Consider the following 72,089-nt stretch of genomic DNA (forward strand, 5'->3'; position numbering starts at 1 on the left):
GTTTTTACAAAAAACAGATGAAATTAAATAAAAATGACGTGCTATAACACTAACCATCTTCAATTTCATTATCTTCATCATCTTCATTTATTGAAGGCAAAATGCTCAAAGGCCTGCTTTGAGGAATCTTGGGTTTTATTTTGGCTAAATATAAATGTAAAGTTTTTAAATTCATAATTATTGTTAACCTGGTTACTGTTGTATTAAAAAATAATTACTTTTGGTATGGGCGTCAGCCCCCAATTTGTTAATGAATGTTATGGTGTTTTCTTTTGAAAACTTTATTATTTCTTTAATATCGTCACTATAAAGAAAATATTAGTGTATTAAAATAGAACATGCAAAACTCTGTATTTCTGTATAAAGATTATAGGTCAACCTGCCACGAATATATTCATGCTGTTTTGTCAGGTGAATGTCTAACCTATTATGAAATTCATTGCAGCTTGAACACAACAACGACCAAGGCTTATTTTTAACAATCTAAATAAATATAAGAGTGCATAACTATTTTAATAATAGTTTAATATTATTTATTTAGCAAAAACAAAAAAGGTTTATACTTTTGTTATGTGATTATAGTATCGCACATAATATGAGGCTAGCTGCTTGGCCTCCTCATCCTTTACTTTATGTTTTGACACTAAATGTTTGCGCAACCTTGTTGTTTGCGTTTTACAATTTTCTTTGGTACATTTGATGGTGTACTCATTTCGCGTCCCAACCTTGACATACTTCACCTAATAAGCACCATTTTAAATTACAAACATCCTTCAACAATAATAACTTATTCAATAAAAATCAATAAATACATACTTTGTTTATATCACCAAATGCGAATGTCAACTCCTCTTCAATTTTCTCAATCCTCTTCTGAAATTCTCTTTTGCAAATTAACTCACTTTCTTTAGAGCAATGTTGTTTTAATAGGAGTTTTACTCCTATTAAAACAACATTGTTGTTTTAATAGGAGTGAAACTCCTATTAAAACAACATTGTTGTTTTAATAGGAGTGCAACTCCTATTAAAACAACAATGTTGTTGGGGTGATAATTAGGGTTATAGGACTAGGTTAGGGTTATAGGACTAGGTGAGACAACATCTGTCAAGGTAGGGCTGTTTCAAAGATTTTCGTCTATGCTATCCACTGACTCCGATAACTCGTTGTCAGGGTCAGACAGACTCACTCTCCAAATCCAAACCTTCTGGTTTTGGATTAGCAATGCTACTCATAGTGTTTATAATATGCTTGATTTTTCTTTAAATTTCAATTTTTTATTTCTTAACAATGCCTCAGTCAAAGTCTTAACTTGTTCCATAAGGAGGCACTCTTTACAAATACTTTTGTTTAGAACTCTTTTAAAGGAATTGCAGTTTTCACATAACAAATCTATTTTTATTATATAAATCTAAGTGTAATTCAAAATGAATTATTTTTTAATAACAACGTATCATACACTTAAACACGTTACTTTACGAAAATAAATTAATCTTTAGAATATAAAAATATTTTAATAATGTAACACATTAAAAAATACTTTCCATTAATTTAAAAAATAAAATTAGTTTAAAATCTAAAAACAACAAATTATTAAAGAATAAAAAAAACATAATACCTAGTGAGCACAGGACCAAAAAAATACATCTTTTTTGAACGTTCAAAATACGTCTTAAACGTTCAAAAGACGTCTAAAACGTTTATAAGACGTTTACAAACGTCATTTTTACGGCTTATTTAGCCCAAAATGGATAAAAAAACAAAAGACTTACTTAAATTCATGTGTAACCTAAATAAATAAAAAAATTAATTTACATGCTTTAAAATCTCTCGAAAAAACCATCAGGATTAAGGCCAACTGACAGTTACTTTGATTCCAACTGTATCAAACGTCAATTCCACCTGCATCCAACGTAATAAATTATGTAACCGCAATTATTTTAAAAATGTCGGGTTTTGTTTTCAATTTACGTAAGCAAAATCAGGTCAAAGATTAATAAAAATCGGGTCTTGTGCTAATTTTAACAGTTGTGGATCAGGGTTTTATAAAAACTGTATTAGGCGTATACTTTACTTGTATCCAGCGTACACCTTTGATGGTTTGGGTTAGGGTTAAAAATAATGGTTGCAAACAGTATTTAAAAAACTGTATCAATCGGATCTTTCACTTGTATCCAGCGTACACGGTTTGATGGTTTGGGTTAGGGTTAAAAAAATGATGGTTGCAAATTCGGATTTATAACAACTGTATCAAACGGATACTTTACTTGTATCCAGCGTACACGGTTTGATGGTTTGGGTTAGGGTTATAAAAACGATGGTTGCAAATTCGGATTTATAACAACTGTATCAGGCGGATACTTCACTTGTATCCGGCGTACACGTTTGATGGTTGCAGGGTTAGGGTTAGGGTGCTACCGGAGGGGGCTTTCAAACAAAAAAATATATAAGTTTAATACCGAAACTGTAGTACACGTAACCCTACACGCACGATACAGATTTTAAAAATTGATAGTTGTAATTTTGGGTTAGAGCATGAAAATGGGCCAAATGGTACATTTAGCTGTTTTATGCAAAAACTACAGCAAGTAGGAACGTAGCCGTTATATATGTTATAGCTACAGACGAACATAACCAATCTAAAACAATTTTGAAAAACCCTGCTTTTTTCTAACAGGCGCTAAATTATTGGGGTATTGCACGCAGGATCTAGTTTTTTAGCTGAAAACAAACGGGGTTAGGATTTAAAGTCAAAATATAATTCAGAAAGGGCTGCTATTAAATATATAAACTATTATTAATAAACGCGACTTAAAAGAAAAAAAATTAGGGTTACAGGTACTAAACTTATTAAGATACACTCGTTTTTATAAAGTTTGCCCCAATTTTGCACGCAGAATGCAGGGATTATGTTTTTCTTTAATTATGCGCAGGATATGAATGAAGTAAAGCCGTTTTTGCAAAATAGTTCAGGTTTTGACCTTTATTTAATGACAGGAATTTTTTAAATTTACCGTCAAAACTACCCATTTTACCCCTATCCCGGTCAAAACGGGGTAATGTGTCCCGTATATGGAAAGAGTCATTGTAAAAAATTTCTTTTTGTGTCATTCGATAGTGTTACCCATAGAAAAAAACATATTGGACAGCTGCACATTCATCTCATAGAAAACAGCTGTAGTGCCACCTGCAAGGTCAAAACTACACGATGTCCGCCAGTTACACTAACCCAAATCGATGTTTAAAGACAAATTAACGACAAAATATATGTCAAAAATTAAAACCTAATATACCATTCGAAAGAGCATAAAATTCTCTATCTAAAAAATGGGTACTTTTTTGAATAATATAACGGCGTCGTTAAATAATAATGGTAACATTTTGCACGTCGATTACAGGAGAATGCCATTTTAGGGTTAGGCCCTCCAGGTGCCCCTGACTTCTAAAATCAAAAAAGAGGGTCCACTTCAACTTAAAAAAACTGTCGCGAACTAACAAAAAAAAAATTATGAAAAAAAAATAATAGGGCCCTATACTCCCACAATATGGTGTTTTTTGTATATTGATTAAAAATGAGCCTCTTATGCCCACAGAATAACAGCAGGTGTACCCGACCTTTTCTAAGATTCAGAAATTGACCTTAGCCCAAATTGATAAACCAAAGTTAGGCAGGGTTAGGTCAGTAGAGGGTGTAACTAAGAAAAAAAATGAGTTTGCACCATTGGGCCCTTATATTTCGGACCCTGGGGCTCCTAACCCAAACCTAAACGCAGGATACAGAATTTTCGAAAAACTGTATCCAGCGTGCAATTATTTCCTAGAAATCCATACTTAAGATATCTTTCTGAAACGTCCGCAGGATACAGTAACAGTTGCGTGAACAACTCTGATTAGGGTCAGGGTTAGGGATAATTATATTTATAATCGTCGTCAATAAAATCGAGTTGATTTTCGTGCACTTTCAAATATCTTCCACAAGGTTTCCAATTGATCGCCAATCGTCTTGTTATTTCTGTTAGTAATATAGTGTCCGCAATTAAGTTATGATTCGTTTTTTTTCTCTACAAGACAAGAACAATTATAATGTATTCTATTAAAATCTTCACAATGCTCACAATCTTTTTCATAACAGCCTAGATGACATACAAAACTCAAATATTCAAGTAAACATTCTGTACAACAACTTAAAAATGCTTCAGGGATTAACTCGCGTCCGTTTAGAGTGATTAAAATTATACGAGAAGTAAAAAATCCTTTTTTATTGTGATAATATTGAACTTCGTTTTCTGTACTTTCTATTAAATAAAAATTTTTTAAGCCAACTTCTTTCAACTTGTTTTCGAGTTGTAGGGTTGTTAATTTTTGATCAAAAAAACAAAACTCCATTTTTTTTATTTACAAAAAAAATTTTACAAATTTATATTCTTTTTCATATCGTATAATAAAGGTATCAAAACTTTTCGATTAAACATCGCCATTGTATGATAACGCTCTGATTCTTTTATAATATTTTTTTAAATTTGAAGTAAATTTTGAATGTGTTCATCGTTACAAAATTTTTCATTATCAGGTAAAAGTTTATCAACGCCGAAGTTTATCAAGCAAAGGTATCAACGCCGTTAACATAATTTGAAAATAAGAGTTTAGAATTGGGTACTCCTTTAGCTCTATCTTTGTAATAGTTTTCTTTTTCTTCGTCTCCGTTGACGCTGTGAACACTATAACATTTAGGTCCCATAGCAAAAGCTTGAGCTATGTAATAAGTAGGAGGTATTTCGTTTTGAAAATGATCCTTTTCTTCGGCGTAAAGAGTGGGATAAAAATGGTAAGTTTTTTTATAATTGGAATAATCGATCCAACGATTGCCAAATTTTTTAAAAATAAACCCATTCTTCTTCTTTTTCGCGAAACGTTGAAGGAAGCATTTTGTTTTATTTTTTTTGCGTAATGAAAAAACAACCAGAATCAGTATCTGTTACTACCAAATGCTTTTCAGCTCCATGATTTCCTAATACTTGTCCCAATTCCCAACTAAAACGTCCTACGTTGAGTTTTGCATAAGATAAAATTTGAGAAGCCACAATACGTAAAGATTTATTAATGAGTTTGCATTTTTCGCTGGTTGTTAAAATGAGAGCATTTTTATGATCTTTTGATTTGAAGAGTTCAAATACGTCTTTCATTTTATGATGATTGTTTTCATCGTGAAATAAAATACTTTTGGTTTTGATATTGCTCATCAAACTAAAAAGAATTTCTTTAAAATAATCGTCGTAATTAAAATCGACAGTGTCGTAATAATTTAAACATACTTTTTTTTCAAAAGCGTCTAATTTATATCTTTCAGGTTCAACACCAATAAACATGGCTCCATTATATAATAAATTTTGAAAATGAAAAGGAAGTAATAACTTAACATTTTCATCCGTTTGACCTTCTTGAATTAAAACATGTCGAATATTTTGAAAATTTTCAATAATATTTTGAAATGCTTTTTCTTCGTGGTTGATAAACGTTGTATCTAGTTTTTGTGCAATTTGTTGACTTAATGTTCCGTAATGTCCGTTAATTTGCAATTTGCAAGAAGCATCGACTACCTTGTCACCCTTTTTAATGGCTTCTTTTCTTTTTTCGATATTTCTTTTTACTATTTTTTCAGCTTAAGGATAACGCCATAAAGAGAGTACTTTGTAAATTTTTTCAACAACACATCCACAGCATGTAGTCAACCATATTAAAGTGTCTAAAAATTCGCAAGTTTCATGCGAACTTAGTTTCATGACCAATTTAATAGTTTTGTCTTTTACTATACCATAAGCTCCATTGTTTTTGAGATAACGTTTAGATACAATTTCAGTTGGAGAATAATCTTGTAAGGATTTAATTTCTTTTTCTACCATGGGCGAAAAACCTCCTACTTGATCTTGATACTCTGGTTTCATAGTAATTTGACAATGAAATAAAGCACTAGTTGAGAAACCGTTTAAGTTAACGCGATGATATTTTCGAATCACATCGTCTAAAGTGATACATTCCAAATCAAAAGAATATTTCATGTGATAAGGTAAAGGTTTTAATTGAGCTCCTCCATATTGACCATTTTCGTCCATAAAAATTAAACAACCTCTTAATACACTGTTTAATTTGAGTTCTTTTATTTTAGGTTTAAAGTAATCTGTATCAATAGCGAATTTTGTGTACCGTTGGTAGACATGCGACCTCGAATACTCTTTTCAATCATTTTTTGATGTTCGTCATTATAGTATATATATGTAATAAGGATTTTAAAGTTTTTAAATTTAAAAAGTTCCACTATTTTAGAACACCTTCATAAGCTTTTTTGATTTTTTTAATTTCTTCTTGTAGGTTTTTAGACTTCATTAAATCGTTTTGAGCAAATAATTCAATAGGAGGTAATGTTTCATATTCAATGTTTTATAATTCGTCTGTTATTTGTGAGTAAGGAAATAATGTTTTTTTAATAAAAAAGTTTTTAAACTCTCGATTGTTGGTTAAATGAATAATTTTAAGATGAAAAGGTCGTAAATAATGCAACATGGTGTTGACAATTTGATTTTGAGCATTTTGAGATACTTTTTTCGGTCACATAGAATAGGAATCATTAAAGAGCTTTTTTTTTTTTTTTTTTGGGACACCCTATTCTACAATCATAATACGGTTATCAAAAGAAGCGTTGTGAGCAAAAATAGGACAAGATAAATGTTGACTATATCTGCCTAAATTTTTGTTGCAATAATCATAAGCTAATCCATAAATTTGTCCTGAAAAATGATCGTGATCAATAACTAGATAATCTTCAAAAGCGTTGAGAAAAAAATTGCATTTATTCAAAACTTTTTCTCTATTTTTTTTATCTTGAATAAAATCGGATAAACTAAATTTTTTTTCAAATTGATTATTAAAAGAAACCAACATTCAATGATACCATAATTCGTAAATGGGTTGCTTGAATTTTCTTATACGAAACAAAAAATTGAGGTTATCTGTATTTGGACCGCCTATTTCGTTGATACATTTGCAAAAGATTTTGATTAAAAAGTAGGGATCATCTAACATATTCTTGATATATCCATATATTCTTGATCAAAGTAGTTTTCGAGTTGATGATCGGTCATGATAAGGGAAGCCAATTGTTTAATATAATCTACAAGTTCTCCACTGGTTATTCTCACATAATCACTCAACAAACCGTTAGTGGCAGGTAGGTATTTAAATTTTTCCCACCATCTACAACAAATGTAAAACAAACTTGATACTTGAAATAAATCTTGTTTTATTTTTTCAGCATCGTTGTTGATTAAATAATTTTGAACGCGACAAGGTAATATGAATTCTAAACGTCCAACTCTTTGAATCATGATGTTAACAATTTGAATTCGTTTGTCGTTGTAAATACGAAATTCATTATGATTTAATCTTTCTATTTCTTGAGGAGTCATGCGAGAAAATTTATTTATATAAATATCAGATTGTCGTATTTTATCTGAAGGGTATCTACAAATAGAACATAAAGGATTTTCTTCTTGCCATAATAAATTTCTTTCTTCAGATGATATATTTACATTTTGAAAACGCGGTAAACATATTTCGTAAGCAAGTCGAACCAAAGTATCTGCTAAAGCTATTAAATCGTAAACTCGTAATTCCATTTTTAATTTTTCGCTATTTTCACGAGTCGAATTTAATTTTTCCCACAATATACGTCTGTCTATTTTGTGAAGTAAAGAAACTCCGGGTTGAAAATAGGCAGGTGGACAGGTGATGATATACTATGTTACAATTCTTGTTATACCTAAGAGACCGCCCGTCCGAGTAGAAAAAAAGCTCAAATAAAAAGGAAGAACCGGTGATAAGCAATGCACCGATAAAGCGAACGATTAAACCGATGAACCGAAAGGTTAAGAAAAAAAGTTTCCGGGTTCAAAAAAGAACGACGTCACGCGCATGCGCATGCGCGCAGAAATAAAGGATCAGGTGTCAAAAAATTTTTTCATATAAAAAAACTGTTACAAAAGTTAACTAAAAAAATAAAAAAATGTATTTACAAAAAAAAAATTAATCGTGATAAAAATTTTTATTCAATTCAAATGGGGGGGCATCACATATCCAAACTTCGTTCTGAAAGAGAGGGACATTACATAACCAAACTTCTTCTTCTTCTTTTAATATATTTTTCAGTTCTTGTTTTAAACAGTTCTTAAAGTCCAAGCCTTTAAGAGGTCTTTTTAATTTCAAGTTCGCTGGTTTTAATTCAAACGAAGGAGCCACAAGTTCGCACTCTATTTTCGCACTAATTTTCAATATCATTGTTATTCATTTTTTTTATTTATATCTAAAGAAAAAAAGAAATGTTAGTATAAAGTGGTATAAAAAAAGAAAAGAAAAGAAAAAAAATAAGGAGAAAAAAAAGACAAAAAATGTAATAAAAAAATACAAAAAAAAGTTATTTTTTTTTGAAGTCGACAACTTTGACAATTTCCGCATTGTTTTACGCAAAAGTAGCGTTGGTTTATCAAAAGCGAGTGAGCCAACGAATGTTTCTGAAGTTTAAAATAGTAGGAATACATGGCTGTAAAAAAAAAAGGATTAATAAATAAAAAATTCAATGTTAAAAAAAAAAGAAAAAAAACAGAAAAAAATATACCTTTCATTTGTTTTCTAACTTTTTTGTTGGGTTTTCTGTTGCTGTATCCACTTGTTTTCATTTTTTTATTAGTTTGGCTATAAATATATAATATTATTTTTATAATGTTCAAAATTATTTTCACAAACATAATAATATTGATCAACTGACCATTGAGCATATTTCATAACACAATTATAAAAAAATTGAACATCATTATCATTAATATAAGGATTAAAATAGTGTGTTCTAAATAAACGGTGTAAATAAAATATAATTCTTCTATGTATCCAAAAAAATAAATTATGATCGTTTAAAAAAGTTAATTTATAACTAATATAAAAAAATTCTTCAGGATTGAATTGAGGAAATAAATATCCTAGCTGATCTTTTAATAATTGCAATTCGATTTTAATTCTTCTAATAGCTAAATTTCTTTTAGTTAATTGTTTTAAGGATTTTATATCTTGATCCATGTTATTTTTTGATTCAATACAAAACCATTTGACAAAGTAGATGAACTTGTATTCGTAAAAGTTTTTGCTTCTTTCTAGTTGCATTTTTTATTAGTTATCTAAAACAATTGATTTACAATGTTAAAATGAATAAAACAACGTTCAGTAGTATAAAAATATTGTTCATTTTTTTAATTAGTTGTCTAAAAAAAGTTTACAAAATAGTTAATACAATAAAAAATTAATGTTTGGGAAACAAGTCATGGTTTTACTATACAAGTAAAAAAAACTATGAATTGATTCCCAAAATAAAAAAGTTTAGATGAATTCTGGTTCTTGGGCACATTCAGGTGCTTCAGCTGATTCTGGTACAGGATTATAAAAATGAAATAGTTCTTCTTGTTTGGCTTCGATGACTGCACTTGGATATACTGCATTCGTTGGTGAATAAACAGGTGGTAGATTTTTAATGATGCTTTCTTCATAAGTAGGTAGACGTGGTACTTTATTTTTATATTTGTTAAAAATATCATTTCGATGAATTACTTTACACATGTTGAGTAAAAATTCCAATTTACTTTCTAAGCTTTCATGAATATTTCCATTATAATCTTCTATGGCATAATCTTTGATATACTCTACAAGATCGTATGCGTTTTTTAATTTTTGTTTGATACCATGTGGAAGTATTAACACAAATCTAATACTTCTAACGTTTTCAAAAGTGAGCTCATCAGTTATTTGTCTGAAAACTTCCATTGCATTCATTTTTTTATTAGTTAATCTAAAAAAATAATGGTTAATAATTATAGATTAAGTACAAAAAAAAACATATAAAAAAATAACAATGATAGAACAAAAGTACAAATACATTTTTTACATAAAATATATTATTGAATAGTAATCGTGATAAATAAATTATTGTTAATAATAAATTGTTTTAGTTCTTTGTGTGAAATAAAATTGTTATAACCAACAGCTACATTATATTCAGTGGTAGGTTTATCAAAAGAACTATCGTCTAAAAGTTGAAGATAATTATTGTTGGTAGTAGTACGAGTAAAAAATTTATCTTTATCTCTCAAGGTTAAATTGACATTTTTGGTAAAAGGCCATTTTAAAGCATCGTCCAGGTTACCTCGTAATAATTGAAAGTAAATGGCTAGTTTGTTTACGTCGGTACTTCGAGTATAAACTTTTATACGATAACGATAACCTTCTGATGTGTACACGGGTTCTGTATAAAATGGTTCATCTGATAATAGCCTGAGATTCATTTGATCAAGTTTGATGATTTGCGTGTCTTTAAAAATGTGTTGTATTACCTTTACTTCTTTAGGTTGTTGAATTGATTTTTTTAAAGCTAAGAATTCTGTGCTATTTTCTTCTACGATTTGATAAAGTTTTGTTATTTCTTGTTTGAGATGTTCTGTATCTTGCTGATTTGCTAAAACTATCATGTTGTCATAAAAGAGACTTTTTAATTCTGCCATTTCTTTGTTCATTTCTGCTAGGGTTTGATGAAGTTTGACATTTTCTTCTTTTAGATTTTTAATTTCTTGGTCTTTTTCTTTAGAGACAACTATTTGTTTAGTTGTAATTTCTTGAAGACTCTTCATTCCATTCATGATTTGATTAATAGAAAGATTCAAATAATTTAAATTTTTCTTTTCTTCTTGAATTATTTGGTTCAAATAACGATTTTGTTGTTCTTTATAATATCGAAAGCAGATGACAGAGTGTTCATAATAATCTTGATCATCGACTTTGTCTTTACAAAAAAAACATATTTTTTGTATATCTAGAAATTCATAATCACATTCATGGTTTAACAAATCTTGTACCTTTTTCTTACATGTAAAACATTCGTGAGAGTATTGCTCTGTAGAACAATCTGTTTGATGATTTAAAAGTTCTTCTGCATTAAATTCTTTGTCACAAAAACAGCAAGGATATAAGTTGTCTGCCATTTTTTTATTAGTTGCTGAAAAAAAAAACATTTATTTATATAAAAAACTATAAAAAAAATATACATGTCTTTTTTTACCATAAAAGAATTAACAAATATATAAAATCACTCAATAAAACATATAAAAGAATTAAAATATAAACAATGTTTGTTTCAATAACTTCTTGTTCTTGTTTTTGTTTGAATATATCGTTAAAAGTGATGTTTTCAACCTCTTCAAATACGTCTCCAAAACCAGGAAACATGTCTTCATAATTTTCATTATTATTAGTTGTCATTATTATGTTTGCTAAAAAAAGAAAAAAGATATATTTACAAATTAAAAAATTACAAATAAAGTTCGGGTAAATTGTCCATTTTATTAATAACGTCTAAAATATATTGTTCCCAATCCATTTCATTGAAGATCTCATGAATTTCTTTTTCTATTTCTTCCACTTCTTTTTCCACTTCTTCTTCTAACATTTGTGATTTTAGTTCTTCAATATAATCTGATTCTTCTTCTTCCATTTCTTGAACTAATTGTTCTAAATATTTTTCATAATCTTCCTCTGTTAACTCTTCCATTTCCATAAGTTCTTCCAAATCTTGTTCTTCTTCTTTTGTTAATAACAACTCGTGGTAGCATATAGTGTCTTCATTAATATTTTCTCCATAACTAATAGAAAAAAAATGTATAAAAAATAAAAAAATATAAAAAAGTAAAATAGGCTTACCATCCACATTTTTTGATATATTGTTTCATTTTTTTAATATATTAGTTTGCTAAAAAATAAAAAAAAGTTACAAAACAATTATTGCAATATAAAATGTGTAATTATTTCCATAGTTATATCTATATTTTTTTCAAGTTCTAATTTACTTTCTTTTGTTGAAATGTCAAGAGACCACATCCATAAAGCATCATATAAAGCACGAGCTGCTTCGACTTCGGTTCCTTTTTTTTGATATATTAAGTTTAAAAGTCTCATCATTCTTTCGTTTATATTATGGTAATCACATTGTATACATTCGATTTCACGTTTTTTGTAGTCAAGATATTCTGCCAAAGTTTGCCATTGTGTTTGCAAATGTGCTGCTATTTTTAGTTTTAATTGCATAAAATTCATTATTTTTTTGCTAAAAAATATAAAAATTTAATATAAATAATTTAATATAAATAATTTACATTGTTGTATATTATATAAAGTTTTTCATCTTCCCATAATGATAATACAAAATACAAATGTTTGATTGCCAACTTTTTGTTTGGTTGTGTTAATATATATAGGGTTAAAACATTTTTTATTTTATCAAATGTTTTTATGTAATTTTTATTGATTTTTTTTATTTCACTTCTTCTAAACTTTAATAAAAACGCCAAATGTTTCCATTCGTGATGGAGTTGTTTTGAAGTGTAATTTATTATTTCTTTAATCATTTTTTTTATTCTAGTATATATAAAATAGTAATGTAATTGCATATAAAAATATTAATGTATATAAAAAAAATATAAAAAAAATAACTATAAAATTTTTATATTCTAAAAAAATATTTACAAAATTAAAAAAAAACATAAACTATAAATTTTCTGGATCTGGACTCTCTAAAATAAAAGACACAGAGAATATTAAAAAAATATACTTTTTTTTATAAAATAAAAAAAGATCAAGTTTAACTTACGAGGAGAGTAGTCCCAGTGCGAGGGACCCACCTCTCTATTTGGAGGTGGATATGGACTTTCTAAAAAAAAGGGAAATAATAAAAAAATGAATTTTTTCATTAATAAAAAAAACTAGTAAAGTTAAACTTACGACGAGTGCGGGAAGGTGTATCGTTCATGACATTTCTTAACACTTTACGAATATTACTTAGCGTTAGTAACTCTTGATCTATAAGAAAAAATAGTATTATAAAAAAATAATTTTTTTTTATTATAGATGTAAACTATAAAACAGTTACCTCTTTTTGCATTGTACGCAAACAGTTGACAAATAGGGCGTTTTTTTCCATTTTGGATAACATAAAACTGGTCTATAGTGCTATCATTAAATACTTCGTATTTTACTTTATTTATTGAAATATAATTCATTTTAACTAAAAAAGAGGTTTATTTAGAAACAAATACCATATTATTTTTTTTTGTAATAAATAAAAAATAGTTATAAATAAAAAAATATCATTTTTTATAAAAATGCCTAAAATAAGGTATACTCCTAGATCATTAAACACTGTCAATATGGCGCGTACAAAAGCAACAGTTCCTAGAACAAAAAAAGCAGTTCAAACACAAACAAGTACAAAACAAAGTTCAACAAATCGTAAACTTGGAAGAGTTGGTAAAAGAATAAAACGCTGGGTTCATACTGCCGAATCCTATGTCGATATTAAACATCAATTAAAAGAAGCAAACATAAGACGAAAAAATAGACTAAAATAATAATGTATTTTATATATAAAAAAAATTTATAAATTTAAATAAAAAAGTCTATTTATATTATAATTTAATTTTCGAAGTTGTTTTCTTCTTAATTTGTATTCGTTTTTTTTTTTCTAAAATAAAAAAATAAAATTCTTAAAAAAATGTAATTTTTTATTTATAAATAATAATTTAAAAAAATAACTTACTTTTTTTTTCAAAATATTGTTTTCTTGGGGTTGAGTTGGTGTTGGGTTGTTGGTTGAGTTGAGTTGAGTGGGTTGGTTGAGTTGAGGTAGTATATCTTCTGAAAATTCTAACTCAGGTTCGTTTGACTCGTTTTCGTTTGGCTCGTTTTCTGTGTTTGTTTCTTTTATAATATTACTTTTAATCACAAAATCAATCCCATCTTCATTAAAAATATTTAAATCAGGAAAATCCAATACAGGATCATCTTCAATCACTATTACTTCTGGATCATGATCATCGTCACTACTTATTTCCACCTCGTTTTCTTTAAAATCGATCTCTTTGCCTACAACTTCGTTGTCCATATAATACTGTGTTTTTTTTACAGAGCGCTTGGTAAAGCGTGTTTTTGTCATTTTTGATTTTGTTAACAAAAAACACGCTTTTTATGTATAAAATGTAATCTCTTCAGATTAATGTGAAATAATAGCTAAAGTGATGCAACTTTCTGTAATGAAAAGAAAATGCTGTGTCATGTTGGTTAAATTTAGAAACTTTTAATACCGCTTTTATGAACAAGATTAAAGAGAATAAAATACTAAATAACTAAATAGATGCAACTTTATGTAATGAAAAGAAAATGCTGTGTCAAGTTGGTTAAATTTAGAAACTTTTAATACCGCTTTTATGAACAAGATTAAAGAGATTAAAATACGGAGTAAACAACTTTTTAAAAACACTGCAAAGAAAAAACTCTGCGTAAAGTTTTAAAATAACATTTTAAATGAATTCAAAACTCCATGAACCATCACGTCGACGTTGCATAGTGCATTCGCTCTCCGCACTATGTTTCAATCGCCATGTCATTAGACCGTTGTGGGTTCGACTCTAGGTGAAGGTAGCAGAAAGTTTAGAAAGTTTAGAAAGTTATATGTTAAAGCGTTGGGTAGAAATACCTGATGAGTGATGTCTAGAAAGTTATATGTTAAAGCGTTGGGTAGAAATACCTGATGAGTGATGTCTGAGCGTGTGAGAACGAGTGAGCGCACGAGTGTGTGAGTAAGCAGGCTAAGGACTAAGGCAGGATTAAGTAAGTTAAGTAAGGACTAAGTAAGTAAGTAAGAATAAAATACGGCCGTATAAAAAATAAAGACTGTAAGAAATAACATAAGTAAGTAGGCCTACTAAGACAAAGTAAAGACAGAATAAGTAAGGTTGTGTCAGGGTGACACTATGTTTTTTCTCTTGTAAAAAAAAGATATAAAAAAATACAAGTCAAATAAAAAATACAAGTCAAAAAAAAAGTTAAAGTCAAAAAAAAGTCAAAAAAAAAAGTTAGAGTCAAAAATGGCTGCATATGATATTGATTTTTCCCGTATGATTGTAAGACGGAATTTATTTTCAACAAAGCAATTTAAGACCCAAATATACATCTAAATTACCCAAATATACAGTAGATGGAAAATGGCCTTTTCATAGGGATGCTTTTTTTGAATTTTTTGATAGGACCTCCTTTGATGAAAACGAGTTAACCGATCCCAATAATACAGAACGAAGAGCTCTAAGACGAAGAAGAGTTAAGAAAAATTTAAAAAAAATAAAGCGTCAATATTGTAGAAAAGCACTGATGTGTTATCGAAAAACGAAAAGTAAGTATATAAATAATAAACAAAATCGCGAAATGAATCGAGTAGGAAAACCGATATATCGTTTTGTTTTAACAAAAGTGGTTCGCGATAAACACGGAAATATTTATTAAAAAATGAGACATAGAAGACATGAAGGTCATAGAAATGCTAAAAGATATATTTTTGTTCATAAAAAATCGAGAGCTCATCCTAGACCTTATCATTCTTTAATCGGTAAAGGACGAAAACGTATACTTAGAAAACGCGGTAAAGGTATCCTTGGTAACCTATTAGGAAATATACCCGTACTTGGTGGTGTATTTAAAACTATATTTTAATCGGATTAAAAAACATGTATAAAAAAGCTCAACTCTGTAAAACGTTTACTTACAAAAATGAATTCAAAAGTATGCAAACATGCGAGAAGCAAAACTCATATAAAAAAGTATTGCGACAAATGTTTTGTACAAAAATTTCGTCGTTATGTTGAAGAAAATTTAAAAGAATATCTATGGTTAATAAAAGACATGGAAAAGCAAAATCAAAAGTTCAAAAATTTAAGAACGGATACGAGCACGTTTGGCGATTATATCCTTACTTATGAATACGAAAACGGTGTTGTGGAAATTATCAGTGGCGATAAAGAAAATGGACACTTAAAAATATCTACTTTTTGGGGGGGTTTTATACTAGATTTAGATATTGTTAATAAATTATATTGTTTATCGCATATAAATGATGGTGTTTTTTTTGTAGGTAATAAAATACCAAAAATATATTGATAAAAAAAATATTTAATAGTGTTTTTTCTGTTTTTTTTTTTAAAAAGTACTATAAATTTGGTTTTTTTTTTTGAAATGAAAAATTTCATTTGAAGAAAAAAAATTAATTTGAAATAAACAAAAAAAATGGAGTTTAAAACTTGTTTAAACGAATTTTATAAAACGAATAATAATTTAGAAACTTCTTCCTTTACAACGGATGATAGTTTAAAACAAGTCCAGGGTAATTTTAAATTATTTTTTCGTTTGGATGGAAGTAAAGAAATCAAAGTAACTCGGGTTAATAATAAAGCCCATATTGTTTTTATTCATGGTGAAAACAAACACGAATTTGAAATGGGTTATGAAGACTTTGTTGATGTTATTAAAGAGTCATTTAACGTTTGGCTACTAGAAGAAGTAGACATAAAAAATGAAGCATTTTAAAGATTATCTAGAGTTGTGTTACCGTTTCCGAAATTACAAGGTTTTTATATTTCACTATTTAAAACAAATAGTAAAGCAAAGGGTGATTTTTCATTGATACATCGTTTAAAATGGGGAACAATTATTAAAGTAACACGTTCCAATGATGAACTCATTATTGTGTTTATATATGAAGAAAGACACGAACATACTTTTGAAATTCCTTTAAAACATTTTTTATCGTAAGTTTGCCGTTGTCAACAAAAATGGCTTTTAAGCGAAAAAGACGAAATTTTAGATCAAAGACACGTAAAAGTAATAGAAAAAGGATACGCAGAAGAGGAAGAGGATTGGCTGATTTTATAACTCCTAAAAATGTAACCAACGCATTGCAAGTGGGTTCGCTGTTTTACGGTATAAAAAAAGCGTGGAAAGGCAAAAAAACAAAAACGGCTCCTGTTCCTGTTGTTACAAAACCTGCCAACCCTTATATGCCTCCGGATAATGTGTTTGAAGTATATTAAAAAAACAGTTGTAAAAAAATATTATATTAATTCATTTAATGAATATATATGTACAAATAAAAAATTGTTTTGTTTTTCTTCTTCTTTTTTCTTTTTGTATCGTTTGATAGTCAATGCTTTTTTTCCTTTAGGGGTCGTCCATAAAGTACGTACGCCAAAAATTTTGAAATTTGACCCCCCTCCCCCTGTTGCCATGCGTACTTTAATATCCCCACCCCCTTAAAAGTACGTCCGTTTCTCAAATACCCCCCCTCTTAAATATCCCCCCCCCCCATCCCTCCTTTTTCTTAGTTAAAAAGTTTAATTAAAAAAAAAAAAGACGGAGGGTACCTTAGATACTTTATACTACCCCAAAGCTCTTTGCTTACGCATTTTAAAAACATCTTTAACATGGCTTACTATATAACAGGCCTTCCCAACGCGCGGCTAGCGTAAAAAACTGGAGGCAAGATAGTTTTATATTTGAAAAACTAACAAGCAGTTTTACAAAATAAATACGGGGGTGGTTTTTTTTTGTAACAATAATAATTATAAAACATTAATAAATAATTATTATAAAATTAATAAAATAATTTTTATTTAAAATTTTTTTTAATAAAATTAATTTAAGTTGAATATATATATATACATAAGTTTAATATTTTCATAAAATTTACAATAACCAAACACCCGTAATTATTTTGACTAACTTCCAAATTAAAAAAAAAAAGTTAGTTGAGAGGTGAAGGATTAAGCAAAGGATTTAATTTAGTATTTAAAAAATGGTTCGTCGATGTTGTGTAACAAATTGCAATGGCAATTATAATCCTCAGAATAGAGTTAAAACATTTAGACTTCCAAGAAACATTGAAGAACGAAAACGTTGGATTGTTATAATACCAAGAGATAATGTTCCTGATACTAATAACACCGTAGTATGTGAAAGACATTGGCCAAAAAATTATTCAACTGTTACTGATTATGGAAAGCTGAGACCTCGTGATGCTCCGTCAGTATTTGATTGTATAAAGCCAAGTTTAGTTCCTACTGTACCCATGCCACTTAGAAAAACATCAAAAAGTCTTAATAATGTTCGCTGGCAAGAAGAGGACGAGTTAGCAATATTTAATTCACAAGAAAAAATAGAAAGTATTAATGTTTTATATGAAAAGTTAAAAACTAATGAATTTAATTTTGCTATTATTAATTATTTATGCAATGATATATTATATATTCAGTCTTCAGACTTTTTAAAGGAAAGTGCTATTGCTAGATTTCTTCTTTGCATATATAAAGATCTCACTTTTGAAGCATTTCATTGTGGAGTTAAAATTAGTGTTATGACTTTATCATCTAACCGAGTTTATATTATGAACAAATTTTCTCATATCCAAGAAGCATTAAGATTTTTAAATTGTTGTGAAATAACACCCAAAAAAGAAGTTGTATATCAACAAATTTTGTCAATGAATAAAACATGTATTGGGGGAAAAAAGTATCCAATTGAAACAATTGTGAGAGCATTTGAGTATTTTTCTCTTTCACGATCAGCCTACAATCGCATCAGAGAAGATTTTGAACTTCCAAGTTTACGTACTTTAGGAAGAATTACATCTAAATGTAAATCTTTAGATGATACCACTTATATCAGACATATTTTCTCTAATCTTAGAGATGATAGACAAAAAACATGCATTTTACTTCTTGATGAAGTTTATGTTAAACCAATGTTGCAGTATCATGGTGGCATAGTATTTGGTAAATCAGTTAACAAACCTCATCTCTTAGCAAACACAGTACTGAGCTTTTTGGTTGTAACATTGTTTAATGGACCAAAATTTCTTTACAAAATGTTACCAGTCAGAGATCTTGATGCTGAGTTTCTTTTTGAACAGACAACCCTGATTCTTGATGCAATTAAAAATAATGGGGGCAATGTTGTTGCTATTGTCTGTGATGGTAACAGAGTCAATCAGAAGTTTTATAACTTTTTTGAAAAAAAAGAAGCATGGTGTACTAAAGATAATATTTTTCTTTTATTTGATTATGTTCATTTATTAAAAAGTATACGTAATAACTGGATCACAGAAAAAACTCAAGAACTTGAATTTTATATTGATGGAGAAAAAAAAATAGCACGGTGGGTTGATATTATTAATTTGTATAAGCTTGAAACGAAAAACATTGTCAAAATGTCTAAATTAACAGAAGTTTCTGTTTATCCAAATCCAATTGAAAGACAAAAAGTTATCACTTGTCTGCAAGTGTTTTGCGATGAAACATTGTCAGCATTAAAAAGTCATCCAGACCTGAGTGAAAATGAAGGGACGATTATTTTCATCTTTAAAGTCGTTGAATTTTGGAAAATTTGTAATGTTCACAGTCCATATGCAGACATTTGTTTGAAAGATTCTAATCGAGCTGCTATTGCTTCTGCTAATGATGACAATTTAAGCAAACTTTCTGCAATGGGTGATTTTGCAATACAAATGAAAAAAATGGAAAAAGGAAAAAGAGTCAAATTACTAACAAGAGACACTGCTAATTGTTTAGCTCAGACCTGTTATGGTTTGGTTCAGTTGTCAAAATATCTTTTAGATACAACTCATCAGTATGTATTATTAGGCAACTTTACAACAGATCCATTAGAAAAGCTCTTTGGAAAATTAAGACAAGGCTCAGGAGGAACTTATTTTATTTCCGTTCAACAAGTTCTTGAAAAAGTAACTATATATCGTACTAAGTTGCTATTAAAGTTTGAGAAAAGTTCAGATTTGTTAGCCAATCTTGGTTCAGATCACTCTTGTCCAAAATGTAAATTTTTACCAACCGAGGGTATTTGCAACGTTATTGACAATTTACCTGCTCTGTGTGATTCATTGACTGTTGATATTAAAATGTCATTAGTTTATATTGCTGGGTACATTATTCGTGAAGATGAAAATCCAGATGACACCTTTTATTTTTATGAAGCCTATGGAAATTTTGTTAAGGACATAAATCGAGGAGGTTTAACAATTCCTGGTGACAAAGTCTGTCAATGGGCAACTTACTGTTACATTCTTTTTTATGAAGTATATAATGACACTTGTCGGTCATCACTGTGTAACCTCCTTATGATGCTATCAGAATTTTATTCATTAGGTATGCAAAGACATCATGGATTAACAATGACAAATATTTTATTTAATAATTATTGTCGACTCTATTCACCTCGTTCCCACAAGGAGCCAAAGCAGAAGTTGATAAAACTCAACGCAAAGTAAAATTTTTGCAACGTTTTTAACAAAAACTGTAAAAGAGTGTTTAGTAAAATATCTAAAAAGCTTGTATTTACTTTTTATTCTCTAAATATTTTATCTCTTTTTTCTCAAAAATTTATTTTTAATACTTAAAAAACCCATTAATAAATTTTGTGGTAAATGCTAATATGAAATTATAGCAAAATATAAATCTATATATACTAAATTGTTTAAACATAATTAGTTTTAGATACATTTAAGTTAATTTAAAATTTTTATAAATGTTATTCGTTAGTTATATTACAATGTTAGTTATAAACAAAATTAAAAAAAAAAAAGACTAATAAATTCATCTTTTTACTTTTTATAAGTTAATTTTAGTAGATATATCATACAAATATTATATTCATGCGAAAATCACCTAACTGAAAATGTAAACTACTGCAAAGTAATATTTTCAATCTTGCCTCCAGTTTTTTACGCAAGCCGCGCGTTGGCAAGGCCTGTTATATAGTAAGCCATGATCTTTAAGTATAAATGCAAATAATAATTTAAATAAATTTAAAATTTTCTAATGTAAGTGTGTATTTAGGCGAAAGGTTTATGCGGCGGCAGTAGTCGACGGAGATCCAGGTTCGATTCTCGGTGAAATCTTGGAAAACTTTTTTTGTTTTTTTAACGAATCAAATGTAAATAAACTATACTTAAGGTGGACGTTTTTTTCAGGCACCCCTCTTTAGTAAGTAAAAAACGAGTCTAAGGTGAGATCAGTAATATTGAAAACAAAGGGTAAAACCCAGTGGGAGGGAGCAACAGCAAATTTTGTGCCCTTTTGCTATTTTAAGAAGCTTTTTATTTTAGCAAAACCTAGCGGTCTTTGAGACGCCATTGACACGTTTTTTTTGGGGTGACTCCGTTTCATCAACCACGGCCCTCAGGGCCAGTATATAAGGGCGAGCATGTGTGCATAGGCCCCCTCAGGATTTTTTGATGTTTTGATTTTTGATAATAGAACACTTTCACACAACGTGCAAACTTAAGTTTGTTAATATGCCAATTGAAATGGCCTTGCAAAAAATTTGGATGGCGGAGGCCATCCAAATTTTTTCCAAATCCAAAAGTTATAACCATGCAAAATTTACACCCCTCTCATTTTGGAGGTCGGGAGGGTAAGCGTTTTAAGGCTTTTTGTTCACAGGCCTCCGCCATCCCGATATTTTGCAAGGCCTCCTCATTTGGCATAGGTATAAACAAACTTAAGTTATGAGTTTGCACGATGTGTGAAAGTGTCCTATCTGGAACATCAAAAAATTCTGAGGGCGCCCATACATGTGTGTGCATAGAGGAAAACTATACCCTCTACTTCATACATCTTTTTATGTTGCCAAAATAGAATCTTTAGTCAGAATGTAACTTTTCTATTGATTATCTAGTTAATTGTGATAAATTAGAAAATCGAAGTACGTACTTTTAAATTGAACCCTACCCCCCCCCCCCCTCCTATACGCTTTCGTACGCTTTTTGAAGACCCCCCCCCTCCCCCAATGAGCGTACGTACTTTATGGACGACCCCTTACAAGACAAGCAACACGTCTTGTGAAGATGTATTTTGCCCGCTCTTTTAGTGATGGTGTTAAATATCCATACTTCTTTATTTAATAAGTGAATCGTGCAATTTTTTAATAAAGTGTCATTTTTTTTCTCTTAACACGAGGAAATAGAGTTCACCATAATCGTTACACGTAGCGCATTTTTTCTTCGACAATTTCTTCTAGTAATGTGTGTGCTGTTCTCTTCATGATTCTGTTTATATTAAATTCAGAGCAATCTGCCTTTTTATTTCTTTTTTAGTCATGACATCATCAATAGGTTCATCTAAAAATTGATTGGCAGTCTTTAATCGTGTATAATTGTTTGCATAAATTCTATCCATTTCATTTTGAATCATATAATAAACATTTTCCTCGTTCATCACAGATGGAATGGCTTGAATATCCAATAGGGATAACTTATCCCACGTAGCTTCATAATTTGTTCTTAAGAATCCTGCATCTTTTAAAAATCTTTTAAGAGCATTTTGAGCCAATATTTGTTTTTCATAAATATCATAATGCAAAGGAATTTGTTTTGTTTTCATAGACAATAGATCACGTTCCAGATTTTCCTGTTTTTTCATATAAAAATGCAACTGCATGTCTTTTTCAAACAGTTGTTTAGCAGTGTTATCAAGGTGTGGAAAGAGTTCGTGTTTAATAAATTGAAAAAATGAATAAAGATTTATCTGAACTAGTGAAGAGGCATGAAGCGTTGTTACTTCATAAAAATAATGGTTTAACAGTCTGCACAACGAAGGTAAATATATTTGATCTGTATATGATACATTTTCGCTGCGAAAGACTAGAGCTACAAAATAAGCGGCAAATGCACCACATAAACTACTGTCATTCCATTGAAAAGGAAATTTATTGTATGAAAAAAAATACATTTTGATTGCCAGTGATTTCGCTATATTTTAAAATAAATTTGGTAAACCAATAAAATTCACAATTTTCTGCTGTCCATTCTGTAGGAAAATGATTGGATTGACGTATATAAGAATTAATTTCAATTTCGTTGTAGTTAATGTTAATAGTGTTGATTTGTATATTGCTATTGACTTCTTCTACTGCTTCAAACAAATATTTATTAAATCTTAAATGTTTTGGAATTTGTTGCAATACACTTTCTTCTCCTAAACTATCAAAACAAAAAAAATGACCCTTGTCTATTTTCATCAACACTCTCCAATGTTGACCTACTTCTTTTGTAGTTTCATTGTTGTAAATGATAAAGGAGCCATTTTTTTCATTTGTTGAATAATATGAATATGTGTTTTTGTTTGACTTAGTTCATCAAAAGCATATATTCCTATAAAATAATTTTTAAATTCTGAATTTTTAAAAAAACGAGACAAAGATTCATCGGTAGCCATTTTTTTATTCTTCTTTTTCTAAATTAAAAAAACTCGCAATAAATAATGTTACAATAGCGTGTAATATATTAACAAATAAAGTTTTTTATCGCTGGTTCCTTCCTTTATAATTCCTTCAATGTTTCTTTTAACAGATTTCTTTTTTAAACCACCATCTAGTTTTTCTATCAAAGAAAAGACGGTAGGTATTACTTTTGAAGTAAACGTATCCACAAAACCGTCAGTTTGATCACCTTCTGTTAGAACCATAGGTGGTTTGATATTTCTTTCTAGCAGCAAAAGAGTGAGCTTGGATTTATAGAGTTCTATTACATAATTATCACCATATGTTTCTTTCAAATTGTCAAAGTAGTTGAGATAAATAGGACAAAGTTGAGGATTTTCGAGTAAATTATTAAATTCACTGTTTTTAAAACATTTTGCAATACTGTAAGAATTTAATGTTATCCTCTTAGAATTGAGTACATTTTGTAAAAATTCAAATGAACTTTTATCTGTAAAATGTTCTTCTTCTATGTGATTAGATGACGGTGAAGATTTTCCAGACTTGTGTTCATAATGTTTATATCTTTTAGATACTTCATCGAGCGCGCACACCGCGCAATTATTGTGAATTTTTTTAATAATGCTATCAACGCGAATCATTTTTTAATTAAAAAAATGTAAAAAAATATTTTAAAAATTTGATTTTTTATACTTTTTTATTCATTTTATTAAAAGAATACGCTTCTTTTTTTAATAAAAAAGCATTTTTTTTCTAGTTGTGGTTGTTAGATTTTGAATTTATTACCAATAAAGAGATTCACAAGTGGGGCAGAAACTGCATTAGAGAGTTATGTTTGAGATCACTTGTCGATAAAAAGTTTTTTCACACGCAAGTTATACCATGTGAAAAGTTTGAAAATTTGGATGAAAAGGATAAAAAAGTATTTTCATACTGCTTAAAAAATATTCATGGACTAGAGTATTATCCGTCTTTCAAGTATACTGGTGAAATTATATTTTGCTGCTCCGTAGTGGATTACTTAAAGACTATATTTTCAAAATTCGAATATAATGTCGTATTTTATAAAGGTGGAAACATGGAAAAAGATGTGTTGTCTACAATAAATGATCAAAAAATAGCTACATTTGATTTAAACAAATTATTGTTTCCCAAATTGTGTAAATTGCCTTGCTATTTTAACTTTGAAAGTTTGTGTTTAGAACATTATCAACGTAACTATACGAAAAAACATACCCACGAACATTGTCCTAAATATGAAACATTTATGTTTGCGCACTATTTAGAAGATTTTGCAAACGGATTTATAGAAAATATCGACGTGCAATATTATACAGAATTAAATGTTGAAGAATACTCGAGTTTTATTAATTTTATAAAAGACAATATCAAATGTGTTTATATATTAAAAAAAGAGACTTGTGAATGATTTGACAATATATTTCGTATTAATAAACTTGTATATCAACTTTTTGATATGGAAAAAAAAATAAAAAAATTGTCTTGTTTATAATCCATCTTCCGCAGTCACATAATATTTAGTGTAATGATCTTTTTTAACAATACTTTTTAACAATACTATTTTGTCGTTTTCATAATTATAAACATCGTCCTCTTTTCTGTATAAAATCTTTGAAATGTTAAAATTTCTTTTAAAGAAAAAAAACCATTGAGCTGTGGGAAACATTTCTATTAAACTTTTTTCGTGAAAATTGCAACGTTCAAAGGCTTTGTAAATGTACACTTTATCTCCTTCTTGATGTACTTTTTTTTGTATAAAATATTCATAAATAGGAACTGGTGTGTATAGGGTGTAATAGCCATTATGAAAAACTTTATCGTCAAACGAAAAGCAAGGCGGTTGGTCCATGCAAGCTGGATAAACGTAATTTAATAGTTTACAATTTTTCTTCAAGTTATCATACTCCCATTTGTTAGATAGATAAGGAAACAAAAAATAATACTTTAAAGTCAGTTTAAGTTTGCTTTTCCATGAAGTGCATTTTTTTTCCATGTTTTTTGATTTGAAGTAAAGTTTATATACTTTAACAAAGTCTTCTAGTTGTTTTTTTAATTCTTCGTGTTGTTTTTCTACTGTTGTTTTGGTTACATTTAAAAAATCATCGTTTATCATGCGACATACTTCTAGCATGCTCGTTCTCCACGATGGTGATTGTTCTGCAAAATTCATATAACGACGTGAAGGTTTTTCAAACAAATGAAGCTTATTTTCATAGTCTTTAGCTATAAAGATATAATACAAATCCTTGTATTTTTCTTCTTCCAAGTTCAATTCCAAGTTAAAATTTTTTAAATACGTAAAGATAATGTCTTGCTATTCTTCATACGTGTTATTTAAATGGTGAAATTCAAACAACATAGGATGTAATTCATTATCTGGATAAAAAAGTTGAACAGCTTTGATGAGACTTTCGTCGAGTTGTTTGCTAGTCATTTTCTCTTTCAAAAATGAACTAGCATTTATTTTTTTCACCCTTTATATAGGAAATAGAGATCAGAAAAAAACAAGTTTTTTTAATATTAAAACAGGTTTTTTAATTCAAAAATTACAAAAATTTTCTTAAAAATTACAAAAAAAAAATTATTCTTCGTCTTCTTCTGGTACTTCTGGTTCAACTTTAGTTTTTTTTGTTTCAATTTCAGCAAGCTCGACACAAGCTCTCTTCAAATTTTGATTCAAATTTCGAGAAATACCATTTTTAATTAACGAATTGTGAAAAGACGGTTCTATAGCCATCAGTCTTGCGTATTCTGTAGCATGAATTTCGTCTTCTTCTTTTGCTAATCGTATATCAAAATTGTTAAACTCAATGGTTTTTATTATGCGAGTTTTAGGGTAAGCCACTGTCATATAGGCTTTGTTTTGAGCTTCTTGCATACTCACCATTAAAGTTTGCAATACTTTTTTGGTCATTTTGTTATGATTAAATATAAAAACCACATTATTAGTTACTTCGCCTTTGGGCAATTTAAATGTGTTGTCGTCTTTTGTTAATTTTAGCTCTGATCTAAACAAATAATTTGTTTTGTTGAGATCACACATTTCTCTATATCTCCATGGTAATAAGATTTCACAGCCCTCATTTTTTGGTTTGTAAATCAATTCTTTTTTGTAATAATTAAATTGTGCCAACGGTTTGAGAGGGACAGTAGAATATTGTTTATGATTCACATTTTTTTCTTCTTTAAATTCAATTAACCACAAAGTAGCAGCTGCTAAATCTGCAAATTTAACATAGGTGTTATCGTTGCAGTAAACAATTTCAAACTCTGCCATTTTTTGTTGTTCGTTGTGTTGTGAATGAACTTTTAAATGAAAATGAACTCTTTTTATACTGTTTGAGTTGAAAAGAGAGATTAAAAAAAACAAGTACTAAACAAGTTTTTTAAAAAAATGTTAATCCTTAATCAAGAGTCTAAAGTTCAATGTGGTGTGATGTACTTTAAACTTTGTACTTTATACTTTTAATTCTGTTTTAATGATAGTGATAATGTTGTTATGACTACTATTTTATATAAAAAGAGTGAAAAAAAAACTTGTTCAAATCATCTTCTTGACAAGACAGCGAGATAGATAAAATGGAAAAGGAAGAAAATAAAGAGTTTAAATCACTCGAAATTACAGATATTCATGAATGGTCTTTTTGTGAAACAAAAGAAATTGCTTGTTTTGATCTGAGAAGCTCAAAGGATGTTAAACTTCAACCATATCAACGTGTTTTAATAAATACTGGAGTGTATATCAATGAAATGGATTCAAATTTAGCAGGACAGGTATATTCAAAATCAGGTATAGCTTACAAATATGGTGTAATAGTGTTTAATGCTCCAGGAATAATAGACGCTGATTATAAAGAGGAAATTAAAGTCTTATTGATGAATCATTCTGAAGAAAATTATGTGATTAAACGTGGAGATGCTATTGCTCAAATGGGATTTGTGAAAATATTTAAAGCTGACAAAAACGTAATAGAATTCGATGGGTGTTGTTGTCGTGGAGTGAAAATGTCAATGATTAAAGACGTAGAGAGAAAGGGTGGTTTTGGTTCTACTGGAAATTAAATTTTTTTTGTAAAATATTTTTGTTATATTTTGTAAATTTTTTTTTAGAAAACTAATAAAAAATGGATTGTTGGCCTACACGCTTTACTTGGGATAGTATTTTTCAACATGATGAAAAACAATATGGACGTTTATCAAGAATATTCGCTTATGTTAACATGTATCAAACAGACTCATTTAGTAATGTGCTCAAAGATGTTAATGATATGGAGAGTTTTTTTATGCAAGCAATTCAAGTTATGAGTTTAAATAAACTAGATTGTTATTTGGATATTTTTTCTAAAATTAAGCTTGATTGTGGTAGTAGAGAAAAATTATTTATGGATTCTATAAAAATGGAAAAGAATAGTAGTGTTTATAATTATATATTGAGTTTACAAACCATTGCAGAAATTTTTTCAGAATTGTTAACTTTTAGTTATAAACATATGGAATGTAATCACGATTTACAATATCATTTTAAACATTTATCTGTATAATTTTTTTTATAATTTTTTTAGACAACTATTTAAAAAATGGATAAACAATACGTTCTTTGGAAAGCTTGGTATGACATTAGAAAATTAGATTACGAACAACATACTCGTTTAGAAATCATATTATCGTTTATAGAAAACTGTCAAGTTATTTTATTTAGTGAAGCACTTGATAACATGATTAGAATGAAAATGAAATTTATCGAACATTTGGAACTATTCATCAAACTATTTCATTAAATTTATATTTGGTTGTTTTTGAAAATATTTATCAACAATGTCAAATTACAAAAAACATGATATCATCATTTGATATAATAGATGAGGATAATAGTCTAGAAAAATATTTAACAGATGTAAAATTTATCGAAAACAATTTTTTAGAATTAATAACTTTTGTTAATAATCATAATGAATGTAATCAAGATTTAGTATATAAATTTAATTATTTTACTGTATAATTTTTTTAGATTAACTAATAAGAAAACATGGATAATGAAAAATGGTCTAAAGATAATATCGAATGGATTACAAAATATTACATACTACATCATTCTGAACAGATATTGTGGAAGTTTTTGGAAGAATTATCACCAGTTTTTTATTTTCATTTTGTTATCGTTAAAGAATTTTTAACCAATGATGAACATCAAGATGGAATATTGGAAGAGTTTGAAAAAATAACAGAAATTATAAATAAAAATAACGAGCAAATAAAAAAATATCTCAATATACGTCATTTTTTAATGGAGTTGGTCAATTTCATGATTGTCATTTGCAATGCTGCAATTGAAGAAGACGAATTTATTGTAACAAAAGAAAAGGAAGAATTTGCAAGAAGAGATGAAGCCATGTTCTCTTATATGAAATCAAACGTGGACATGAAAAATTTTCATTTTATTTCAAAGCACGAAGAAAGATTATTGTTAAAAAAAACAGTTAGAAATTATTTTATGACTACTCTTATAAATATTTTTAACGAGTAACCTATTTTTCTTAAATTTTTTTTGTACTTTAATACTTTGTATTTTTTTAGGTAAACTAATAAAAAAATGGATTTTCTTCAAGAATTTAAATGGAATTTAAATGGAGAATACATATATCATAAATACAGAAAGTTGGACAAACTTAATTCAGATATTGCTGATCAATATAAAATAGTAAAATATTTTGTTAAATATGGTGAAGATTTTAAAGATTTTGTTAAAAATTTTCACGACAACATTTTAAATGAAGCAGTAGATGAATTGAACAAATTAATTCGAGAAGATCTGAGAAAGATGGTTTTATAAACAGATTAAAAACTTTGCAACTGTATATGCAAGTCATGAACAAATTGTTTACGACAAATCAAGAAAATATTGAATGGCTTAAAAGAGAAATAGCAGTAGATAAAGAAAAACAAAAAGAAAGAGATGTGGCTATGTTTGAGTATATTGAAAAAAATGTCCCTGAACTTCGCAAAGACATAATGAATCATTTTTCTTTTGTCAATAAGACTGAAAAAACAATACGTATTCGCGAAGAATTACAACATTCATTTTTAAAAACAATGGAATATTTGAGTACTTTTTTTGATTAAATTTTTTTTTCTTTAGATTACATAATAAAAAAATGGTAAAATTAACAGTACGAGCAACTAATAGTTCAATAACACCTGTTGTAACCTCATCACGTTGTATAGAACTATGTACAAATTCTCAAAAAGTTAAAATTGATTATGTAATGAACAAACCAAAGAAAATTGTTTACGCGATGAATGAAACCAAAGAAAATTGTTTTTGAAATTTGAATGACCATTCAAATTAATTTTTGTTGTATTTTTTTATTGTATTCAATTAATTTTTATTGTATTTTTTTAAATTACATAATAAAAAATGTCTTTTAATCTTCAAGTCAATAATCTCATCACAAAACTTTTATTATCAACAGCTGTTATTCACGATCAAACTCAAACGATTGGGAGGTTATTGAATGAAGCAGAATCTTGTCCTAAAGAAACTTGTAGAGGGTTAAGTACTTGTGAATCTTGCAAAGAAACATACGAATTTGTGCGACGTTATATTCATGAAGAAAATATAAAAAAAACTGTGCTTGAAATGTTTGAAAATTATACTTTATTATAAATCTTTTTTTGTAATTATTTTTTGTAATTATTTTTTGTAATTTTTAGGTTACATAATAAAAAATGGATGTGGTTTGTTAATTTGAAATTGTTAAAAACAAAGAATGAAGCTTTGGTCTTATCGAAGATATTGATCGTGACAACAACGTTGTTCTTTACAGCAATGTTCTTCCAGATTTTACAAGACTAACTTATTTGAATGCTAAAGATTTTTTTATGAATGAAAGTGGTTGTTTGGAAGATTGTTTGGAAGATTATCATTTTAAAGAATTGTTTCAAGAAGAAATGAATCAAGAAGATTGTTTGAAAGATTATCATCTTAAAGAATTGTTTCAAGATGAAATGACTCAAGAAGAAGTTGACAAATTTGTAAAACATGTGCGACAAGTCAAACCTGAAAAAACTGATAAAAATATTTAGAAGAAAAAATTTTTAAAAAGGAAAAAGAACTTTTATTAGAAAGTTTTGGTCATTTGTTATTTCAAGGTTGGTGGTTAAGTGAAAAGGATTCTGAAATGTGTGAAAAAGTATAAAAAAAAATTGGGATTACAAAAACATTACTCAAAGTGATTTGTAAAAAACGTGATTTTGTTTATGATGCTTTATGTAAAATAGCTCAATGTGAATGTACATCGAATTGTGTATTTTGTAATTTAAATGCTTGTCACATTTATGTTGAATTAAGAAGAATTTTTGGTTATTATTTTTTTTGTAGAATTTTTTTAAAAATGTATTTTTTTTAGATTACATAATAAAAAATGTCAACTTTGAAAAATTTCGATTCAGGTAAAGATATTGTTGAATATGCTGCCATCAAAGAATTTGTTATAAGTTACAGTGATTATTATGTTAGAACTTTGGAAGAATTTGATCTTGTTAAAGAAGTAGTCAAGAATGATCTCGATTTTGATGATTTTTTAGAATATGTTGCAAATTCTGATCCAAGTGGTGAATTAAAAAAAAAATGCTTTCAACAGACGAGTGTGCCCTTTGTGATTTGATACCATGTGAGACTTTTCAACAACTTGTTGATTTTCAAGATCAAGTATGTGCTAGCTGTCAAGAGATACATGAAAATTTTAAAAAATATATATATTTCAACGATTTTGTAAATAAATTTCAAATGGAAACTACAAAATAATTGTAAATTTTATATTTTTAAAAATGTATTTTTTTTAGATTACATAATAAAAAATGGAAAACAATATAATGTTGGCTTGTCAAAAATTGGGATTGACTAAAGATCTATTGAAAAAGATAATCGTTTATCGAGAAAATCAAATTTTAAGTTTATCGTTATGTCCTTGTAAAGAATTTAATTTGTGTACAAAATGCAAACTAATCAAAAATATAATAATACGTTCGCCATTTATCGACGATCAAAGAATGAGAAATAAACATTTTTTATATATCGAGAATTGAACATATTATTTTTAAGAATAAAAAATTTACTGTAAATTTTTTTTATTTTTTAAAAATGTATTTTTTTAGATTACATAATAAAAAAATGGAAAATAATATAAAGTTGGCATGCAACAAATTGGAATCGAGCGAAATATTAACGAAAAAGTCTTCTAACTATAAAGATGGAATTAACTATTTGGCTTTCTGCGCTTGTGAACCCAACAATATGTGTTCTAAATGCAAAAAGATTAGAACAGAAATTATAATGTCGGAAAAAAATAATGACTATGAGAGAATATATAAACATTTTTTATATATGCTTAGTTAATTGTAATTATTTAAAGAATAATTCGTTAAATTAACTATTTTTATAAATGTGTTTTTCTTTATTTTACTTTATTTTTTTTATATTACATAATAAAAAATGCAACTAACAGATAATGATTTGGATTTTTTGATGGAAAAAATATACCAATTCAATCAAGATAACCCAGCTACTTTGGAAGAAATTAGAATGCATGCGATTACTTCAAAACAAATTTTATGTCAACATTGTAAATGGTATTATTTGAATTACAAGTGGAATGGATTTTTCAATGAAGAAATGAAAAGAATACCTCATATATTGATTTTGATGGTCTTTCAATATATTAAAATACATTATCATGTTTATTTGAATTTAAATTTTGAAAATTTTTATGATTTTTTTGAAATAAAATCTAAAGAAGATGTGTTAAATCATGTAAAAGAAAAATGTGTAGAAATTGAAAATTGTAAACATTATTTAAATGATTGTGAAGAGTGTGATGAATATAGATATACTGATGGGGAGAGTTGTTCGTTTATATATTGTGAAAAATGTTTTAATTCTGTATATTGATTTTTTTAGATGCATAAATTAAGAGAAAAACATAATAAAAAAATGTTGGAGTTGTTAATTAAACAAAACCTATTGCCTGCAAACGAAATGATACTTGCGAATGTATAATATGTTAGATGAACCAAATGATTTATTTTGTAAAGTGGAAAGACTTGTTGATCAGAACATTATATATATGATGTTTTTTATAAAATATGCTATAATATATTTGTATTCAAAATAAATTTTAAAATACGAACAAAATGTTAAACTTATTTTTTTTTATCAAGTATACTTATATGTACTTTTATTCTAAATAAAAAACGTTTTTTTTCAGTAAATAATAAAAAAAATGTTATCTTTGCAACAACAAAAAGCACTTCAATGGCTTGATGATGGAAAGAATTTTTTTATTACTGGTGGCGCTGGTTGTGGAAAAAGTTATATTGTCAACCAAATTGCTCAAAGTGAACAAATTTATAAAACAATACATATTACTGCGAGTACAGGAAAAGCAGCTTATTTAAGCAATGGTGTCACAATACATGCTTTTGCTGGTATAGAAACTGGTGTTAAAAGTGTTGATTATTATAAACGTCATATCCATCCAGACATTAAAAAAACGTGGTTGGAAACTGATGTTTTAATTATTGATGAAGTTTCAATGATTAACGCTTCAACATTTGATTTATTACATTTAATAGCTTGTGAAATTAGACAATGTTACGATGAATTATTTGGTGGCGTACAAGTGATTGCTTGTGGTGATTTTTTTCAGTTGCCACCTGTTACAGGACAATTTGTTTTTAAATCACAAATATGGCAACACTACATGACGGAAGTGTTGGTTTTAACTCAATGCTTTAGACAAAAAGACAATGAACAATTTTTTGGAGCTTTAAATGAAATACGTTTTGGTCAAGTTTTAGACCAAACTATTGATTATTTTATGACGCGTTGTTTTGAAAAAGATGAAAATTTAAACTCTAAATATACAAGATTATTTTTTAGAAACATCGAAGTGGATGTTTATAACAATCAAAAAATGGAGACTATCAAACAAGAAGGGTATTGGTTTTATGCTAAAGATGTTATTAAAAATCGAAATATTCCATGTGCGTTTCAAATTCCAGCAGCTGTTTATCTTAAAATAGGTGCTATTGTTATGCTTGTAAGAAATATTAATGTGGAAGAAGGTTTGTGCAATGGTACTATTGGTACCGTCATTTTAATAGAAAATAATGCAGTTTGGGTGATGATGAATAAAAAAGAAGTCAAAATTGAATGTGTCAAAGAAGAAATTTTAGATTGCTCTCATGCTGTCGTAGGTTCAAGATATGGTTTGCCTTTAAAATTAGCATTTTCTTTTACTGTTCATAAAGCTCAAGGAAGTACCATGAATAAAGCCGTTGTTCAATTTAATTCAAAGGCTTTTATTAATAGTCTTTATTATGTTTCTTTATCACGAGTTTGTAATATTAACGATATATTTATAATTATTAATAATAAATTTGATTTACGAACACTATTTAAAAGTATTACTGTTGATTCTGATGTTTTGGAATTTTATAAAAAATACATGTAAATTTTTTTTTTTAGATTATTAAAAAAAAATGAAATTTGAATATCAAACTGAGGAAACTCAATTTAGTAATAACAGTATATACACGGAACATTTTTTTTACATTAAAGATGCTTATAAAGATGAGGATATTGTAGAAGAATCACAACTTTATTCAGAAACTCAAAGTCCTGATGAAATTGTTTATCATGTTGAACAAAAAACAATGGAAGGATTTAAAACACAAATGAAAAACAGTATTCTTTTTGGTGACTTGTTTCAAAATTTCTTATTGGGTTATAATATTGTTACTTTGTGTTGCAAATCTATTGAAAATGGTTATTGTAAAATAATGAAACGTTGTTACAATTCGCCTGTTTATTTTATTAAACCTTTTGAAGGACCGACAAATTTACGTTTTATTCAAGATGCCAATGTGCGAGCTGTTTTTAATGTTTTAGAAAACGATAGCGGATGGAAGATAATAAGAATATGTAATATTAAAATTAAAACTTTATCCAATTTAACAGAAAGATCCATGATGAAATTACGAGATTTTGAATTGTCTGGTTTTAAAAGAAAAATGCTCATGACAGATGAAGAAATTAAAAAAAAGAAAAAACACAACAAAAGCTATTATGAAAAAAATAAAAAAATACTAAATCAACAAAGGAAAAGCAAAGATAATCAAAAGAAACACATGAAAACATATTACAAAAAAAATCAACAAAAGAGGAAAGAAATGGACGAATGGTTTGGTGAATGGTATAGACCTCATTCTATAACACAATGGGAAAAATCACTAAAAAGTTTATCTTATACTAATCTGTCTTATCAACAAAAAAGGAAAATGTTTTTAGATTATAGTATTTTGTTTGAACCAGGATTGTGTTTTCATTCAGCGTTTCTCGTCTCTTTGTTGATTCGTCAATGGAATGTGTGCACTGTTAAAGAATGGAATAAAAAAGTGTTGGAAAAAAATGCTACTGATTTATATTCTGAAGAAAATATTTTACAACTTCTTTTTGAAGATCAAGAAGAGCAAAATATTCTAGCATGGAAAAAGGTTTCACAACAATTAAAAGAAAAATCTAAAAATATGTCATTTCAAACTTTGATTGATTTGTGTCATTGTTTTGCCTACGAAAATACTTTTGATCGTATTAACATTAAAATTTTTGCCGTTAACAAAAGTAACACTAAAATTCGTTTGCTGCATTCTAAATTAAAATCACTATATAAAAGTTCTCTTGTAGAATTATTAAAAGTGGTTTACGAAAGCGCAAACATTACCAAAGACGATCAAGATTCTCAAAGAGTTTTTATTAATGATGAAGAAAGAAATAAAGCCAATCAACGGAAAAAAGCAATCAACACGATAAAAATTTGTATTTTTCAAAAAAACAATTCTTTTCACGCTATAAGCATGTTAAATGAAAAATTTTCTACAAAGTATTTTTGTTCCAACAACTCGCGTGTTTTGTTTCAATGTTCAGATTGTGGACAAAAATTTACTACAGAGAAACACAAATGCGAATGCTATTATAAACCGGACAAATTTACATACGGTGTTTGCATTACTCACTATCGACCACAAAATTCGTTCATGTGTACAAGTAGAAACTTGTTTCCTTTTTTAATGACATTTGATTGTGAAACGAGTATTACAAAGTCTGAAGAAAATGCTACTTCCAAAGTCAAACCTTTATCTGAGTTGAATTATTATTGTCATTCCATTGTGATTCAATGCATTCATGAAAAATTAGCAAGAGAATGTTTTGGTTTGGATGAACAAGGACAAGTCATTACTCAATGGATTTTTTATTATGAAAATACGGTTGAAAGTTTAGAAAGAAATCTTTTAACCTGTCTACCAGACTATTTTCAACCAGGAGTTTCTTTACTTCACAAGACACACAGACGTATCTTGTGGGAAAAGTTAAATTGTAAAAATAATGAAAAATTAATTTTTCATTATTTTTACAATTTAACTTTTCCCACAAGATACGTCTGTGTGTCTTGTGAAGTAAAGAAACTCCTGGTTGAAAATAGTCTGGTAGACAGGTTAAAAGATTTCTTTCTAAACTTTCAACCGTATTTTCATAATAAAAAATCCATTGAGTAATGGAATTGAGAGTTTACGATATCATTGCTTTAGCAGATACTTTAGTTCGATTTACTTATGAAATATGTTTACCGCGTTTTGAAAATTTAAATATATCAAGTGAAGAAAGAGATTTAATATGGCAAGAAGAAAATCCTTTATGTTCTATTTGTAGAACTCCCGTAGATAAAATACGTCAATCTGATGTTTATAAAAATAAATTTTTTCACATGACTCCTCAAGAAAATGAAAGATTAAATCATAATGAATTTCGCATTTATAACGACAAACGAATTCAAGTTGTGAACATGGTGTTTCAAAGAGTAGGACGTTTAGAATTGTTCATGTTACCTTGTCACGTTCAAAATTATTTAATCGACAACGATGCTGAAAAAATAAAACAAGATTTATTTCGAGTCTCCACTTCGTATTACATTTGTTGTATATGGTGGGAAAAATTTCAATACCTACCTGCCACTAACGGTTTATTGAGTGAATATGTGAGAATCACCACTGGTGAACTTGTAGATTATATGAAACAATTGTCTTTGCTTATCATGACCGAACACCAATTTGAAAACTATTTTAATCAAGAAGATATAGAGATCCCTACTTTTTAATCAAAATCTTTCGTAAATGTATTAACGAAAGTGGTGATCAATATACAGATAACCTTCATTTTTTGTTTCTAATGAGAAAATTTAAGCAACTTGTCTACGAATTATGGTATCACACCATGTTGGTTGCTTTTAATAATCAATTTGAAACAAAATTTAGTTTATCTGATTTTATTCAAGATGAAAAAAATCGAGAAAAAGTTTTAAATAAATGCAATTTTTTTCTTAACGCTTTTGAAGATTATCTTGTTATTGATCACAATCATTTTTCTGGACAAGTGTATGGATTAGCTCACGATTATTGCAACAAATATTTAGGTAGATATAGTCTGCATTTGTCTTGTCCTATTTTTGCTCACAATGCTTTTTTTGATAATCGCATTATGATTGTTGAAGGTTTAAAAAAAATGTTGGATAGTCCGTTATACGGTCATTTGGCAGAATCTGAAACTACACCTTTTAACGCTTTTTTAAAATATAGCAACATGGAAGATGTTTTTGTTATATCTAAAAATGTAAGCAAAGTCAATATTATCTGCATCGGTAAACATATTAAAATTGTAGATAGTTTGAAAATTTTAAACTGTTTTTTAGAACAAGCCAGTAGTATGTTGTCACGAAAAGCTCAAAATCAAATTGTCAACACCATGTTGCATTATTTACGACCTTTTCATCCCGAAGTAAATGATTTAACCGACAATCCAGAGTTTAAAAACTGTTTTATTAAAAAAACATTATTTCCTTACTCGCAAATAACAGACGAACTCTTAAACATTGAATATAAAACATTTCCACCTATTGAATTATTTGCTCAAAACGATTTAGTGAAGTCTAAAAACTTACAAGAAGAAATTAAAAAATTGAAAGAAGCTTATGAAGGTGTTCAAAAATTGTGGAACTTTTTAAATTTAAAAACTTTAAAATCCTTATTGCATATCTATACTGTGCTTGATACGGTCGTATTAGGTTCTGTTATGATTGACTTTGACGAAAGAACATTTGAATTTACAAAATTTCATATTCTAAATCATGTTAGCATTTTTAGTTATACAAGCAAATTAAATTCTACCATCAGTTTAATTCCAATCCAATATCCTGCGACCAACGAACATCAAAAAATGATTGAAAAGAGTATTCGAGGCGGTATGTCCACCAACGGTACGCAAAAATTTGCCATTGATACAGATTACTTTGAACCTAAAATAATAGAACTCAAATTAAACAGCGAATTGAGAGGATGTTTAATTTTTATGGACGAAAATGGACAATACGGAGGAGCTCAATTAAAACCTTTACCTTTTCACATGAAATATTCTTTTGATTTGGAATGTACCACTTTAGACGATGTGATTCAAAAATATCATCGCGTTAATTTAAACGGTTTTTCAACTAGTGCTTTAGTGATTTGTCAAATTACTATGAAACCAGAGTATCAAGATCAAGCAGGAGGTTTTTCACCCATGGTAGAAAAAGAAATTATATCCTTTCAAGATTATTCTCCCACTGAAATTGTATCCAAACGTTATCTCAAAAACAATGGAACCTACGGTATAGAAAAAGGCAAAACTATTAAATTGGTCATGAAATTAAGTTCGCATGAAACTTATGAATTTTTAGACACTTTAATATGGTTGACTACGTGCTGTGGATGTGTTGTTGAAAAAATTTACAAAGTGCTTCCTCTATGGCGTTATCCTTTAGCTCAAAAAATGGTAAAAAGAAATATGGAAAAAAGAAAAGAAGCTATTAAAAAGGGTGACAAGGTAGTGGATGCTTCTTGCAAATTGCAAATTAACGGTCATTACGGAACCTTGAGTCAACAAATTGCACAAAAACTAAATACTACTTTTATTAACCACGAAGAAAAAGCATTTCAAAATAGTATTGAAAATTTTCAAAACATTCGTCGTGTTTTAATTCAAGAAGGTCAAACAGATGAAAATATTAAAATGTTATTCCCTTTTCATTTTCAAAATTTATTATATAACGGATCCCTATTTATTGGTGTTGAACCTGAAAGATATAAATTGGACGTTTTTGAAAAAAAAGTATGTTTAGATGAATACGAGACGAGTGATTTTAGTTATGATGACTATTTTAAAGAAACTTTGTTTGGTTTGATGACTGATGTTAAAACCAAAAGTATTTTATTTCACGATCAAGACAATCATCATGAAATGAAAGACGCCTTTGAACTCTTAAAATCAAAAGATCATAAAAATGCTCTCATTTTAACAACTAGCGAAAAATGCAAACTCTTTAACACATCTTTACGTATTGTGGCTTCACAAATTTCATCTTATGCTAAACTCAACGTAGGACGTTTTAGTTGGGAATTGGGACAAGTATTAAGAAATCATGGAGCTGAAAAACATTTGGTAGTAACAGATACTGATTCTGGTTGTTTTTTCATTACGCAAAAGAAACTCAAAATGCTTTCTACAACGTTTCGCGAAAAGGTAGAAGAATGGATTTATTTTTCAAACTTTGGCAATCGTTGGATGGATTATTCCAATGTTAAAAAAACTCACCCTTTTTATTCCACTCTTTACGCCAAAGAAACGGATCATTTTCAAAACGAAATACCTCCTCCCTATTACATTGCTCAAGCTTTTGCTATGGGATCTAAATGTTATAGTGTTCACAGCGTCAACGCAGATGAAGAAAAAGAAAATTATTACAAAAATAGAGCTAAAGGAGTACCCAATTATAAACTCTTATTTTCAAATTATGTTAACGGCTTTGATACCTTTGCTGCAAAAAGATTGTGTAGACCTCTTCCTTTTCCAGTGGTAAAAGAAAATCAACCTATCGAACAAAATAGAATAAGTGTCAATTACAAACAAGTTAAAATATAAACGCACCCTACTGATTTTTTAAAAAGATTTACACAAAAAAATTATGTTTTTGATGACGGAGTCATGACTGAAATTCGAGATCATTATCTTATAGAACCGATACGAGAAGCCAATTTAAAAGTTTTACCTGATAAGGAAAAATTTTGTAGCGATGAACACATTCAAAATTTACTTCAAATTGAAAAAAATATTATAAAAGAATCAGAGCGTTATCATACAATGGCGATGTTTAATCGAAAAGTTTTGATACCTTTATTATACGATATGAAAAAGAATATAAATTTGTAAAAATTTTTTTGTAAATTAAAAAAATGGAGTTTAGTTTTTTTGATCAAAAATTAACAACCCTACAACTCGAAAACAAGTTGAAAGAAGTTAACTTAAAAAATTTTTATTTAGTAGAAACTACAGAAAACGAAGTTCAATATTATCACGACAAAAAAGGATTTTTTACTTCTCGTTTAATTCTAATCACTCTAAACGGACGCGAGTTAATCCCTGAAGCATTTTTAAGTTGTTGTACAGAATGTTTACTTGAATATTTGAGTTTTGTATGTCATTTAGGCTGTTATGAAGAAGATTGTGAGCATTGTGAAGATTTTAATAGAATACATAATTGTTCTTGTCTTTTAGAGAAAAAAAAACGAATCATAACTTAATAGAGGACACTATATTACTAACAGAATTAGCAAGACGATTGGCGATCAATTGGAAACCTTGTGGAAGATATTTAAAACCCCGAGAAACCCCGAACCCTAACCCTGACCCTAACCCTAACCCTGACCTATTATAATATAAATATCGATGAAAAAAGTTTTCAAATGTTAAAAATATGGAATCGTAACGGGACAAAAGAACAATTACTTTACGTATTGGATTATATACCAAGATTGGACATTAAAAAAATTATTTTAGACTGTTTTTTGTAAAAAAATTTTTGTAAAAAAAAAGATATAAATTAAAAAAATCGTTTTTTTTTAATGATATAAAAAATGGAAGAAAAAGAAGAAAAACCTCTTGAACAAAAACTCGAAACTGTAGAACAACCTGCAGAGATACCGTTAGAAATGAAAGATGGTAGATCTATAACCGAAATATTAAACGAAAAAGGTTTTCATGATTTTTATTTAAAAGGAACATCAAAAGAAACTGAACTCAAAGACGAAGAAACCCATTCACAAGTTAAATTTAATATTTTTAAACCTACTCAAGATGTATATCCTGAAAATACAATTATTACAGGACCTACAAACAGCGGAAAATCGACTATGGCTAGAGATTTATTACATTGTGGTAAATTTCCTGATGCCGAAATGTTATTTGTGATACAAATGAGAGAACCAAGCGAATGTCAACACAAAACATGGAAAAATATTATCGAATCTTCTAAAAATAATTTAGAAGCGTATCATATTATAACAGTTACCAGTCCAGAAAATTTAGATTCAGTAATACAGAGAGCCATTGGTTTTTCCAAAGATAAATACGGTATTCAAAATAGTGATCACCGTTTATTAAAAACAATACTTTTATTCGATGATATTAGCGCTTTTTGTTTAAAGAGTCAACAATACACGAGCGCGTGTTCTAGCGGATCTCATCACGGAGTAGGTACTATTACCATTTTTCATTCCGTACCTTCTAAAGCCAGTCAATGTTGGAACAATTTAGTGTCTCATTACAAATGTATCATTTCTTTTGATAACAACAGCAAAATTGAAAAAATATTTAAAAACGATTTTCCTTCAACCGGCAAAATGCATCATCACGTTATAAGCGATTTGTTAAATAAAGAAACTTCTAATCAGCACGGACATTTAGCTTTATTTAAAAGAAACTCTTCTGTTGCACTCTTAAGAACTCAGATTACGAGTAAAGAACAAAAAGTATTTATTCCAGTAGACGCTCAAGGTAAATTGGACTTTGATTATAAAGACATGAGCGTGAACAAAAAAATTGTTAGTTTTCAAACCTTTCCCTACGTAAAAGCGCCTAATCTAAAAAATCATTATTATCTCAAATCGCATCACAACAACTATAATCAAGAGAAGGAGAATAAACCCGGCGAAGAAGATAAAATCTATATAAATAAGGAAAAAGAAAATCCAATAAAAAAAAGAAAACGGAGTGAAAGCGAAAGAGCAACACAGCTACTTAAAGAAATTAAAAGACAAAAACGTTATGGATTGTGCGAATCTTCAGACGAATCTACAGACGAATCTTCAGACGGCGGACCCAGTTCTGATTCTACATGATTGGGAAAGCGAAGAATTTTTACAAATTTTACAAAACGGTTTCGAATTATGCAATCCTTCCAACAAAGCGAGTAAACGTCAAGCCATGAGACAAAAGTTGGCTGTTCGAGGTCAAATTTTTATTCCCAAAATGAATAGAAGAAAAGACATTGACGAAAACGAAATTAAAAAATGGATGAAAGAAATTTTAACACGTTTTAATGCTGTAAAAATGTCAAAATGTGAACTTTTATCGGATCACGAACGTCAACAAATAAAAAACGCTTTTCAAGAATACGTTTGTATAGAAATTAAACTTTTTGACAAAGAATATTTGTATCCGTATCCAAAATTTAACGAAAACGGAAAAGTCATCATGAAAAAAGAAAAAATGAAAGATAAAAATCAAGCTATATCAGACTTTGTTTATCACAATTACGACGTTTTAAAAGAATATTTCAACTCTACTCGTTTTAAACTTTATCACGAAATTATAAATTATTACGCTAATAAATTAATCTCATTCGACACTATACATCCTACAAAAACTGTAATCGATTTATTAAGATTATTACAGTTTGACGTTGATTATTGTCAAAAAGAATTGTATTTTAAAATAATTTGTATTTTTATGAAACATGAATAGATATAGACCTTATCACGAGTCTCCTTTAATAACTTTACGTAAGGTGTTAGCCAAAAATGCCTACAACATGGATGTTTTTAACAAAAAATTATTACAAATCGACGAACAAGAAAACGAACAAGGTAACCTAGAATCTGGAGAAACAAACACATCGAATGTGTCTGACATTATTCAAAGATATGATTTACCTTCTTCTCTCAATTATGCTGATCCCATCAATCTCGAAAATCAAATTGCTGGTGAAGTAAGCTTTCAACAAAATTTAAATGCTTTGTTACCTCTAGACACTATGCTCAATAGTGATATGACTACAAGTTTAATCAGCGAACAAGAAAAATGGAAAACTTATCTCAACGTAGGAGGAGATGCTTACGCTTTTAAATCCATTTTAAATCTGAATAAACAAAGCGAATTCAATGATCAAATTGATCAAAGAAACATTAGCGAATCTTTAAGAATGATGAGAAATTTAAAAAGATTTCCTATTGAAGACAACTCTCTTACTACTACACCACCCACCTCTATTCAATCTACATTAAACACTTTACCGCATTCTACTACTTTAAACACTATTCCATCGGCTAATAAAAAAATTTACACTTTGACACCTCTTAATAAATTTTTAATTTTTCACGAAACAGCCAATGCGAGTGAAATTCTAGAACAGCTTTATCGAAACGAATCTGTAAAAAAAATTCCCAACTTACCTAAACATCTGGTGGATATGTGTAAAAATCAAGTCAATTATCGATTTGGATCACATCAAATTTCTTTACGCGTTTACAAACCAAGAAACGAAAAAGCCACTCTAAGCAATTGAAAAATTTATATTTTATACCTAGCCAACGTCGTAGATGTAGAAGAATCTATAGCTAGTATTATTAACAATGTGAGCAACTTTGCCTTTGAAGAAATAAACGATCCAAAACAATATTCCTATTATGCTAACGAATTTTTAACTTTACTCACTTCTTCTCATTCTGTAACAAACATGAGAATAATAGCCGATTATTACCAAATAAGACAACTCACTTTTGCCAAATTATGGAGTTTTATTAAAAAATATAACATACCCTTCCGAAACGAAACTAAATTAACCTCCGAAGGTGTATATGCTAGTGCTCTAGCTCGAGATCCTTACACTGTTATGACTTCTAGTTTTATAGAAAGCGAATCTCTCAGCGATAAAATTTTTGGTGGAAATAGAGCTTTTGAAATATTAACACAAACAAAAGACATTATTCAACAAAGATGTATACAATATAGCGAAATGTTTCGAGGTGATAAATTTGAAATATTGAGAGAATACATTCAAGTCAACAGTTATTTACTGCCTAATAAAGATATTTTTGTTCAAATGATAAACAACTATAACGAAAACGCATTAGCCAGCAGACCCATCAGAGAAACGATGCTCTATTTAACGTTCAAAACTTTTTTCAACACTGTACCTTCTTTACCTTTTAGAGATGTAACAGATGCAGCCCTATTAAAAGAAGAACTACAACAAACTTGTGCTAAAGGAGGTATGTTGGGATTATTGCATCATATTAAATCCAATTCAAATCAATTTTACAGTACAGAAAATACAATCAAAGAAAAAAGTTTACTCGAAATGTTAATGATAATGGGCGCAATGTATAATTCTCAACTTGGTCGTTTAAATTCGCTTTTAATATCTTATAAAAAATGTTTTGAAATGGATTCTAATAATATTAAAAATTTTGCCAACGCTTTAAAACTACTTACCCATTTTAAAAAAAGAAATTTATTCACTCATCCTTTAACAAGGTCTTCCTTATTAGAAATTCCTACACCCAAAAAAGAATCACGAACACGAGCATCCGATCCTTATTTAGGTCCGATAGAAACTAAAAAAGAAGAAGAACCTGTTGAAACAACTGCATCTACTGAACCTGAAACTGCTCCCACATTATTAGGAGCTACTGCTTTACCTGAAACAACTGAAACTGAACCATCAGCTGCTACTGCTAGTACTGAAACTCCAATGTTAACTAGAAGTGGTCGTTTAGGATTAAGAACAAAAAAATCATCTACTAGATCGTCATCTACAAATATAGAAGAAAGAAAAAGAAAAGCTCCGATAACAAAATATTCCGACTTTTAAAAAAAAAAAAAAATGGACAATGTGTTCAGAGATGCTATTGACAACCTTGTAGAAGATCAACTGACTAAATTATTGAGTCGCTTGTTTGCTTTGACAGACGTACCCAAAATTAAAAAAGTTTTGTTGCAATTAGACACTTTAAAAAAAAATCCAACCGATTTGAAATTTTATGATCAACTCAAAGCGCTTTTAAAAAATTCCATATATGCCAAATGGAACGGTCTCATCACCGCTTGGTCACACGTTACTTTGCTTTTTAAAAAAACAACAGATGTCAACGCTAAAAAACAAGCACCTCGGAAACCTTATGTTTACGAAACACATCAATATTCGTACGATAGACCTCGACAATATTTTCAAGCTGATTTGGCCGACATGAACAGTTTTAATTTAAATTTTGCTCCTCATCGACCCGAATTTTGTTTAGTTGTGGTTGATGGAGTATCTAAAAAAGTGTATTTGAGAGTCACTAGTAAAAAAACAGCCGACAAAGTGCTGAGCAGTTTTAAACATATTTTTGAAGACATTAAAAGAGACGATAAAACTTTTATCTACTTGCAGGATTTTTTAACAACAAAATGGAAGAATGGTGTTATGAACAAAACATTGTTCATTTTAGTTCTAAAAATTATGGAAAAGCTTACTTGGCCGAATCAACCATAGGACGTTTAAAACAACTTTATCAAAAATTAAGAAAACAAGGCGAACTTCAAAAAAAGAATTGGAGTTTTTGTATCGAGGACATGGAACAAAAACTCAACGAAAAAGAACGAGTCACAAGTGGAATCGCTCCTGATGAATTGGATGCTGACGACGCCAAAGGTAAAGCTCTTCGTTTAGTCGATCAATACCGAGACGGCAAAAGACGAGGACATCATTTTTTTTTCAACATCTTACATCGAGTAGAAAAAGAATACAAATACGAAAAATTAAAAATATATAAACCTCTCTCCATTGGAACCGAATGTTATTTGAAAAAGTATAAAATACATCCCAAAGACACTTTTAGCAAATCGACTACTCGCGATCAACCCTATTGGGACACTACCAAAAAAGTAATTATTATCAAAGTCTCTAAGCGCTCTAACCCTTCAGTAGAAGGTTATTTACCCGTTTATATTTATAAAGTGGGAATAGTAGGCGATTTAAATACGACTTTTAAAGTAAAACGAGAAGATTTGTTACCTATTAACGAAGAAGACAAAGACATTTATTATAAAAACTTTAACGAATATGTTACCACTTTTTTAAAACCTTTGAAGAAAAGAGTGCAAGAAAAAAAAAAAAAAAGAAAAAATGAACAATTTAACGTTTGACGATGTTTTAGATGTAAATAAATATGATTGTAGCACGTATTATTTTAGCGAAATTAAAAATAAAAATGAAGCTAGCGTGCATTATAATGTCTTGAACGATTTTAGTTTACCCTTGACTCCTAACGATATTGACAAACCCACATTTAAAAATAACACCATTTTACATTTAGCCAGTATGGACGTACCTACCAATTTAACTCGAGTAGATGAAAACCTATCCTTCTTAGAAACAATTACGGATTAAGAATGGAATCCAAACCTGCTATAAAAAAAATGTTATCAGATATTCAAAGCGATATGATTAGCAATCCTACAAGACACATAAAATATTTTTATCTTGTTACTAAAAATGTTGTCTTGTACACCAATCATATACCCTTACCAGGTGACACGTTTCCTTGCTATGACATATTAGATATGGAAAACATGAACGCCGATCATTTGAGTTATATGTGGACCTTTAATGCGTTAGGTGGAGGTAAACTCTTTAGCGTTATGTCACCCACCGCCTATCAAGTTGACTTTTTTGTTAGAAACTTGGAACTTTATAATTCTAAATTAGATAGAGTTTTATATTTTTCAGACTTTTTTTCAAGTTATTATAACAAAGATGGTAAAATTTCATCAACAAAATATTTTAATCCAAAATATTTATTTGATCCTTCGACTGAGCTTCGATACAAAACGGCTGTAGTCGATTTACCCATGATAAAGTTTAGTTTAGATAGCAACAACAATGTTCAACAAAATTTATTTAACGTTAATACTTCCCCATTTAGTAATAGAACCAATTATAATTTATTATGGTATTATAAAAAAATAAACGAATACGCAAGAAGTCCTTTTTTTTTTAAACCTATTCGATCTACCTTAAGCGTGATCTTGCCTTTACAAGAAAGAGGTTTATTTTATTTCGGTTTTTTTCAAATAGAACAAGTGCAAGTGGGTACGTTCTAGAAGATTTTACAAAATTATTACAATTTAATTATATTACTACTAATTCTCTATACGACAACATATACAATTTATCATTAAATACTCACACTAGTAAAAATTATTTAATTTATGCAAAACGTCCGCTTTTAACCGAGGCACAAATAGCAGCTATTTCACCCGAAAGACTAACTATTCTAAACGGTATAGAAGAAATCTTTGTTCGACCTTTTATTCATATTATGCTCTCACCCAAATATAAAAATCCGGCTTTAACTGGAACAAATTTAACCGCTGACAATAATATTCTTAGTGTTGATCTAGATGTGTATGTTAAAAACTTTTTACCTATTGCAGAATGCACAAAGTCAAAAATGAAACACATTGTACCGTGGCAAATTGCTTTCTTTTTATTAAAGATAATAACCAACACCAACACAATACCCTTTGAAGGCAACCTATATAACGTAGAAACTAATCTTAACGATTTCAACACACCTTATAATGTCAATCTTCGTAATCAATCTTTATGGAAAATTTGGAACGATTATTTCGACACTAAAAACCCACTTTACCCTGGAGTTTATACTAATGAAAAAATAGTACTACCACAATTTGTAGATATTTACAAAGCTGCTTTTACAACTGCTTTTCCAACTGGATTTGGTACAAAACTTATCTATGTTACAGCAGCTGATTTAGGCGTAGAACCTACAGAATTATTAACAAGTTTTTATCAAATTTATTTTCCTCTCACATCCAAAAGAAAATATTATCGTTATACTTTAAAAAATATACCGTTAGCTTCTTTACCTTTACCTTTTTTTAACGTAGATCAAGTCATATGGCCTGAAAGAGAATTAAAAATGATGGATGTTTTTACCGAAAGTTTAAACATGACAAACTATTTACTCAATCTCAAATTAAATAACATGACTTTTGACGATCATATTTATGCAGGGTCCGATTTTAACACGTTTAGTAAATATCTTGCAAATAAAGCAAAGGGTGTGCCTTCATGCATTCCTGATCCTATAGACGGAACTTCAAATTATTATACTTTTTTTTCTTTACCATCCTTCCAAAGAAAATTATTATTATCCATTAAATTGAGCACATTACTTATGAAAAGTAACGCCTATTTTGAAATGAAAAGTAACTCCTATTCAGATTATGATACCAGTTACACATGGAATAATGTTCCTATTGGTACTCCCGAAATGAAAGGCACTCCCTTTCAAGTATTACCTTCAAACTTACCTAATGACATTTATAAAATATGGACATCCGATAGCTCTTTAATCGCTAAATATAGCGCAGAAACATTTATTGAAGTTTTAATATATTGGGAACAAAGCAAACCTATTTTTTCAAATACCATCAAAGTACCTCTTGTCACAACAAGTACTTTAGAAAGAGCTACCACACCGAGTCATAAAACATGGTTAAATAGTGTCAAAGCTATATTACAAGGAAATAATCTAACAGAATTGGTATTTTATTGCACTTCTCTTAATGGTCAATTCATTTATCAAAAAAAGAGCGATGGTACGATTATACAAACTTGGACAGACAGTTTACCTTTAAAAAATATCATTTTAAAAATGTATCAACCTGTTGGAAACAATCCTATACCTTATACTTTACTTTTACAAAGAGATCAATACAGTTTAACTCAACAAATCCATCTCCAAGTGGATCAAAATATGACCAACGCCATGTCGCTAGATTTTAAAATTCATAAAAAAAGACTCACTTTCTTAAGATGTGCTTTAGTTCAAATTAGTAATTTTAATAACACTGTTTTCAACTTTCCTTCAACTACGGACGCTTACATTTTTATCAAATGCGATCAAGCTGTAAATTGTGGAATGTATATGAACAAAATTTATGTTCCCGGTATTGTTGCTTTTTTCAATTTATTAGACTACACCAATTCTACTCAAGTCACCACCAATATTGATTTTACAAAAAATCGTAATTCTTCTATTCAAGGACAATTATCCACCTTTGATATCAACGATGTAGACGATTGGAGACAAACAAGATGGTCGTTTCTCAATTCAAAATTTGAACCGCTTACCTTTAATAGTTTTAGTTCTACTGTTTTTTTTAATCCTACTTTAAAGATTCAAATGGTTCCGTTTTACAATTAACTAGTTTGATTAGTATAAAATAATGTCTTTTATTTTTTATTATGATTAAGAAAATATAAAAAGAAAAAAAAAGTTGTTTTTTTTTCTCTCACCTATTTACAAAACAAAATGAGTCTCTTTTGTGCTAAAGGAAGATATCATAAAAATTTATTCAATATAGAAGAAAAAATGATGCAAGAATTAAAAGTAAATCCTAAAGAACAATTCACTCAAATTAAAAATCACATGCAACAATTACAAAATCATTTGACTCAATATTCTACTAAATCTGAATTGCAAAACATGAAATCCGAATTGGATGAAATTAAAAAAATAAAAAATAAAAAAGAAGAAATACCAGAAGAAAAACATCCCAAGAATAGGAGAAAAAAGGAACAAATCAAATCCAAACTTAAAAAACGAAAATATTTAGAATCTGAAACCGAAAGTTCAGAAGAAGAAGAGCTTGTTGAAAAAAAACCTAAAAGCAAATCTAGTCCTTTACACATTTGTTCACAATGCTTTCAAGAAGTCAATGCTGTCGACAAAATAAACGGTTTATGTAGAAACTGCATTATTCAACAAAGAGCCATTTTATCAAGTCCACTCATGCAGAATAACAACGAAAAAAAGAAAAAAAAATTGAACAAAAAAAGTCTAATTGAACTTGGTTACACTCGTGCTTTAAAAGACGTTAAAAATAAAAAAATACCATTTAAAAAAACTACTTCAGAATCAGAAGATGAATAAATAGAAAAAAAATGTTTTTCTTTTTTTTTAAAAAAATGGGTTCGTTAGCTAAATATATGAGAGACGGTGACGGCAACCGTTATACACCCAATACAAACGGTCATGTTACTATTGAAGATGTTTTGGCACAAGCAGACCACGAAAATCGTTTATTGCAAGAAGCAACAAGTGGTAATGTTAGCGCTGAATATAAAGCGCTATTAAATGAAAAATATCCTGGTTTTCAAACAGCTCAAGCTCAAGATGAAGTCATTGCTGTTAATAATCAAAAATTTTCTTACGATCTTACTTCTGACATGGCTAATTTAATTTCTTTTACCACTATACTTAACGAATGGACATATCTACCAGATTTTTATATAGATTTTGAATTATTTCTTTATAAAAATGTCAACACACAAACAAGATTTACACCTGTAACAGACGATGAGTTAGCAAAAAAAGTATGTCTTTGCAACAACTTTATTCAAGCCTTATTTAAATGTTTCAAATTTTTTCCCAACTATCAAAAAAATAATACTACTTGCACAAACAACGCTGTTATTAATCGTTCTTATGATCGATTTAAATCAATGCTAGTTAAAAAAAGTTATATAAAAGCTTTTAGAGAGTTGATGATTAATCCTAATTTAGGTTTAACAGAAGAAACTGAAAATACAAACCCTATTAGTTTTGCTGAAACCAAAGCGCTTATACAAGCTGCAGACCCTAATGGACTCATTAGACCACTCAACACAGCAAGCGGAGCTGCTCCTTTACCTGCTGGTTATCAAACAGTGCTAAGAGATAGATATAATGCTTTCATGATTGGAGAAAAAGGTTGTAAATTTAGAGTACCTTTGAGTTTAATATGTGAAGTTTTTCAAATGAAAGAATATTTTGGAAAAAATAAACAAATTAGATTGGAGTTTTATATTGAAAACGATATGAATCAACTATTAGAATGGGTAAGACCTATTTCAGACGCAGAGGTAACAGCGCTTGCTAATGTAGGAGTAGCTATAAAAAACCCAATGATTTATTGCAATACGTATAGACTCAAACCTAGTTTACCCTTGGAAAAATCTTTATATCTTAACAGTAAAAAAGACGAAATGTATACTTTACTACGTATCGCTCACTACGAACAAGTTGTCACCAATGTAGAAAATGTTGCAGAAGTCACTGTCAATTTAGGAAGTATAAAGACAGCAGATCTTGTACCTCATAGCATTATATTTACTGTTAATTCAAAAAAAGAAAGCGATCATTTAAGCAAAGGTTGTTTTACACCGGTTGAAATGGCTTGCAACATCATTAAAAAAATCACCCTTTATAATTACAGAAGAACATATGTTAATTCAGCAGGTAATACTACTGAATACGATTTGACAAAGCAAGATGATCAATGGTTCGTTTGGAAAAGTTATGCTTCCTGGTGTAAAGGAAATACACCCTCTACTTTTAATATTAACAATATTGCAGATTTTTATAATTCTGACGATGATAGTTTTTTGAGACATCCTAAATTATATTTTAGTATTACTAACACTACAGAACCTTTAGTCATCGATACCACTAGCGATTATAATTTTATCAACGATAAACCTCCTGCTACTATTGCTGGAAATAATTCGTTTCAAATCAATGTGCAATTTACAGAACAATTTAAAGGTGTACCTGTTATATATATGCAATATCCAGCTCAAGTTATAGAACAAGGGTCAGGAAACGACACTGAAGTCAACTATATTCCTACCAAATTTAAATCGTCTTAATTTGTTATAAAAAACATTTTTAATTTTATTAAACAAACCCTATTTGTATTTATTATTTTATAAGTAAACGGCTATTTATTTCTAAAAAAATTTCTTAAATCTAGTTGTTTTTATTTGTTGTGTTCAGGGCTCGCAGGCGTATAAGAGGTCACCGTCGTCGACATCATAAAACTCGTCATCATGGAGGGAAAGGAAAATTTATTACCAAAGTGAAAAATTTTGCTAAACGGCTATTGAAATCAAACGTAGGAGGTTACGCTTTGGATTATCTTCAAAAGCAACGCAATGCGTAAAATAGGGTGTTGTACCGCTTGTAAAATAAAAAAAAGTCATATAAAAAAAGAGGAAGAGGGAGAGTTTATTTACCTCCTTTAAAAGGCGCAGGTAGAAAACACTCAAAAAGACATTTAAAAAGACGTATGAGAGGTAAATTTCTACCCTTGTTAGCAGCGGTTTTAACTCCGTCTTTAATATCTGCTATTTTACCGCGTTAAAAAAATGTATAAAAATCGCAAAAAACATTACAAAAAACACTATAAGAGATTAAAACGTTTTCGTAAACAAAATAAAAGAAGAAGAGGTTTTGGATTAGAAGGAGACGTTGTAAAAGATTTAGCAACCTTTGCAGCTGCTAAATACATTCAAAAACAATTACCTACTTGGCAAAAAATACGCTTTTGACTTTACACGTAATAAATTAACCGAATTAAACATATGATATACATAAAATGCGAAAAAAAAGAGGAAGAGGACCCTATTTACTTCCATTAAAATCAATTATGCAAGGTAAAGGTAAAAAAAGAGGCTGCAGAAGAGCCTATTTACCTCCATTACAAGGAGCTGGAAAAAGAAGAGGAAAAGGAAGAGTTTATTTACCACCTCTAAAAGGCGCTGGAAGAAGACGAAGAAGACGCATGCGTGGAAAATTTATAGGACCCTTATTGGCTACAGTAGGAAGTCGTCTTATACCTCTTTTACCTACGATTGGAAAAGCTGTTTTGGGTGGCGCTATTTCTGGAGGAATTTCTTACGGAATTAGAAATATTAAACCTTAATTTTATTATAATATATATATATATCATTTAAAAAATTTTACACTTTGTTTTTTATTATTTTATTACAAATATAAAATCCCAACATTGTTCCAAGTAATATAAAAACTCCTAATAACGCTCCAAATAAATATCCTCCTACTACAATAACAATAAAAAAGCTCGAAAGTGTTAATATCGACGCTATTTTCGATTTATTAATACACTTCAAAATATCGAATACGATTCCCATGCGAGTCGTGTGTACCACCATTATCTATTGGAGGATCAGGTTTATAAGGTTGAACTACTGCTACTGTCGTTGGAGTTTAAAATTGTTGTAACGGTTTGTTTTTTGACTCCATTCGTTATGAACCCATTTCATTTTTTTTCACTCCTTATATACTTTTTGTCACGCTTCATTAAAATTTTATTTCTGCGCATGCGCGGTTTTTTAGGGAACAGAATAAATTGAATTTGTAACCGGTTTTTTTCGATGAAAAAATTTTTTGACACCTGATCCTTTATTTCTGCGCGCATGCGCATGCGCATGCGCGTGACGTCGTTCTTTTTTGAACCCGGGAACTTTTTTTTTTAACCTTTCGGTTCATCGGTTTAATCGTTCGCTTTATCGGTGCATTGCTTATCACCGGTTCTTCCTTTTTATTTGAGCTTTTTTTCTACTCGGACGGGCGGTCTCTTAGGTATAACAAGAATTGTAACATAGTATATCATCAGACAGGTTAAAGGATTTCTTTCTAAACTTTCAATAGTATTTTCGTAATAAAAAATCTATTGAGTGATCACGTGACCTTTTTCATCCAAACCAAAACATTCTCTTGCTAATGTTTCATGAATGTATTGGATCACGATGGAATGTCAATGATAACTTAACTCAGATAAAGGTTTGACTTTGGAAGTGGCATTTTCTTGAGACTTGTTAATACTCGTTTCAGAATCAAATGTCATTAAAAAAGGAAACAAGTTTTTACTAGTACACATTAATGAATTTTGCGGACGATAGTGACTAATGCAATCGCCATATGTAAGTTTGTCCGGTTTATAATAACCTTCTCATTCGTGTGTCTCTGTAGTAAATTTTTGTCCACATTCTGAACATTGAAAAAGAACACGTGACTTGTCAGAAGAAAAATGTACAGTAAGAAATTTTTCATTCAACATGCTTATAGCATGAAAAGAATTGTTTTTTTGAAAAATACAAATTTTTATAGTGTTGTTTGTTTTTCTCCGTTGATTGGCTTTATTTCTTTCCTCGTCGTTAATAAAAACTCTTTGAGAATCTTGATCGCCTTTGGTAATGTTTGCACTTTCGTCGACCACTCTTAATAATTCTGTAAGACTACTTTTATATTGCGATTTTAATTTAGAATGCAACAGACGAATTTTGGTATTACTTTTGTTAACGGCAAAAATTTTAATGCTAATACTATGAAAAGCATTTTTATAAGCAAAACAGTGACACAAATCAATCAAAGTTTGAAACGACATATTTTTAGATTTTTCTTTTAAATTTTGTAAAACGTTTTTCCCAGCCAGAATATTTTGCTCATCTTGATGTTCTAAAAGGAGTTGTAAAATATTTTCTTCGGAATATAAATTCACCAAACCATTCGTCTACATCAATTTCTTTGCTCCTTTTTTGTTGATTTTTATATGAAATTGATTTTTTATTTTTTTCGTAATATGATTTCTTTACTTTCCTACTCTTTTGTTGTTTTTTTAACAAAGGTATTTTTTTATTTTTTTTGTAATATGCTTTGTTGTGTTTTTTCTTTTTTTGAATTTGTTCATCTGTTTTATTTTCTTCGGTCTTCTTTTGTTGTTTTTTTTACAAAAGTATTTTTTTATTTTTTTCGTTATATGCTTTGTTGAGTTTTTTCTTTTTTTGAGTTTCTTCTTCTGTCATGGTCATTTTTCTTTTAAAACCTGACAATTCAAAATCTCGTAATTTCATCATTGATCTTTCTGTTAAATTGGATAGAGTTTTAACTTTAATATTACATAATCGTAATATCTTCCGTCTGCTATCGTTTTCTAAAACATTAAAAACAGCTCATACATTGGCATCTTGAATAAAACGTAAATTAGTCGGTCCTTCTAAAGGTTTTATAAAATAAACAGGCGAATTGTAACAACGTTTCATTATTTTACAATATCCATTTTCAATAGATTTGCAAAACAAAGTAACAATATTATAACCAATTAAGAAATTTTGAATCAAGTCAGCAAAATGAATACTGTTTTTCATTTGTGTTTCAAACCCTTCCATTATTTTTTGTTCTACGTGATAAACAATTTCATCAGGACTTTCAGTTTCAGAATAAATTTATGATTCTTCCACAATATCTTCATCTTCATAATCATCTTTGATGTAAAAAAACTGTTCAGTGTATATAGTGTTATTACTAAGTTTAGTTTTCTCAGTTTGATATTCAAATTTCATTTTTTATCTAAAAAAAATTACATGTATTTTTTATAAAATTCCAAAACATCCGAATCAAAAATGATACTTCTAAATATTTTTCGTAAATCTAATTTATTATTAATAATTATAAAAATATCATTAATATTACAAACTCGTGATAAAGAAACATAATAAAGACTATTATTAAAAGCCTTTGAATTAAATTGAACAACGGCTTTATTCATTGTACTTCCTTGAGCTTTATGAACAGTAAAAGGAAAAGCTAATTTTAAAGGTAAACCAAATCTTGAGCCTACAACAGCATGAGAGCAATCTAAAATCTCTTCTTTGACACATTCAATTTTGACTTCTTTTTTATTCATATTAACCCAAACTGCATTATTTTCTATTAAAATGACTGTACCAATGGTACCATTGCACAAACCTTCTTCCGCAATAATATTTCTTACAAGCATAACAATAGCACCTATTTTAAGATAAACAGCTGCTGGAATCTGAAACGAACTTTGTATGTTTTGATTTTTAATAACATCTTTAGCATAAAACCAATACCCTTTTTGTTTTATAGTCTCCATTTTATTATTATTATAAACATCGACTTCCATATTTCTTAAAACCAATCTGGTAAATTTGTGTTTAAATTTTCATCTTTTTCAAAACAACGCGTCATAAAATAATCAATAGCTTGGTCTAAAACTTGTCCAAAACGTATTTCATTTAAAGCTCCAAAAAATTGCGCATCTTCTTTTTTAAACTAAATGTTTTAGCATTCAGTTAAAACCAAAACTTCTGTCATGTAGTTGCCATATTTTAGATTTAAAAACAAATTCTCCTGTGACAATTGAAAAAAGTCACCACAAGCAATAACTTGTATACCATTAAATAATTCATTATAACGTTGTTTCATTTCACAAGCAATTAAATGTAATAAATCAAATGTTTGAGCGTTAATCATTGAAATTTCATCAATAATTAAAACATCAGTTTCCAACCACGTTTTTTTAATGTCTGGATGCATATGTCGTTTATAATAATCTAAACTTTTAACACCAGTTTCTATACCAGCAAAAGCATGTATAGGACACCATTTAATGAATGAGCTGCTTTTCCTGTACTTGCAGTAATATGTATTGTTTTATAAATTTGTATACTTTGAGCAATTTCTTTGACCATATAACTTTTTCCACATCCAGCACCTAGAGTAATAAAAAAATTCTTTCCTTCATCAAGCCATTGAAGCGCTTTTTGTTGCAAAGACAACATTTTTTATTATTTTTGCTGAAAAAAAATATTTATTTTGAATATAAATTCATAATAGCATATTTTACAAAAAACATCATAAAAATAATGTTCTGTTCAACAATTTTTTCCAGTTTAGAAGTCCATGAACCATCGTCTTGTCCATAAACCAACAACAAAAACTTTACAGCCAACATTTCATCTTCTGTCAAAAGATTTTTTTGATTATTTAATAAGTTGAGCAATTTTTTATTATCATTTTCTCTTATTTTATTCATCTAAAAAAAAAATTACATGTAATATACTTAATTAAAACATTTTTCACAATATATAAATGAACAACTTCGCTTATAAACTTCAGAATATTTAAATTCATTGAAATCTTCACATTCGTTTAAATAATGATTACAATTTTCAATTTCTAGACATTTTTCTTTCACATGATTTAATAAATCTTCTTTAAATAAATTTTTAAAAAAATAATAAAAACTTTCAAAATTCAAATTTAAATAAACATGACAATGTATTTTAATATATTGAAACACCATCAAAATCAATATAAAAGATATTCTTTTAACTTTTTCATTATAAAAACCAACCCAGTCATTATTCAAAAAAGGTAATCTACAAGATTGACATAAACTTTGTCTTGAAGTAAATGCGTGCTGTCTAATTTTTTCCAAAGTCTGTGGATGATTTTGATTGAATTTGTATATGCTTTCGATTAAAAAATCCAAATCATTTTCTGTTAGTTTCATTTTTTTTTATTATGTAATCTAAAAATTTTTATTATGTAATCTAAAAAATTATAAAATAAATCAATTCAAAACATTTATCACAATATATAAAAAAACAAACAAACTTTATTCTGTCTTTGTTGCTGCTTTAAGAAAAAATACAAGTTTAAAGAAACTGAGATAAAGAAAACAGATAATTACTTAAGAAAGGTCTTCATAGTATACAAATTTTCAAGCACATTATTAAAAAATTAGTTTAAAAGTTTTCAACATAATCCATAATTCCTGTTAAACGTCGATATTGTTTTTGATCATGTTCTAAAACAGCATCCCAAGCTCGTTTGATATCATACCATGAATTCATTTTTTTTATTAATTTTCTAAAAAAATACAAATATAACAAAAACATTTTAAAAAAAATTACTTAATTTTACATTTGATATGTAAATTATTTTCAATTAAATAATCATTAATGTCTGCTTTTTTTATAAAGTTACAATATCCATAACCAACATTTTCTTCATTTTTTGCAGGACGTTAAAAAGACACATTATTCTCACTAATAAAACTTTTTTTCATTTGTTTGCCATTAGGTCCACATAGTTTAAATGTAATGACGTGATTTATAAAAGGCCATTTTATTATAGCATCATAAGGTGATGATCTCATTATAATATACAAACCAATTTCTTCTTCCTCATGGTTATCACGTTTCATACTGACATTCATTTTCATTAAAAATTGATAATTTTTATAATAAAATGGTACGCTATAATAAGTTTTGCTTTCATTTTTTATTTGCTCCTTAAAATTTTCAAAAATCCATTTCTTACTACCATGTCCATTGTATTGCGCATTTCTTCTAAAATGGATACTCGAAAATCTAAATTCATTATTTTATCATTATACAAACCATTGAATAAAAAATTCGGATTGTCAGTATAAATGGTAAATGAAGGTCTACTATTTTCTGCAATTCTATCAGCCATAATTTTTTACTAATTTATAAAAAAATTTATACAATATAAAAAAAAATATTACAAAAATTTATTTTCCCGTGGAACCAAAACCACCCTTTCTTTCTACATCTTTAATCATTGACATTTCCACTTCACGACAAGAACATCCAACAATTTCTATTACATTTTTTATAGGTTTAAGGGGTACCCCCTCTGATTTTAAATCTGAGCATTTTAACAAAAAATGATTATTGGTAACATGCTTATATTAAATTAAGAACAATGGACTAACTGTTTTTTTGTAAGTCCATATTGTTGCCATGGTAACCACAAAATACCCCTAAAATGACCAAAAAATGACTTGACGCCGGCCAAAATACAAAGAAATTTTTTTTGTATTAAGGTGGAAAAGAGTCATTTCCACCTTACTGAGTCATTTCCATACTGAACCATATTGTTGTTATAAGGCAGGTCTATGATATGAGTGAAACAGATTTTTCATAACTTTTTTTCACCACCTCAACAGGACGATTGAAGTTTAAGGTCAAATTTTTTATAATTTTATTGACCCAAAACTTTTTTTTAAATTTAAATAAAATCCATTCCATTCATATCATAGAGTATAATATGGGCAACACTTCATGAAAATTTCATTAAAAAATATCATACCGTTCTCCAAATATATTGGCCGGCGTCCACAAATTTCAATTCTGAGAAAAACTCGATTAAAGTAAGAACTTTAAATACAGTAATATTTTATTCATAAAATAGGTAAAAATAATAATCCAAACTTTCAAAGTCCACCAGGTACAAGCAAGTCACCATCTTTTTCAATTATTTTGTCTTTTTTTTTTTAACTTTTTGGCACGTAAATATTGCCGTCTTGACTTATTATCAGGGTTTATTCTATATTCAGCATTTCTTTTTCTTCCATTATTTAATACTTTGCATCCTGCAATCTTATGAAAGCCTGGTTCCATGTTCAGTTCTTTAAAAATATCAAATGATGCTTTTGCTCCAATATTAAAGTAAGCAACAGCATCATATACATATATTTCTTATCTGTTTTTCCTATATAAAGGGTAAAAAAAATAAATTCTAGTTCATTTTTGAAAGAGAAAATGACTAGCAAACAACTCGACGAAAGTCTCATCAAAGCTGTTCAAATTTTTTATCCAGGTAATGAATTACATCCTATGTTGTTTGAATTTCACCATTTAAATAACACGTATGAAGATTGGCAAGAAATTATATTTACTTATTTAAAAAATTTTAACTTGGAGTTGAACTTGGAAGAAGAAAAATACAAGAATTTGTATTATATATTTATAGCTAAAGACTATGAAAACTTTCTTCATTTGTTTGAAAAACTTTCTCATCGTTATATGAATTTTGCAGAACAATCGCCTTCATGGAGAACGAGCATGCTTGAAGTATGTCGCATGATAAACGATGATTTTTTAAATATAATCAAAACAACAGTAAAAGAACAACATGAAGAATTAAAAATCAAACTAGAAGAGTTTATTAAAGTATATAAACTTTATCACAAATCAAAAAACATGGAAAAGAAATGCACTTCATGGAAAAGCAAGCTTAAACAGTCTTTAAAGTATTGTTCTTTGTTTCCTTATCTATCTAACAAATAAGAGTTTGATAACTTGAAGAAAAATTGTAAAATATTAAAAAACGTTTATCCAGCTCTATCGTTCAACGATAAAGTTTTTCATAATGCCTATTACACCATTTATACACCTGCTCCTATTTATGAATATTTTATAGAAAAAAAGGTACACCAAGAAGGAGATAAAGTTTACATTTATAAAGCCTTTGAACGTTGTAATTTTCACGAAAAAAGTTTAATAGAAATGTTCCCTACAGCTGAATGGTTTTTTTTCTTTAAAAGAAATTTTAACATTTCAATGGTATTATACAGAAAAGAGGATGATGTTACAATACTAATGAAATAGTATCAAAACAACCTATACACAAAAACACTAATTATACCAAGTATTATGTGACTGCGAAAGAAGGATTATAAACAAGACATTTTTTTATTTTTTTTCCAAATCAAAAAGTTGATATACAAGTTTGTTTATTTTAAATATATTATTGAACCATTCGCAAGTGTCTTCTTTTAACATATAAACACATTTGATATTGTCTTTTATTAATCGAATAAAACTTGAAAACTCTTCAACATTAAATTCTGTATACTCTCGTACGTCAGCATCTTTTATAAAACCGTTCACAAAATCTTCTAAATAAAGCGCAAACATAAACGTTTCATATTTTGGGCCATATTCGTGGGTATGTTCTTTTACGTGATTGTGTTGAAAATGTTCTAGACATAAACTTTCGTTATTTAAGTATCTCGGTAATTTACTTATTTTTGGAAATAGTAGTCTATTTAAAATCAAATGTATATATTTTTTGCTCTTTTATTGTAGTCAACACATCTTTCTCCATGTTGCCACCTTTATAAAACACGAGATTATATTCGAATTTTGAAAATATTGATTTTAAGTAATCTACAACAGAGTAGCAAAATATGATTTCGCTGGTATATTTGAAAGTGGGGTAGTACTCTAAGCCATGAATATTCTTTAGACAGTTATAAAAATACTTTTTTATCTTTTTCTTCCAAGTTTTCGAACTTTTCACACGGTATTACTTGTGTGTGATAAAATTTTTTATCACAGATTGATCTTAAACACAATTCTCTAACACAATTTTTTCCCCACCGATGTTCCTCATTGTTGCTTATAAACTCGAAATCTAACAACCACAACTAAAAAAAAATGCTTTTTATCAAAAAAAGGAAGCGTATTCTTTTAATAAAAAAGTATAAAAAATCAATTTTTAAAAATTTTTTACTTATTTTTTTTAATTAAAAAATGAATCGCGTTGATAGCATCATTAAAAAAATTCACAACAATTGCGCAGTGTGTGCGCTTGATGAAGTGTCTCAAAGATATTAACATTATGAACACAAATCTGGAAATTCTTCACCTTCATCTGATCATGTAGAAGAAGAACATTTTACAGATAAAAAATCATTTGATTTTTTACAAAATGTACTCGATTCTAAAAGGATAACATTAAATTCTTACAGTATTGAAAAATGTTTTAAAAACAGTCAATTTGATAATTTACTCGAAAATCCTCAACTTTGTCCTATTCATCTCAACCACTTTGATGATTTGAAAGATCAACTCGGTGATAACTATATAGCTGAACTCTATAAAGCCAAGTTTACTCTTTTGCTACTAGACAAAGATAGCAAACCTACTATGGATCAAACAGATGGTGATCAAACAGACGGTTTTGTGGATACGTTTACTACAAAAGTAATACCTACCGTCTCTTCTTTGATAGAAAAACTAGATGGAGCTTTAAAAAAGAAATCAGTTAAAAGAAACATTGAAGGAATTATAAAGGAAGAAACCAGCGACAAAAAAACTTTATTTGTTAATATATTACACGCTATTGTAACTATATTTATGACGAGTTTTTTTAGTTTAGAAAAAGAAGATGAATAAATGGCTATTGATGAATCTTTGTCTCGTTTTTTTAAAAATTCAAAATTTAAAAATTATTTTATAGGAGTATATGCTTTTGACGAGCTAAGTCAAACAAAAACACATATTCATATTATTATTCAAATGAGAAAAAATGGCTCTTTTATCATTTGCAACAATGAAACCACAAGGGTCATTTTTTTTGTTTTGATAGTTTAGGAGAAGAAAGTGTATTGCAACAAATTCCAAAACATTTAAGATTTAATAAATATTTGTTTGAAGCAGTAGAAGAAGTCAATAGCAGTATACAAATCAACACTATTAAGAAAAACTACAACGAAATTGAAATTAATTCTTATATAAGACAATCAAATCATTTTTATACAGAATGGACAGCAGATAATCATGGGTTTTATTGGTTTACCAAATTTATTTTGAAGTATAGTGAAATCACTGGCAATCAAAACGTATTTTTTTTATACAATAATTTTTCTTTTCAATGGAATGATAGTAGTTTATGTGGAGCATTTGCCGCTTAATTTGTAGCTCTAGTCTTTCGCAGTGAAAATGTATTATATACTGATCAAATTTATTTACCTTCGTTGTGCAGACTGTTCTTTTTATGACCATTATTTTTATGAAGTAACAACTCTTCATGCCTCTGTACTAATTCAACTAAATCTTTATTCATTTTTTCAATTTATTAAAAGAGAACTTTTTCCACACCTTGGTAACACTGCAAAACAACTTTTTGAAAAAGACATGCAATTGCATTTATGTATGAGAAAACAGGAAAATCTGGAACGTGATCTATTGTCTATGAAAACAAAACAAATTCCTTTGCATTATGATATTTATGAAAAACAAATATTGGCTCAAAATGCTATTAAAAGATTTTTAAAAGATGCAGGATTCTTAAGAACAAATTATGAAGCTACGTGGGATAAATTATCTATATTGGATATTCAAGCTATTCCATCTGTGATGAACGAGGAAAATATTTATTACATGATCCAAACTGAAATGGATAGGATTTATGCAAACAATTACACGCGATTAAAGACTGCCAATCAATTTTTAGATGTACCTATTGATGATGTCATGACTAAACAAGAAATAAAAAGACAGATAGCTCTGAATTTAATATAAACAAACATGAAGAGAACAGCACACACGCTACTTGAAGAAGTTGTAGAAGAAAAATGTGTTACCTGTAATGGATATGGCGAGTATTTTTTCCTAGTCTTAAAAGAAAAAAAAAATAACGCATTATTAAAAGATTGTAGTATACACGATTTAAACAACGAAGTGTGGATTTATAACGCAAATGCAAAAAGAAGCCCAAAAATACATCTTCACAAGACGTGCTGCTTAACTTGCAAGGGAAAAAAAACATTGACCATAAAACGTTATGAAAAGAAAAAAGGAGAAGAAAAACAAGACAATATTTTATTTGTATATGTTTATTCTTTAGATGATATAATACAATATTTTTTTACAACTGTCTTTTTTAATATACTTTAAATACTTTATCCGGAGGCATATAAGGGTTGGCGGGTTTTGTAACAACAGGAACAGAAGGAGTTTTAGTTTTTTTGCCTTTCCACGCTTTTTTTATACCGTATAACAGCGAACCGACTAGTCTTCTTCGTCGGACTCTTCCTCGCTTACGCAACTTAGATCTTCCTCGCTTAGATCTATAATGTCTTTTCTGTCTTTTTCGTTGATAAGCCATTCTCCATGAGAATTTAGAGCAAACAATAAAAATTTTCTTTCAGTTATTTCAAAAGAATGTTCTTCTCCGTTTTCATATATAAACACAATAATGAGTTTATCATTGGAACGAGTTACTTTAATAATTCGACCCTGTTTTAAACGATGTGTCAATGAGAAATCACCCTTTGCATTACTAGTAGCTTTAAATAGCGAAATATAAAAATCAGATAATTGTGAAAATGGATAACAAATCTCTGCATAAGTTTCAAAACTCATTTTGTATAACGTCTACTTCTTCGAGTAGCCAAATGTTAAATGACTCTTTAATAACATCAACAAAGTCTTCATATACCATTTCAAATTCGTGGTTGTTTTTATCATAAATAAAATTAATATGAGCGTTTTCGTAAGAGCGTGTTACTTTAATTTCAGCTAGTTCATCCAAACGAAATACTAATTTGAAATTACCCTGGACTTGTTTTAAACTATCATTTCTTCAAACTTGGAAGCTTCTTCATTCTTAATAGATTTGTAAAATTCGTTTAAACAAGTTTTAAACTCCATTTCTTTCAAATGAATTTTTTTTCAAATGAATTTTTTTATTTCAAAAAACTAAATTTATAGTTATTTTTAAAAAAACAACAGAAAAAAACACCATTAATTCTTTTTTTTTTTAACAATTTATTTTTGGTATTTCATTACTAATATAAAAATACACCCTCATTTTTATGAAAAATACAATAAATTTTATTTACAATGTCAAAATCTAAAATTAATCCTCCAAAAAAAGTAGATGATTTCGGGTGACCATTTTCTTTATCGCCACTTATGATTGCCGCGATGCCATTTTTATACTCATAAGTCAGAATGTAGTCTCCTCGTCCACTGATGTTAGTTCGTAAATTTTTTAACTCGTCCTTATTGTATTTTTTCAACTCTTTTAGTATCCATATATATTCTTTTGAATTTTCTTGAACATGCTGTCTAAATTTTTCAAGAAAGCATTTTTTACAGTATTTTTTAATGTGTGTCTTTCTTTTTGAATGTTTGCACGCTTGTGTCGAATTCATTTTTGTAAATAAGCGTTTGCAGAGTTGAGTTTTTTTTATACTTGTTTTTTAATCCGATTAAAATATGGTTTTAAACACACCACCAAGTACGGGTATATTTCCTAATAGGCTACCAAGGATACCTTTACCACGATTTCTAAGTATACGTTTTCGCCCTTTACCAATTAAAGAATGATGAGATCTAGGATGAGGTCTCGATTTTCGGTGAACAAAAATATATCTTTCAGCAGTTCTATGACCTCTATGCCTTCTATGTCTCATTTTTTTTAATATTTCTTTGTTTATCGCGATCCACTTTTGTTAAAACAAAGCGATATATCGGTTTTCCTACTCGATCCATTTCGCGATTTTGTTTGTTATTTATATTCTTGCTTTTTGTTTTTCGATAACACATCAGTGCTTTTCTACAATATTGACGCTTTATTTTTTTTCAAATTTTTCTTAGCTCTTCTACATCTTAGAGCTCTTAGTTCTGTATTTTAGGATTAGTTAACTCGTTTTCATCAAACGATGTCCTGTCAAAAAATTCAAAAAAAGCATCCCTATGAAAAGGCCATTTTCCATCTATCGTATATTTGGGTAATTTAGATGAATATTTGGGTCTTAAATTACTTTTATATGTAGGTCTTGAAAACAAATTCCGTCTTACAATCATACAGGAAAAATCAACATCATCTGCAGCCATTTTGACTTTTTTTTTTTTTGACTTGACGAGCGTTAGCCCACTGAGTTTACATAGAACTTTTTAAACTTTTAACTACCTTCAACGAGAATCGAACCCTCAACGGTCTAATGGCATGGCGTTTGAAACATAGTGCGGCGAGCGAATGCACTATGCTACGTCGAAGTGTTGGTTCATGGAGTTTTGAATTCATTTATATTAATATTTTAACACTTTACGCAGTTTTTTTTTCGTAGAGTTTTTAAAAAGTTGTTTACTCTGTAATATAATCTTTTTAATCTTGTTCATAAAAACGGTATTAACTCTTTCTAAATTTAACTACCATGACACAGCATTTTCTTTTTATTGCATAAAGTTACATCACTTGAACTTTTATTTCGCATTAATCTGTAGAGATTAAATTTTATACATAAAAAGCGTGTTTTTTGTTAACAAAATCAAATGGCAAAAACTCGTTTTAAGAAAAGAAGTGTTAAAATGTCTAAAATTGTTTCAGAAAGTAACGATATCATCTCGCAAGAAGTAAAATTTACTGAACAAGAACTAGTATTTAGTGGCAATGACATTACTATAAGCGATGACGAAAAAGAAGTCATCCTTATAGAGGATGATAATATTTTTGAAATTTTTGATGAAGAAGGTGGTGTCGATTTTAAAATCAAAGAAAAACCACAAGAAAAGCCACAAGAAACCCTGCAAGAAAATGTTCCTATAGAAAAAGTAAGTTGTTTTTTTTTCAATTTTTTATAAAAAAAGTATATTTTTTTTAAGAGTTTTTTTATTTTTTTCAGAAAAGAAAAATAAAAATCGCAAGCGATACAACGCGAAAAGGAAAAAAAAAATTTGAACAGGAAAAATTATTATATATATCTAAAAATTTATAAATACTTTATTTTGTTTTATTTTTTCGTCTTATATTTGCTTTATTTAATTGATGTTTAATATCGACATATGATTCAGCGGTATGAACCCAGCGTTTTATTCTTTTACCAACTCTTTACTTTTACCAAGTTTACGGTTTGTTTTATTATCTTTATATCTGTTATTTGTTCTTCGTAAACAAGATAATATTCTTTTACAATTGCTCTGTAAATACTGACTTTCAGTCTGTGTCGATGTTGAACTCTGTTTTGTACTCGTTTGTGTTTGAACTGCTTTTTTTGTTTTATGAACTGTTGTTTTTGTACGTGCCATATTGACAGTGTTTAACAATCTAGGAGTATACCTTATTTTAGGCATTTTATAAAAAAAAGATATTTTTTATTTAAGTATATTTTATTTATTACAAAAAACAACATGGTATTATTTATATAAAACAACTAATCATTTTTTTAGTAAAAAAAATGGAGTTTATTAAAATAAACAAAGTAAATCACCAATTAGATAAAGATAACAGTGGGGTTTTTTACCAAACTTTTTCTTATAAAAAATGGAAAAAAAATACCGATGGCGTATTTCAAGCCTTACAATGCTGCATTAGGTAATTTTTTTAATTTTTTTGAAAAAATTAAATATTATTAATAACTTTATAACCATCATTTTTATCTTTTAGATAAACGGCTAGAGGTGGTACATAATTTATTTAATACATTAGGAAAAAAGCAAAAGCTCGACTCACCTCGTAAGTTTTAACTTTACTGCTTTTTTAATAAAATAAATATTTTTTTTTTGTAAAAGTCTCTTTTTTATTTTAGAAACGCAATATACAGAAAACGAAATTTTGTGAATTTTTTTTGTATATTTTTTGTAGAAATAAATGTTTTTATAGTCTTTATTTTTTTGTTTATTTTGTTTATATTTCTATTTTTATATAAACAAATATTTAGAATTTTTTTATAATCTATCTTAGAAAAAAATGATAAAAATAATAATAAATACCATAGAAGAAAAAGAATTGGAAGAAATAATGGAATTGGAAGAAATGTCAGAAGAAGAATACGAAATTTATTTAGAACAATTACTAGCAGAAGATATAGAAGAAATGGAAGAAATGGATTATATTGAAGAACTGTAAAAACAAATGATAGAAGAAAAAGTAGAAAAAGAAGTAGATCAAATAGAAAATGAAATTCACGAAATTATTAATGAAATAGACTTGGAACAATATATCATTGATGTTATAAATAAAATGGATAATTTACCAGAATTAAATTTGTAAATGTTTTTATTTTAATATATCTTTTTTTTTAGACAACTAAAAAAAATGAATAATAATAATGATTACAGCGACATGTATCCTGGTTTTGGGGATCTGTTAGAAGAAAGTGACTTGAAAGTAGAAAATATATCTTTTTGTGATTTATACCAATACGATAACAAAGACAATGAAATGAACATTTTTTTTATTTTAGTTCTTTTATTTATTCTATTTAGTCATTTTATTTATTTGTTAATTCTTTTATATTAAAAAAAGACGAGTGTATTTTTTATTATTATGCTTTTTTATATAAATTAATGTTTTTTTTTTCAGCAACAAATAAAAAAAATGGCAGACAAAATATATCCATGCTGTTTTTGTGAGAAAGAATTTACTAAAGAACAACTCATGAATCATCAAATAGAATGTTCTACAGACCAATTCTTACACGAATGTTTTACGTGTAAGAAAAAAGTAGAAGATTCATTAAACCACGAATGTGATTATGAATTTCTAGACATACAAAAAGTATGCTTTTTTTGTAATACCAAAGTAGATTATAAAGATTACTATGAACACTCTGTAATCTCTTTTCAATGTTATAAAGAACAACAAAATCAATATTTCGAGCAAATTATTCAAGACGAAAAGAAAAACTTAAATTATTTGAATCTTTCTATTAACCACATCATGAATGGAATGAAAAATCATCAAGAAATCCTAACTAAACAAATAATTGACACAAAAGAAATTTCAAAAAAACAAAAAGAAAAAGAGCAAGAAATTAAAAATCTGAAAGAACAGAATGCTAAATTACAACAAACCTTGGAAGAAACCAACAACGAAATGCTAGAATTAAAAAAACTCACCTATGACATGTTAACAAATCAAGAAGAAGTACAAAATCTCAATCAAGAAATAACAAAACTCAATCAAATCGTAGAAGAAAACAGTACAGAATTCTTAGCATTAAAAAAATCAATTCAACAACCACAAGTAAAGCAACACCTCTTTAAAGAGAAACCTATCATCATACTCGATCAAATGAATCTAAGACTGCTATCAGATGAAGCTTATTATTCACAAGCTGTTTACTCACCTGAAGGCTATTATTATCGTATAAAAATATATACTCGAAGCACAAATGTAAACAATTTATGCATTTTCTTCCAACTCATTCGAAGCGAGCTCGATGATGTTTTAAAATGGCCCTTTGCTAAAAAAATAACTTTTACTCTAAAAAATAATGATAAATTTTTTGCTCTTACTATCACCCCCGAAAATTATATTCAAAGTTTAAACGCAAGTTCTTTTGATAAACCTACCGAAGAATACAATGTAGCTGTTGGTTCCGAATTTTATTTCACACGAAGGACTAAAACAATTTATTATTAATAATAACTTATTCATTTCTATTACTATTCAATAATATATTTATGTAAAAAATGGTATTTCCTAATTTTTTTGTATGTATTCATATTTTTTATCTCTATTTTTTATACATTATTTTTTTAGATTAACTAATAAAAAAATGAATTCAGTAGAAATATTCAGACAAATCAGTCTTGAACTAACGATTGCCAATGTGAAAAGTATCAGATTCATGCTCAGAATTCCAAAAGGAATCAAAGAAAATTTAAAAACTGCAATGGATATCGTAGAGTACTTCAAAGACAACATTATAGAAGATGAACGAGGTCATATTTATGAAACTATGGAAAGTAAATTGGAATTTTTACTTGTAATGTGTAGCCATTCATAGTTTAGACATTGTGAATAAATATAAAAATAAAATACCACGATTGCCAACATACGAAGAAAGTATGATTAAAAATCTACCACCTGTTTATTCTCCACCAAACACATTTTATCCAAGTGCTGTCATTGAAGCCAAGCAAGAAGAACTTTTGAATTTTCATCATTTTCTTAATGCTGAACCACCTGAAGAACCAGAATGTGCCCAAGAACCTGATTTTCTCTAAAAACTTTTTTTTTTGGGAAACAATTCAATTTTTTTATTGTATTTTTTTATATATTTGTAATTTTTTTTTAGTTAACTAACAAAAAATAATGGGCAGCAACTGGGGCAATATTAGCTACATACTTGAAAAATAATTTAGTTCATTTCACTACTTTCTACATATTCGTAGAAAACAAATGGAACGAAATAAAAAAGTCAAAAAGTTGGACAAAAAACTAAAGAACGTTGCGTTTATTTGGAAAACATTCATTCTCACATTAAAAACTTTGAGGATGAAACACTGATTTGGTTTTATCAACACGAGCGACATTTTTCTTATTATGTTTTCCATTACGACAATGATGGATTAGATAACATCAACAAATTTAATTTTGAAAATCAATCAAAACTCACCTTGAAAGATTTATGTAAAAGAACTTTGGCACATCAACGAATTCGTTTTGAGTTTGAACAGTTACAAAATAAAATCATTTCTGTATTCGATAAAACCAAACTACCACTCTCCAAATGGAAAAATAAAGATGATATTAGATTATTGTTTTACTACTTTCATAAACATCTTTTTCGAATGGAATGTCAAAAAAAAGAAACATTTATTATTTTTTCATTTTCAAAGACGTTATCTTTACAATTTATTTCATTTACTTTTTACAGAAATATCGTATTTTGCTAATCCACATAAACTACTAGAAATAGATTTAATGAAAACACTATATCATTTAATAATGGAATATATAAACTGGCCCAAACAACAATATTTTTATATTACAGAACCTTGTTTTATTCATGTTATTATTGTAAAACAATTTTTTTAATTTTTTTTTAGATAACTAATAAAAAAAATGCAAGTACAAAGTAAAGTTTCGAAGAATACAACATACATTATCACAAATGGGTATGGTTTTGTGGTCAAACAAGACTAAACTACAAATATGAAAAAATACCAACGTTAAAACAATTATGTAAAAGAAATATGGGATTTACTAGAATACAAGTTGAAATACAAACATTTTTAAAAGAACTTGCCAAAGTAATACCAATTGAATACTACGATTCAAAATATATTATTTGGGATAAATCCTTTGACAAAACAACTGATATTATTCCTCGTTTTTTATATAGAAAACATTTAGAATTTTTTTTCGATCAAGCTTTTTTTATATATATAAGCATTGAAATTTTTAATTCACATCATATTCAACCTTTTTTAAATAATCACAATATGAACATTTTTATATTTTATTAAAAAATTATATTAATTGGGCTTTACAACAATATTATTTTATTTCTACAGATCAATTTGTACATATAAAGGATGTTATTTTATATTTATAGATAGAAAAAAAAAAAAAAACTATGGCTATTTCAAAAAAAAACCATCCAAAAAAGTAAGAAATCAAATCAGAGGTATATTCATTTTCTTTTATTTTTTTTAAATAAATAAAAAGTTTTTATTCAACCTATTTTTCTTTTTTTATAGCAATGTAACCCTACCTTTTCTTAATGAAAAAAGAAACGATGATGAAGTCACGCTTATTAAATGAGCGCTACTTCTGCGTTAAAAAATGTGGAATATGCCAGAGTTGTCAACTCAACAAATAACTTTTTGTATTATTTTTATTCAGAAATATATATTTTTTTATTACATTTTGTCTTTTTTTATTCCTTATTTTTTATTGCTTTTTTATTCCTATTTTCATACAACTTTATACTAACATTCTTTTTTTTTTTAGATATAAAAATGAATAATAATAATAATGACAACTGGGAGTTGGAACTCGACGCACCACCGTTTGAATTCAAATAACCTCACTTAAAATTAAAAAGACCTCTCCGAGGTCTTAATTTGGAAAAATGTATAAAACTAGAATTAAAAGACTTAAAAAAAAAAAGAGCGGATATGCGAGAGTGCACAAGAAGAATGGATATGCGACGCTCCTCCAGTCGAATTAAATTATAAATATTTATACGAATAAATATATTTGTTTTTTTTTAATTGTAACTTATTTTTAATTGTAACAGTTTTTTTTATGTGAATAAATTTTTTTACACCTGATCCTCTATTATATCTGCGCACGCGCATTACGGATCAAATTAAAAATTTTACACCTGATCCTCTCTTATGTCTGCGCACGCGCATTACGGATCAAATTAAAATTCCTTTTTTTTTGCTCAGGCCCCTTTTTTTTGCTTAGGCCCCTTTTTTGCTCAGGCCCCCGTTTTTGCCCAGGCCCCCTTTTTTTGCTTTTTTGTAGACCCCCCTTCTAAAACAAGTGGAGGCTGAACTCTTCCCGTAATACGGAAATCCAACATACTATATCATCATGGGTTGATACACCTTTGCATCAAATATGACTTGTTTTCATAAATTATTTTATCTTTACTAAAACGATTTGAATTAGAAAACAATATAAAAATTACGTTCTACAAAAATTTACGTATACATGTGGTGTTTACATCGACGTATGGAAGGGGGTATAGTTCTTTTCCCCTCACCCTCCCTCCCTCAAACCTAAAATAATTTTTTAATAACACTACTTTTTTTCTAAAATCCCGAAATACTTAAAAAAACGGTTTGAAAAAAGTAAAGTTTTTTTTCTGTATAAAAAATGTTTTTAAATTATTACTTCACAATCATCAAACATTGAAGGTAAATATAAAACTAAAAGTGTTAATTGTGTTAACGGTGTTTTAACACACCCGAACATCATCTAAAATATTTATTTTTGAAATATTTGATTGCTTATTTAAAGTACATCAATAAAGAAGCAAGAAATATATCTTATTTGGATAAAAGTTACAAAAGTGTTGCATCCATTGTCAAATGAGAGGCCATCCCTCTTCCCCCGCCTGAAAAAGGGTAAATCTTTTTTTTTTAAAGTTATTTACGAATAATTTGAAAATAAATTGTTAAAATATTCTCCTTCTGCCGAGTGCTAGGAGCGAATTAAGTGACCGCGAATTAAAAATTCCGTAAAAAATTCTGCTCTTTAAGTTTGTAGCCTCTTTAAAAGCCGTGGATTCAGTTTTTATAGATCTTAAAAATCAACTATAACTAATTTCATCAAGACTCTCATAACTTATGTTTAAAATATTACTTTTAAAAAACAGCTGTAAATTAGCTAGAATAATCACTATTTACATAAGATAACAGAAAAATTTACATAGAAATTACATAGTAATTACATAGAAAAAGCATGTACAGAATTCAAATACTCAATATCATAAGTAAAAAATTTAAGGAAATATAAATAAGTTAAATAAAGTACATTAAATATAAACTACATCAAACTTTGATGTAGTTAATATTTATGTATCTAGCTTTGATGATCAAAGCTACATCAAACAACCAACTTCATCACACTACGAACTTCTTGAGTCTTTGAAAATATATGA

At 28.3% G+C, this 72,089-nt stretch overlaps 5 protein-coding genes and 1 long non-coding RNA gene across 6 annotated transcripts in view; 3 read left to right on the forward strand and 3 right to left on the reverse strand.

Annotated features, from left to right (window-relative positions):
- LOC136086098 (uncharacterized) overlaps positions 1-1,233 on the reverse strand; it is a 2,395-nt gene extending 1,162 nt beyond the window's left edge. The window contains exons 1-6 of the mRNA XM_065808369.1: positions 1,188-1,233; positions 817-941; positions 564-740; positions 380-483; positions 219-304; positions 55-144 (exon numbers count right to left, since the gene is read on the reverse strand). Of these exons, the coding sequence (XP_065664441.1) occupies positions 55-144; positions 219-304; positions 380-483; positions 564-740; positions 817-941; positions 1,188-1,233 (628 nt within the window). The remainder of the gene's footprint in view (positions 1-54; positions 145-218; positions 305-379; positions 484-563; positions 741-816; positions 942-1,187) is intronic.
- Positions 1,234-9,987: 8,754 nt separating this feature from the next.
- LOC136086099 (TNF receptor-associated factor 5-like) lies at positions 9,988-11,344 on the reverse strand. The gene is made up of 2 exons (XM_065808370.1): positions 11,176-11,344; positions 9,988-11,081 (listed from the first exon to the last, which is right to left on the reverse strand). Exons 1-2 carry the CDS (start codon positions 11,342-11,344, stop codon positions 9,988-9,990), a joined length of 1,263 nt encoding a protein of 420 aa, XP_065664442.1.
- A 15,444-nt stretch (positions 11,345-26,788) lies between these two features.
- On the forward strand, positions 26,789-27,271 carry LOC136086100 (deoxyuridine 5'-triphosphate nucleotidohydrolase-like). The gene has a single exon (XM_065808371.1). The coding sequence runs from the start codon at positions 26,789-26,791 to the stop codon at positions 27,269-27,271; it is 483 nt and encodes a 160-aa protein (XP_065664443.1).
- A 5,216-nt stretch (positions 27,272-32,487) lies between these two features.
- On the forward strand, positions 32,488-33,720 carry LOC136086101 (ATP-dependent DNA helicase PIF1-like). The gene has a single exon (XM_065808372.1). It carries the CDS (start codon positions 32,488-32,490, stop codon positions 33,718-33,720), a length of 1,233 nt encoding a protein of 410 aa, XP_065664444.1.
- Positions 33,721-54,686: 20,966 nt separating this feature from the next.
- LOC136086102 (ATP-dependent DNA helicase pif1-like) lies at positions 54,687-55,256 on the reverse strand. The gene has a single exon (XM_065808373.1). It carries the CDS (start codon positions 55,254-55,256, stop codon positions 54,687-54,689), a length of 570 nt encoding a protein of 189 aa, XP_065664445.1.
- Positions 55,257-70,024: 14,768 nt separating this feature from the next.
- On the forward strand, positions 70,025-70,338 carry LOC136086488 (uncharacterized). The gene is made up of 2 exons (XR_010641366.1): positions 70,025-70,100; positions 70,174-70,338. It is a non-coding gene; the product is annotated as an uncharacterized LOC136086488 (long non-coding RNA).
- Positions 70,339-72,089: the final 1,751 nt, after the last annotated feature.

This window comes from Hydra vulgaris, chromosome 10 (genome assembly GCF_038396675.1).
Source record: "Hydra vulgaris chromosome 10, alternate assembly HydraT2T_AEP".
In the NCBI taxonomy this organism is placed as follows: domain Eukaryota; kingdom Metazoa; phylum Cnidaria; class Hydrozoa; order Anthoathecata; family Hydridae; genus Hydra; species Hydra vulgaris.

Coding starts and splice junctions, on each gene's coding strand:
- LOC136086099 (XM_065808370.1), bottom strand. CDS start 11,344: ATGACAACTAATAATAATGAAAATTATGAAGACATGTTTCCTGGTTTT. Junction 11,082..11,175: donor TCTTTTATATGTTTTATTGA/GTGATTTTATAT, acceptor TTTTTTTTTCAG/CAACTAATAAAAAAATGGCA.
- LOC136086100 (XM_065808371.1), top strand. CDS start 26,789: ATGGAAAAGGAAGAAAATAAAGAGTTTAAATCACTCGAAATTACAGAT.
- LOC136086101 (XM_065808372.1), top strand. CDS start 32,488: ATGTTATCTTTGCAACAACAAAAAGCACTTCAATGGCTTGATGATGGA.
- LOC136086102 (XM_065808373.1), bottom strand. CDS start 55,256: ATGGAAGTCGATGTTTATAATAATAATAAAATGGAGACTATAAAACAA.